Source organism: Natator depressus, chromosome 27, assembly GCF_965152275.1.
Source record: "Natator depressus isolate rNatDep1 chromosome 27, rNatDep2.hap1, whole genome shotgun sequence".
Lineage (NCBI taxonomy): Eukaryota > Metazoa > Chordata > Testudines > Cheloniidae > Natator > Natator depressus.
In genome coordinates this window covers 13,788,187-13,847,799 of record NC_134260.1, presented here as the reverse complement: position 1 = coordinate 13,847,799, position 59,613 = coordinate 13,788,187, and the positions used below count along the sequence as shown (strand labels likewise).

At 38.5% G+C, this 59,613-nt stretch overlaps 3 protein-coding genes across 5 annotated transcripts; all 3 read left to right on the top strand.

Annotated features, from left to right (window-relative positions):
* Nucleotides 1–1,822: 1,822 nt before the first annotated feature.
* LOC141978363 (keratin, type I cytoskeletal 10-like) lies at nucleotides 1,823–13,357 on the top strand. Its single transcript, XM_074940397.1, is given in 7 exon segments — nucleotides 1,823–1,857; nucleotides 6,775–7,144; nucleotides 7,845–7,927; nucleotides 8,514–8,670; nucleotides 11,884–12,045; nucleotides 12,149–12,274; nucleotides 13,136–13,357. Coding segments are annotated over 7 exon segments (1,155 nt in total).
* Nucleotides 13,358–27,456: 14,099 nt separating this feature from the next.
* On the top strand, nucleotides 27,457–33,324 carry LOC141978475 (keratin, type I cytoskeletal 27-like). The gene is made up of 9 exons (XM_074940615.1): nucleotides 27,457–27,981; nucleotides 28,510–28,592; nucleotides 29,037–29,193; nucleotides 29,425–29,586; nucleotides 29,684–29,809; nucleotides 31,065–31,282; nucleotides 32,526–32,578; nucleotides 32,664–32,706; nucleotides 33,201–33,324. The coding sequence occupies exons 1-9, from the start codon at nucleotides 27,457–27,459 to the stop codon at nucleotides 33,322–33,324; spliced, it is 1,491 nt and encodes a 496-aa protein (XP_074796716.1).
* A 3,338-nt stretch (nucleotides 33,325–36,662) lies between these two features.
* Nucleotides 36,663–54,379, top strand: KRT222 (keratin 222). 3 transcript variants are annotated; one of them, XM_074940620.1, is made up of 6 exons: nucleotides 36,663–36,922; nucleotides 42,581–42,709; nucleotides 43,952–44,172; nucleotides 45,627–45,703; nucleotides 46,526–46,634; nucleotides 53,685–54,379. In XM_074940620.1, the coding sequence occupies exons 1-6, from the start codon at nucleotides 36,770–36,772 to the stop codon at nucleotides 53,896–53,898; spliced, it is 903 nt and encodes a 300-aa protein (XP_074796721.1). In that variant the 5' UTR covers nucleotides 36,663–36,769; the 3' UTR covers nucleotides 53,899–54,379. The 3 variants fall into 3 exon arrangements, with proteins under 3 accessions (XP_074796721.1, XP_074796722.1, XP_074796723.1); XM_074940621.1 differs by having other exon boundaries at nucleotides 36,663–36,865; nucleotides 53,685–54,378; XM_074940622.1 differs by lacking the exon at nucleotides 36,663–36,922 and adding an exon at nucleotides 40,911–41,046 and having other exon boundaries at nucleotides 53,685–54,378.
* Nucleotides 54,380–59,613: the final 5,234 nt, after the last annotated feature.

Genomic DNA, 59,613 nt, shown 5'->3' with positions numbered 1-59,613 from the left:
GAATATATCCCCTGCAGGAACTATGGGGAAGATGATGTAAGATTGGGGTATCCCCATCAGGGGAGTTCGGACCAGATGTCATTCCTTTTGCACCTTAGGAATGGCACAAAAGAGATGGAGTGGGACTTACCATTTCCACGTTGCTGAGTCACTAGGAAAAAGACTCTCAGACATGTCACAGGGGATGATAATTTGTAATTGGTTAACCATTGTTCTAGGATCATTTAAAAGACAGATTTGACTAACAGCATCACAACTTACCCTTGTGAACCTTTATTAGTCAAGCATGGTGAAGAACTAGCCAAACCTTCATTGGCTGGAGAAGAGCAAAATCACAGAAGTATTCACTCCTTAACAGGGTAAGAATAGTTGATGTGAATGACTAATCATTTAACAAAGCTTGTTTTTATGGCCCAAAAACCTGTTTTGTGTTTCAAGGTTTAGGAATGAGTATGTGTTGCAACATATAGAAAATGATTTCAACAAAACAGGAGATTTAGCAAGTCAGTAGCTTTTGAATGGGGTAACTGGTTAAAATAACTTCACATTTTATTGCAAAGATCATTAGCAAATGCACAGTAAATGTAAAGTTCTGTACAAATTTATTTTTTATTTAGCTAGGGCCAGACACAGTTGAGATGAATTTCTTTTTAATGATTTTTCAAATAAAAAAAATGAAGCCCAGGGGACAGACATCAGGACCTAAAAAAAATGAGGTTAATTCACTTTTACCCTTATGTGAACCTAGAAATTGCAATACCAAAATAGACCAATGGTCTACCTAGTCCGGTATCCTTTTCTGCTATGGCATATGCTCCCAAGAAAGATGTAAGCCCTCTCCCTCTTCTCCGCCCCCACTTCAACAACATTGCAGGATATTTTCTTTAAGACCACAACATAGGATCATATGATGCTCTGAAGAAAAGAATAGCCATTAAAATTTTTATCTTAATCTAGTGTAAGTGCAGATGCTATATGTCTTATTTGTTTTTAATTTTACTAAGCTATTAAATCTTATGGCTGTGATATATATATATACTTCTTTAAAGTAGTACTTCCTTTTACCCATTTAAGCTAAATCCTACTCACCTTCCTTATGTAAGCAAGCAATCTAACAAATTCCTAGTCAGTTCTAGTTAATAATCTGGGAGTTCATAAACAACTTTACAGCCAAGTTATTGGAACTACTCATGTTCCAATATTGGAACTACTCATGTTTAAAGTTAAGCATGTGCTTATGTGCTTTGCTGAAATGTGGTCTCTAACAAAAGTAGCAGAAAAAGTTGAACTATGTGGAGAGACATTATTTAAAGTAAAATATTACCAATAACAGAAAACAGGACACAAAGCAGTTGTGGTTCAGTAATGTTCTTTTTCCATAAATGGCCTCTTTTCATGTTTTTATTCATGTGAAAGTGGCCTCTAAGAGGTTATAAAAATATATAGCGTCAGGATGAGTGTGTTATTGTCCAACTAATGTCACAACTAGGGCTTTATTAATATATTTCTACTGCAAAGGTCACAGTGCAGCAGAAGAAGCAGACTCCACAGAAATGAAGGTTACTTACTTGTAAACTGAGTTCTTCGAGGTGGCTCTGCATATATAAACTTATGGGTATTGTGCCACCTACTGATGCCTAACAGCCAAACCTTCTCCAAGCAGTTTGTCAGAGCACTCATTTACCCCTTCCTCCCTCTCTGCCCAGTGTCTCAGAACATTCTGAGGGCAAGGCTGTATAAGGGGCACAGAGTCCTCCACCATCTCAGTTCCTTCCACCACCAACCCACAGACACAGAATAAAAGGACTCTGAGAAAGAGGGGATGGCGGGTGCTATATTGAAGAATTCCGGTTACAAGTAAGTAACCTTCATTTCTTCTTTGAGTTGCTTTGCATATTCCCACTTACGGATTGTTTGATAAGCAGTGCTGAAAATAACTTGGAGGAAACTGAACAGAACAGAGACTGAAGCACCACTGTACCAAATCTAACATCACCCCTTAAAGCCAAATAGAAAGCATAATGTGATAGTAAATGTGTATACAGAATTGCAGATAGCAGTCCTGCAAATTTCAGGGGCTTGCTTAAGACAAGCAAAAGACATTGCCCCAACTCTAGTGCAATGAGACTGTACCCTCGCAAGTGTTGGGATGGTGCCGAATTGGTGTGGCCATACTGAATGAATGGTGAGAACATGGCTTGACGTGACTGAACTGCGAAAGAGGATTCTGGGAGCAGAATCCTTCTCTTAGCATCAGGCAGATGGCAGAGGTGAAATTGACTGGCTCCATTCTGTGTGTATGATCAATACTGATCTTTGGATCAGCAAATATGTCCACTTGAAAGCAAACAACATATGCAGAACATCCTGAATGGAGCATGGGCTGACCGGGGCATCTCAACCCTGCTGAAGGACATCACACAGGGGGCTGAAGTGAATGATTGAAAAGGGAGTGAATGTGGGATAATGTTCAGTTGGCACCACTCTGCAGTCTCCTCCTAAAGTATTAATTAGGAAATTTTTAATTAGTAAAAATTAGTAGCCACACGCCCACTGGGCATGCTTTTAGGACATGTGACTCCTCTGAGGAAAAAGAGTATAAAAATCAAGCAAATTAAGTTACGGTTGGGGGAATTCCTTAATTGTCGCTTCACGGCGCGCTAGACAGAGTAGCCAAAACTCTGCTCTGTGGGCTCGAGTAGGACTGTGACCAGAGGGGTTTCCAGGCAGCCAAAGCCTTGCCTTGAGGGAATCTGAGACAGACCAGAGGGCTGAGGAGACCAGACCTGGAGAGAAGTCGTTGTCCATAGAATTAACTACCTTCTCCGTTTGCCAAGCAGGAACTGTGTGAGGCTAGCACAGGGCCTGTTTGTGTATGTTTGTGAAAGAGAGGCTCACTAAGAGGAATGTATAGCTCTGTCAAGGTTCCTTCCCCACTCTGAACTCTAGGGTACAGATGTGGGGACCTGCATGAAAACCTCCTAAGCTTACTTTTACCAGCTTAGGTTAAAACTTCCCCAAGGTAAAAATTATTTTACCCTTTGCCCTTTGATTTCCACTGCCACCACCAAACTTTATCTGGGTTCCTGAAAAAATGGAGTTTGGACACGTCTTTCCCCCCAAAATCCTCCCACCCCTTGCACCCCACTTCCTGGGGAAGGTTTGGTAAAAATCCTCACCAATTTGCATAGGTGACCACAGACACAAACCCTTGGATCTTAGAACAATGAAAAAGCATTCAGTTTCCTTACAAGAAGACTTTTAATAGAAGTAAAAAAAAGAATCACCTCTGTAAAATCAGGATGGTGAATACCTTACAGGGTAATTAGATTCAAAACATAGAGAATCCCTCTAGGCAAAACCTTAAGTTACAAAAAAGACACACAGACAGGAATATTCATTCTATTCAGCACAGCTATTTTCTCAGCCATTTCAAGAAATCATAATCTAACACATACCTAGCTAGATTACTTACTAAGTTCTAAGACTCCATTCCTGTTCTGTCTCCGGCAAAAACATCACACAGACAGACCCAGACCCTTTGTTTTTCTCCCTCCTCCCAGCTTTTGAAAGTATCTTGTCTCCTCATTGGTCATTTTGGTCAGGTGCCAGCGAGGTTACCTTTAGCTTCTTAACCCTTTACAGGTGAGAGGATTTTTCCTCTGGCCAGGAGGGATTTTAAAGGGGTTTACCCTTCAAGCTCTTACTGTATAGTTCTTTAATGTCTAACACAGGAGTTATGTGCTTAATGTAACCCTTTACCACTTGTGTAATTCCTTCTTGAATAAACTGCAGTGTATGCAAGCTAATTACTGTGGACCTTTTTCACTGGTATGACAGTAATCTGCTCCGCTGGGAGCCATTCAAGATCCATTCAGGGGTAGCAGCCCCTGGTACCAACAACAGGTACAGGAACTCTTGATGAAACATGTGTTATAATAATATCGTCTTTATGTCTCTGTAAAGTTTGTAGTAAACTACCTACTGGGAACATTTGAATGGTTAATTGCCATATGCTAATCAATGCAACTAACTGCCTGTGTATACATAGGAAATAGGAATTGACTTCAAAGCAACAATATACATTATCTAGTCTTCATCAAGGAATGCTTGCTGTGACAAGAGGTTTATCAGCCGCGCTTCAACTATAAAAGAACTTTGGGACCTGATCCTGTTCATCTCAAATCGCTTGAACTTTGTCAGGGGAAGTTTAAGTCACAAGACTGAGGCCTCCAGCTCGATTCTGTATTACTCTGCTGTTTCTCATGGAAGAATTTAAACAAACGCTGCACATGGACTGCCTACTGGACTATAACCTATGGAACTGATTCTGGACAAACTTTTTACAAATTAGCAGCTCACCATCTCTGCTATGAAACTGACCTAAGAACTTTATCCATATATGAATGTGTAATGATCTTTAACCACAGTACTCTCTTTTCTTTTTTAATAAATCTTAGATTAGTTCATAAGAATTGGCTATAGGCGTGCATTTGGGTAAAATCTGAAATATTCATTGACCTGGTGGGTAATGTGTCCAATCTCTTGGTGGAACTTTATATATGGATAAGATCTGAAATAATCATCACCATATTTGACTGGGCTGTCTGGGTGGGAGACCACAGGTGGACTGCTTTAGGGGAGCTGTATTTTAGCTTCTTGATAACCAGTAAGGTATTGCAGAAGCTGTTTTGTTGCTGGCTTGATTAACCTAATTATTAGATGGGTTTCAGAGTAACAGCCGTGTTAGTCTGTATTCGCAAAAAGAAAAGGAGGACTTGTGGCACCTTAGAGGTACTAACCAATTTATTTGAGCATAAGCTTTCGTGAGCTACAGCATCCAATGAAGTGAGCTGTAGCTCACGAAAGCTTATGCTCAAATAAATTGGTTAGTCTCTAAGGTGCCACAAGTCCTCCTTTTCTTTTTGCTAATTATTAGAATAAACCATCAGTTTGGAGGATCGTCTCGCCCATTCTTTGCAGTTTGCCCTGATTGAGCAATCTCAGTGAGGCCCCTCCAGCGACCAGGGTCACGATACTAAACAATTAACAGAACACTAAGAACAGAGGAAAAATACCCAGGTCCAAATGGACCAGAGCAGTTCCCTTCCATCTTTGGCATGCAATTGGAAGGAACTGAGGTGGTGGAGGGCTCTGCACCCCTTTATATAGCCTTACACTCAGAACGTTCAGAGATGCTGAGCGGAGGGGCAGAAGAGGACGCATAAGCACTCTAACAGACACTGGCTGGAAAAGGTTCTGCTCTTAAGGACCACTAGGTGGCACAATACCCATAAGTGGGAATATGCAGAGCCACTCGAAAAAGAACCACTATTTCCTCCCCACACCTCCACATTTTGCAGGTGAGCAGGATGGGGCAGGGACTAGACAGAGCCTTGGCTCCGACCCTCTGCGTGATGTGCCAGATTATATATGCTGAGCCAGGCATAAACCCAGTATAGTATATTACCTACCCACTGCAGTGAAGAGACCAGAAAGCTCTGAGTCAAAACTGGCTTGCCAGGCTGCTTCTGGGGAAACACAACTACATGCATCCCCTTGCTCAGGGAAAATTGTAAAGTGACAATTTAGCCCATAGTTATTCAGCACTATCCTGATTGAAGAAACAAAATAAGATGAAATCAACCCAGAAGTATTTGCACAGCCTTCAGGCAAAAGGAACTTCAAAAATTGCAAACACATGTAACTCATTACAGAGAGTGTGAAGTTGTACTCTATATGATTTTATAAAAATACGCTAATGAGTGTGAATATAATGTAACTGGAATATGCTTCATGCAAAAGGTCTCTTGTAAAGTATCATTACAAAGCTTATAATCTACTGAGTGTGGTCATCCTATTTGTATAAATGTATCACTCTTATATCTGAAACTAGAAATATGAAATATAACTCTGAGGTCCTATTGTAGTTATGCAAAGTGTGGGCCATTAAGGGTGGTTTGGAATCTTAATGGCTCCCATTACCAAGGACAATTATCTGTATATGACTCTGTTTTCCTTGTAAGTCTTCCTGTATACCTGTGGGTTTGCAAGTGGGTAATGAAGTCTTACAGTGACATGTGATCATGTCACCTGAACTGGAATTCATCTTTAACATGGTATTTTCCACTGAGAAGAATGGGTGGGATCCCAGAGGGACAAAGGATTCCTGCTTTATACAAAAGATATATAAGTGGGTGGAGCAGAACAAAGGGGGTGGCAATCATGAGGAATCCCCTAGCTACCACCTGAGCTGGAACAAGGGCTGTACCAGGGGAAAGGACTGTGCCCAGACTAGGAAGGAGTCCAGTCTGTGAAAGAAACTTATTGAAACATCTCTGAGGGTGAGATTTTATCTGTATTCAGTTTTATTACTGTACTAGACTTAGACTTGCATGTTTTATTTTATTTTACTTGGTAATTCACTTTGTTCTGTCTGTTACTACTTGGAACCATTTAAATCCTACTTTCTGAATTTAATAAAATCACTTTTTACTTGGGGGGGGGAACAGCTGTGCATATCTCTCTATCAGTGTTATAGAGGGCGAACAATTTATGAGTTTACCGGTAAAACGGATTTATTTGGGGTTTGGACCCCAATGGGAGTTGGGTATCTGAGTGTTAAAGACAGGAACTCTTCTTAAGTTACTTTCAGTTAAGTCTGCAGCTTTGGGGCACCTGGTTCAGACCCTGGGTCTGTGCTGGAGCAGACTGGCAAGTCTGGCTCAGCAAGACAGGATGCTGGAGTGGCGGTGCATCTATAAAAATACCTAGTGGTGGAGCGTGTTGCTTGGGTGGAGGTTCTGGAGTGGGAAAGTATGGGTCTGGGGGAGGCTGGGGTGCTGGTTCTGGATGGTGTGGCATTGGAAGTGGAGCAGGTGGGTCTTTTTATAACTTCGGTTATGGTGCTGTTGGTGCTACAGGCGGAGATGGTGGACTTCTCTCAGGTAGCGAAAAGGAAACCTTGCAGAACCTTAATGACCGTTTGGCCTCCTACCTGGGCAAAGTAAATGCTCTGGAAGAGGCAAATACAGAGCTTGAACACAAAATCAAGGACTGGTAAGAGAAATTTGGACCACATACTGATGGAAGACCTCACAACTACAGTAAATACTGTGCTATTATTGAAAACCTTGTAAATCAGGTAAGAAGTTATATTTTTAAACAATTTGTTATTGGGATTAAATAATGTATTTAGTTATTGTCTTATTCTGAAAAGTAAATTGTTAACTATGTCTCTGGCTAATATTAATGTCAAATATCAAGCCTACATTATAAATAAGTTGACAATTTCATTTGCAGCAGGATTGGGCTCCAGGGACCTGAATGTACTCAACAGGTTCATAATGAAGATCAAGTTTAAGAAAATCAGCGGAAGTTCACTGACATAACCCAGGAGATATTCACAAATCTCCAAAAGTAGAGAGCTATAAAGACTGCCAGAATTAAAGGAAACTACAAGAAAGAGATCATTGTGTCAAACATTGTCCTAATGTGGCTTTATTTTAGAGGGGGTATGAAGTTGATGCACACCTGGTGTTAGGTTAACTATTGGAAAGGGATATGGAAAAAGAAAAATGATAATAAGCATGAATGGAGTAACAAAAAGGAGAATGTGGACAAATGATCAAATATTTCTAAAATATTGAACTAACCAAGATAAGCAAATATTTTATCATTTTAGTTATTCATGTAAGTATCAGATATTGGTTTTTTAACTACTTAAATTTTTTCTCCATTGACTTTGATTAAGTTCATCCAATCCATGAGACACAAGTAAACCTGTCAAACTTACAAGAGTCCAAGAAATAACTTATTTTTCAGTACCTCCTGCTGTTTTTTAGATCATTGCTGCAACTGTTGACAATGCCAGGATCATTCTGCAAATTGACAACGCCAGGCTGGCTGCTGCTGACTTCAGACCGAAGTAAGTTGAATTAATTATATTAGACATGTATTGCCAAAATCATGCAAAAGTTAATACTATTAGACCACTGTACTAGAATCTTTCAATATTCTCTCTTTTGCATTATGTTCCAAGCATAATTCTTAAATCTTTTTACAGATTCCAGCACTGATTAACATCTCTGTAAAAAATTCATATTGTGAAAATATTTTACAATTACCCTTTGTGTAATACAATGTATAACTCAGATTTTAGCACACATTTGGTGGTTTATAAAAATAATAGAATTGTAGAGGGATTTAGATTGTAAAACTAATGTCCAATGGCCATCAACCCAATCTTTCAGTCAATGGAAATTTTGATTGCATGCATTTTCCAGAACTTACAAATTAGCAAAAGAGATGAAAACAAATAATTTTTACTCAAATGATCTAAATTGATTTCTAGATTTAAGGGTCAGATTCTGCCAACCTTATTCACACTGAGAAGTACCTTATTCAGTGAGTACGCCCACTGATTTAAATGTACTGTTTGTGGAATAAGATACCATGCAGCAATGGCTATGGTATTACAATTTGACCCTACTTCTTTTAACAATTTTTTTTAGATATGAGAATGAGATATACCTCCACCAAAGTGTTGAAGCTGACATCAATCGTCTACGTAAAGTCCTGGATGAAATAACTCTTGCCAAGAGTGACCTGGAGATGCAGACTGAAAACCTGAATGAAGAGCAGGCTTACCTCAAGAAGAACCATGAGGAGGTAAGGTAGGATCTATAACTAGCTTCCTGAAGTCAAGGGACCAAATTTCTCAGTTATTATAAACGGGTGTAGCTCCACTGAAGTCAATGAAGGTACGCTGATTTAAGCAGCTGAGAATCAGGCCCAAGATGTTTGTTTATTAATAATTCATTGCATACTATCTTTGTAAATTATTGTTTTGAAGGATTAGATAATATTTTTATTCTTTGGGGGTATACATTATAAAAGAGACTGCTTTTCAGAAAAATTTAAGGACAAAATAAATTGTAAATTTTGATAATTTGATATTGAGCAAGATTCTCACTCACTCTGCACACCATGCAGAGGAGAAAGATTGTGTCTGGTGCCCCCCTGCTCTTCTGTGCAGTGTATCAATATTGCAGGTAGCAGTGCTGAAAAGAGCAGTCTCTGCAGTGTCACTACTCCCCATTTCAAGCACATGGCTAGTGGGAAGTCGGCTGGCAAGAGTCGGGAGTGGAGAGAGATTTGGCTCCACACTCAGCACAGCTGAGCCTGCATGGAGGAGGAAGTAATCTGCACCAGGTAGGGGGCTGGCACAGATTACTTCCCCACAGAATAAGCAGGGAACCAGGAACCTTACTGAGTCTCTGGTGCCACAATATGGTCCCTGGTCTTCTCATGGTGCAGTACAACAACAACACTGATCCTCATTCATGACTTCTGGCAAAGACACAATCTAGCCAATTATTTAGTGAGTTATAGCATTTATACTAGTCAGACATTTGTTAGAATTCATAATTGGCAATAAGGGAGGGATTTGTTGCAATTTTGCAAAGATTTACATTTGAAAGAAAAGGATTCATTTTCATATATCTTTACAAATCAAGAGGATTGCCTTATGATTTCTTTAGGTAAAAGAACATGAAATAAAGTTGTACTTTTTTGCCCCTCTATGGATGTACAGAGCAATACACTTGATAAATAAAGAGATGTGGAAGCAAATTCCTTCACATATTAATTCATGTGGCAAAATTTTAATGACACTCAATCTTAGTTTTAAACTATTTTAAATTTTAATACTATATGATTTAGAGAATTCTTGGCCAAAACAGAGTGCTCACATACATTTAATGGCTCTGATTCATCTTTCCAAACAGATTTATTAATTAAACTAAATATTGAAAACAAAATTCTGAGTTTACATCCTGAGACTTTGGGGAAAAAATTCCTCGTCTGTATTATAATTAACTCAGTACTTTAAAACAAAATTTAAAAGCATAATACTGGATTTTTAAATTTAAGTGCTTAATCTTTTAAATCTGGATGTTAATCATAAATTGGCAGGTATTTTTATAAAGGGCTATGCAGCTAGTCTTTTTAAAATGGTTTTTACACTTTGTTATTACTTACTGTCAGATGGAATACTTTGTTAGTAGGCAAATCTTATCCCCATGTACTTGAAACAAGTATACATGTGTAACCCTTCTGCCAGGCCGAGTTGATAGCAGCAAGGGCCAGGTTCAGTACACAGGGGTTCCCTCTCATCAAAGCAAATGCAAAACTGGCTCGAGCCCCCACCCAGTGACCTGGGAAAATCTTACACACACCCCTGGGTGCCTCAAAGAGGCAATACTTCCCCTCTCGCAAGCACAGAGTCTCGGTGTAACAGAGAATCTTTAATAACATGAGGTAAACGACATCAGCATTAAATTGGGAAAACACCACAACTAGGGTTCATCAACCAAACCATGAGCAAAGACCCATCCCAGCAAATTGGGCCATGTCCTTTCCCTCGGGTTCTTGAGTCCCACAACCCAAACGTCTCTTGAGTCCAGCAATCCAGAAATCACCCAAAGTCCAACAACCCAAAAGTCCAGCCCCCGAGTTCATCTGCAGAGTGTTTTTTGTATGTGTGTGTGTGTGTGCGCGCACGCACTTCACTCCGAGCCGCTCCGCTCCACCAACCGTCCCACGAACTGCTCCGCTCCGCGTCCCACAAGCAGCTCCCGCCATCCCATGAACTGCTCCATCAGCCGGTCCACGAACTGCTCTGCTCCGCTCCAGATCTTCAGGCTCCCCACTACTTGACACAGTGCTCAGTGATTTTAGCTCTTTAGTGATTTCAGCTTGTAGTAGTGGGAGCCTCAGTGCTGGTGCACCATAAGGTCAAAGTGAATTCAGCTCAGCACCTGTAGCTAGACTCCTAATAGACCCAAAATTAGCTCTGATGTTCCACAGTGGAGAGAGACAGAGGTGCAATTGATGTTTCAGGCCCTCACAAAGGGGCCCACACCACCAGGTACTAATACCTGTCTCCAGCCTCTCTCAATTCACAGAGTTTTGGAACCCATGTCCCTTGCCTAGCGAATGCTACTTAGTTGATGGCGAGTCCCTCCATCAAAACAAAAGGCCAAGTACAGTTCCACTGTCCTTGATTCCCATAATCAGGGTAATAACAATTTATTCTTCCTGCCCCAATAACAGAGACACTGGGGATCCCACAGCAGCCAAAGTGACCATTTGGGCAGCTATGGCCTCATTCTAGACGGGGTGGGTGTGCCTATGCAAATGAGATCAGCCCCTGAAGTTCTTTTCCAAAACTTGCCACACCTCACCACCAGATGTCAGGGTGGAGTTCATCCTGACTCTGCTTACACATGGCATAAAAAGCAATAGAACTAGGCAGACCACGAACAAGCCACTTAGGGTATGTCTACACTCATTTGTAACTCCAGGTTAGGAATTGTTGAACCCTGGGTCCCAACGTGGTGCTCAAGCGCCTACACTGTATTATACAGGGCCAAGTCCAACCATCCACATCTCAGACTTCCTACTGCCCTCTCAAAATGTGGCCATGCTAGCTCTTTGTTTATGGTGCAAGCATGGGAAAACTGTCATGTCCACCAAACTTGACTGTTCAAAGGACAAAGCAAGTCGGCTCATGGGATTGTGGAATACTTTTGCTTGACTCCCAGAAGTCTAGTGGGGCTGCATCTACACTACAAAGCAATAGGGCTTGAACCTAAGTCCCAGACTGATTCAGGCTCAGACCCTCCACATCTGTGGGGTCCTCGGACCCTGGGTTAGCATGATTTGTAGGGAAGTGAGATTCAGTTTGAGCCTGAATTTGAACCCTGGGCTTACACTGCAGCATAGACATTTCCTTAAGGTTCTCTGAACACTGAGCATGAAGGCTAGAGAACTTAGTTCCTTGCAGGATCAAGCCACAAGTCTTCTTTTCTCTTCATTTAGGAAATGAAAAGTTTGCAAAGCACAATCTCTGGTGATGCTAATGTAGAAATTAATGCTACTCCAGGAATTGGTGTCACTACTCTTCTGAATAAAATGAGAGCAGAGTATGAGGCCCTCACTGAGCAAAATCGGAAAGACGCTGAAGCCTGGTTCAGTGAAAAGGTAACTAAATGCTAACAAGTGTTCTGAAAGCAGACTCAATTCCATGAAACTTGGACATTTTGCTTCACTAAATAACGTTTTTTTTGTTATTGCAATACCTCAGAGTAAAGAATTCAATGTACAGATCAACTTTAGTGCTGAGGAGACCAGTACCAACAAAAGGCAGATTACTGAACTGAAATGCACTCTTCAAGCCTTGGAGATAGAGCTGAAATCCCAACTTGTTCTGGTATGAGAATAGATACCTCTTAAATTAATTTCTAAAGATCTAAGGTCAAATTTTTAATGGGACTTTGGCTCCTAAGTGCCTACATTGCTTTTGAAGATGGGGCTTAAGTTCCTAAATCTTATATGCGTTTTTGAAATCTGCACCCCTAAAATAGCATTTGGGTGAAATCCTGCCCTCATAGAAGTGAATGGGAGCTTTGCCATTGGCTTTGATGAAGTCAGGGTGTCGCACTTTACATGCAAGATATATATGATACATTATAAATTTCTCCTTTTACTTTGTCTTTCAAACAACTTCTGCACTAAAGCATAAAAAAAAAGAAACATGGGGTAGCATTGCAAAAGAACTGCAGTGCTTCAAAATAAAATGGAATGATATACATGCACATTGACACAAACTGACACAATAAGGGTCTACTAACAAAGGAAACAAATATTCTATAGCAATCAAAGGGATAAAATCATGTTCTGTTAATGGTCATGTAGTTTGTTATACTAAAAATGAAAGCGGCTTTCTTCACCTTTTGGCTCCATTTTTCTGTAATGCTATTAGAAGCACAAATAGTATATCAACAAAGAAAACTAATATGTGACCATTTTAAAGAGTTAAAATTGTACATTACTAATTGTTGAGTGGTTTGTTATACTAAATAATAAAACCTGCTTTCTTTATCTTTATATTCCATGTTATTAAACCAAAGATCTAAGGTAAAATGTTAATGGGACTTTGGCTCCTAAGTGCCTACATTGCTTTTGAAGATGGGGCTTAGGCTCCTAAATTTCATGTGCTCATATCTCATTGTTATTAAGGTTTTTCTTCCACCCCCTCATATTAGTATTGTGCATTCTTATTCTATGTCAGAAACAATCTCTTGAAGCCACCTTGACAGAGACAGAAGGTCGTTATTGTGCACAACTTTCAGAAATACAAGTGGTGATTAGCAGCATGGAGACACAAGTGCAACAGATAAGGGATGATATGGAATGCCAGAATTCAGAGTATGAATTACTCCTGGACATCAAGATTCATCTGGAAAATGAGACTGAGGTTTACCACCGCCTGCTAGATGGAGAGGGAAGTTAAGAAAAGGGAAGAGTACTGAAGAAAACAAAGTATTTACAGCTGAACAAATAACTGATTTTTTAGGAAAGTGAAAATTTTTTTTACATCTTTTGGGGTCGACTAGAAAGGGAATTTTTTCAGTTTTCCTTGCCAAAACGAAAACAAAAAAAATTCTGTTTCAGATCAAACAAAATGTTTTATTCGACCCAGAACAAAAATTGGGGGGGGGAGTGTTTCATTTTGGTTTTAGGTGCTTTTAACCTCTTTTTGGTTTTGTTTTTTAAATATATCTAGCTACGTTTCTAAGCAAAACACCAAAATGCATCAACTTTTGAAATTTTTTTTTGTCCAAAACGATTCAGCGAATTCGACTCAATTTCACAAATAGTTTCGGTCAAGCCAGAAACAGCAGTTTCAGCAAGTAAACTATGTGTCATAAAAATTTCACCCAGCTCTGGATGTATTATCCACTCTCTAGTCTAGGTTCTACATGTATCACTGTACTCTGACCACTGCCACTTCACGTTAGTGCGGTTTAGCGGGATCTAGTTTGATATTGCATTAAAATTACTAAGAAAAAAATCTTATGTTAAACATTTATGTTTTCTACAACCCTTTAAAATATTGATAGACTCACAAAATTCTGATTCCCTTTTGAAATCTCTCTGTATTCCTTGAAATTTTAATATTACTATATGGTAAATATCTCCCTCCTTTGTGTAAAAGAGTCACCATTTCTTCATTCAAATCCATTCTTAAAACAAACCTTTTTCCACAAAACCTTTCATTGAAACTGGTCATCAGTACTACTCTGATATCAGACTTTCATATAATCTGATATACAATGTGTCTGAAATGGATTGTTTCGTTTGAAATGCATGCTCCTTGGGCAGGGACTGCAGATGAAATTGTCACTCATACTCCAGCCTCTTTAAATGAGATAAAAGGGCAGGACCAGTGTAAAGGGACTCTACAAGCCTCAGTTCCAGCTGGTAGAAAATTCCCCCAGTGTTGGAACTGTGAAAGACAGCCCTAAAGTTGTTGTCCAGGGATTCTCTTGCAAGCACAGGAATATGGGCATGCCAGGGAGGGGGATGGAGGCAGGAACAGCATGTAAAGCCCAAGGCTGGAACATGCAACAATGTGGAGATTCCAGGTGGCACTGCAGCCCATAGGGCTCTGGTCGCAGAGCCTAGTCCAGCTCAGGACTAGGAGGATATGAAGGTTGCTTAAAGTGATGTTTCCGAAACAGTGGACCCCAACCCACCAGTGGGTTGCCAGAAGGTTCTCCATGGGTCGCAGGCCTCGTGCAGAGGGGTTGGAGAATAAACCTGCCATTCACTCACCCTGCAGCGATAGCTCCTGTCCCGCAGGGCCGGGCTTCCCACTCCAGGCATTCCAATCTAAGGGGTGGTTGCGCCACCCAGGTTTGGCCTGGCTACCCCTCCATCATGACGGAGGGGTGGCTGAGCCAAACCTGATGGGGCTGTGACACCATGCACCAGGATGGACTGCCTAGAGCGGGGAGGCAGGCCCAATCCTGTGGGACAGGACCTACTGCTGCAGAGTGAACACAGCACAGTCTTGTTCTCCAACCCCATTTTCTTGGGGTCTCCCCTCCACACCAGGCCAGGATTAGGGCTGCAGTGCCAGGGCAGAGGGTACTGCTGTGGGTGATCAGTTCCCCCTCAGTGGGACGAGAAGAGGGGGATGCTGGCCTATGATTTTGCCTCCCCACCCTCCACCCCACGAATTTGGTCCCTGGCTAGGGCACAAAAGTAAAGACAAAATGCAGTTGGTGGGTTTCCTTAGTAAAAAGTTTGGGAACCCCTGGTTTAAAGCCACCTTAATCCCTCATCTCCCTGTGCTGCAAGTTCTGCGCTGCAAATTTTAGAGGCGAAGCACAAAATCTCATTCTCTACTTTTGTTCCACACCGCATATAATGAGAGAGCTGAAAATATAGTTAAATAATAATTAAAATAAAATATTACTTATTACAGTGATTCCGGATATGGAGGTCCTGGATTTAGAAGTTCTATATCTGGGGATTCAGGATCTAGAAATCTAGGATCTGGCACAGGTTTGGAATTGAGAGGTACAGGATCTGCTACAGTTTCAGAATCTACCGGTTCTGGCTCTGGTGCAGAGTTGGGATCTAGACGTTCTGGATCTGCAAGCTCTGATTCTAAGTCAGGCGATATCAGCAAAGGAAATCAGTTTCTGTGTTTGTTTTCCTATGATTTTTGTTATTAGGCTGTAGAGATCTTGGCAATTCAGGTGTAGAAGAAGAATGTTGGGGTTTTTGGCTATTATTTATGAGTAAAAAATATGCTCTCAGTATGTGTTAGTTGTTTGTTATTAATCTAATTGACTTTCTTTAAATATAATGGAGTATTTTAGTCAAGTTCTTATCCCAAAATGGTAATGAGGAATTTCATCCTCCATCTGAGTTAAGAAAGAAATGAAGAAGTCCTTGTAGTATCTTAGATTAATTTACGCCACTGTCTGCCTACAATCAATGTTTGATTGATGTACTATAGTATCTCTGAAACATATCCTTTGCAAAAAAAATGACAGTGAATTGAGCATTACTTTTTATCTTATATTTAAGTTTTGACATTCACATTTTCTATTTCATGTTTAGAACTTACAAAAATCAGAGTGATTAAAACAATCATTGAAGAGTTAGATCAGCATGGTAGAATCACATCATCTAATGTCCAGTCAGTTGAAGAGAAGCCAATAAGATAAACAACATCAAGATATGGTCCTTTTACAGATACTAATACAAAGTGACCAGAATGAATGCAAATGAGTAAATGCATCATCCCGAGTGGCTATGGAAATATTTTCTTTCCTTAAAAAGGGAGAGTCTAGTGAAAGGTCTCTGCTTTTTCTTTTCACTTTAATCAGAAGTGTTCTATTATGCAAAACAAAACAAAAAAATATATCTATGTTCTGGTGTATGTCAATAAACTTTCTTAATTTTGCTAATTATATACATTGCCCCGATTATTTTTAAGTGAATTAAGTACTGTCTGATTCTAGTGTTGGGCAAAGCTCAAACAATTTGGTAACTGGGTTTGATTAACAATGTAACCCTCCTGTCTATGTCAAGGGCAGAATTTATACCCACATAGTTAAGTTTAATGCACTGGAATTATGGAAGACGAAATGCTGCTAATTTATCTTCTGCTGCTATTATTTCAGTGACACTATCTGGAGGCCTAACTTCTAACACTTTTGCTATTTTTATTAAAAGAGGAACTGTATAGTATGCAGCCCCAACCTGTGGGCTGCACCCAGAAATATGTTCGACCACAAACCCCATAAGGGATAGTGTGGGTGCTGACATTTCTATACCAGGTGCAAGTAACAGGAATCCTGCTGTGACTGTACTCATGCACTGGTTATAATAGCACATTTCAATTTGCAATGACTTACTCTTTTTAAAAAGAGGACACTTGATCATCCGTTCCATATTACTTTTTGAGAATTTCTCCCAAACTGAACTTCCACTGTGATCTTAAGTTTCATTTTCATAATCAACATACAATTTCAGCTGGGAAAATGTTTATTGTGCTTGTGGTAGAAAAAATGAAAAACTGCACCAGGTATTGTAAATCTCTTTGAAAAACTGTTAAATAGACAAAAGTTGTGGTATTTGTTTTATGCACCAATTTTTTCTTACAATGCTAGTAATCCTTCCTGAGACAAGTTCAAAGTCAGGAAGCAGCCCCTTACACAAAATCACTATATACATATTTTATTAATTATTATTATTATTAAATGCATTGATAGCTGCAACACAAAATAAACTAGATGATTTATTGCAACAACCAGTGAAATCCTCTTTTACAATCAATATTTGCTAAAGAATTCCAGTGAGCTCAGATTATAAAATGAATTTACCAGGCAATATCTCAGCCTCTTATAAATCCCAAATTAGAAAGAACTTTTTGCTTTAGTGAATTCCATTCCGCGCCCCCCCCCCCATGCCAGGACTTTCACTGGCAGGCTTCTGTGGAGCAAATGCACAGCTCAGGTTTTAGTACCAAATTTGTTTAAAAATAACTTAAGAAGAAATCTGTGCATTGGCTAAATTATGTCTTTGAGTCAAACAATGACAACGGATCTGATGTTCCTTTCTTTGCTAAAAATAAAAAATGCAAAACTAATAATCCAGGTAGCAGTGCTGTTCAGATATGTCATTCTAAGTTTTGTTCTGTTTCCTGTTGAAATTATGAGGTGTGAAAGATGAAGAGAATGTGGCAGAGCTAAAGTTAAAAGGGGAAAAAGATTGCTCATCAAAATAAAAGATTAAAAGAATAGTGAAATAAGTTTTTCTCTACTCTACCTACTGCCATAACAATCCTTGGCATAACAAATATCTTAAGAACATATTTCTATGAAAGTGTACTTAATAAAGTTAGCAAAAACATTAGAAAAAAATTGCCCAATTGTAGATAATAGACATTAACTTGTCAAACTACATTTTGCTACGAGGAGACAAAATTCAGGAATGAAAACCTCTGTTAATTACACATATACAGGCTAAAAATCTGCCTGGCTGATACACCGTCTGATATACTGGGGCAGGTCCCACTTCTGTTTTAATGCCATATCTGTCTCTATTCTCATGCCTTTCTTCAATCAGTCGAGTGGTAGTGGTGGACCTCTTAGAACATCTAGTGGCCTAGACTTTAGTGGTGGTTCCAGCTTTGGAAGGAGTTGTGCCTCAAACTGCCGCTACCCATGCTACCACAGCAATATTGCTATTTATACCCATGCTAGGTCAAAGCGATCTACTGCGAGTAAGCATACATGAGCAGGGAAATCACACCCCAGCTCATAGTGTAGACCCAGGCTCAGAGAACGTGTCAATGGGATTACTCATGTAAGTAAGCAGGTACTTAAATACCTCACTGAATCATGGCCTAGATCAAATGATCCAAAGACAGTCTCACTTTGTGGATACAGTCGGGGCTGTGTTAAACTTATTCCAGGTGGTGATCATTTTTTCATATCTTATAGTGTTACCTCACTGTGTTATTAAAGTCCTCCTGGTTTCGTCTTCTCCAGAAACTAAAAAGTTTTCAAAGGGTTACTAGTGGTGATATCAATGTTGAAATGGATGCAGCTCCAAGAGTTTATCTGACTAAATGACATGACAGCACGGTATGAAGCCCTTGCACAAAAGAATCACAGAGAGACAGAAGAACAGTTCAACTCTCAGGTAAAAATGGCATTATTTGGAAGGTATAGCAAGTATATGAAACACTGATTTTATTTCATTAACTAACATTTTATTTTTATTTGATTGTGGTATTACAGTATGGAGCCCTGCAACAAGTGATTTCTGCCAATGTTGATCAACAAAGCTCAAGAAAGAGTGAAATAACAAGACTAAGAGGCACTCTTGATGCACTGGAATTAGAGCTCTAGTCCCAACTTGCCAAGGTATGTAATAGTTGTCACACCAGTTTTCATAATTCAAAATACAATACACCTTTGCTTCATGTATAATTATTCTGATAGGGATTTATATTCCATCGTGAAAATATGTTCCCTTGTGACTTTTTGAAGAAAAGCCAACTAAATAAACAGCATCAAGATTGCACAGGTGATCCTTTTACAGGTGTCAAAACCAAGAGTCAAGAAAGGAGGAAATCTCCCGAACAGGTGCAGCATCCTGAGTGGTCTGAGGAAATAATTTCTATTTTTAAAATCAGAATTACACCAAGAGTTTCTCATTTTTCTACTTAATTGGAAAATATTCTTTAATGGAAACTAAAAAGTATATTCTGATATTCTAATTTCATTTGCTAGTCTATTTCAATAAACTTTTTTACTATTACAAGTTATATATTTGGTCACAACTATAGTTACATTAAACTGTGAAACTCTGTACCTCACTTGTTAATACCAGCAGAGAGAGAAACTCAAAATATTTAGAATTTAGTCTCAGTTCTGATAAGCATATAGATTACGAATGTTTATCCACATTTTATGAGGCCACTTCTAGAATGACATCCCTCTATCCTGTTCACCACACATAAACACAACAACAGCAGCTTGCAGCAGCATCCAATGCTAGAATTAACTCCATCAACTCCACTACCCTTCACCATCACCTTCGATTATCTTCAAGGGTACAGACCCAAATCCCACCTTGACCTTCTTCAGACAGGAATTCTTCAAGAGGGAAATTTAATCTGAATAGCACCTCTTAATAATGGAGGCCACCACTCATGGTCTTCCTCTTCCACTCCCATCATCTCTTTTTCATATGAGAGAAACCTGAGGCCATAATCTCTTCCCACTCTTACCAGTATCTCCCTTTTGATGGGGAAAATGTAGCCACTTTTCATCCCCTTTCCCCCAAATGTACATGCATTTAGGTGTAAATATTACCCAATATAAAGGAATAAGAAATACCATATACACACACAAAAGCAGAATTATGGTTGCTGTAAAAATCAAAACACAGTAACTTAGAGTTTAGTTTATTTGCTGTTGTTCCATTGAATAATTTTTGCAGTGTATCTACATTTACATTTTTTCCTAAACTGGATACTATCATCAAAACCGTCACTATGACATCAGAAGAAATATTAGTATAAACTTGTATAGTATAGTATGGAGCAGCTACAACACCACCAGCCACACTCAGTCAGTTACCATACTCTTAGAAAGCAGCAACAAAAGGCACCAGTGACGACCATTTGACCAGAGCAGCTAGCAACTAACATGCCACTATTTTTAGCCCATATAGTGCAAAACAATTTACTCAAAATATCCAGAGTACAAAACTAAGTAAAAGGCAACGTTGGTAATGTAATGTAAGTATTCAAAGTTACTAGCATTCAAAAAGATATAAAAACCAGCAAAGATATAAATGTTTACACTTACCTTTTGCTGTCAGAAATTTCTATGTCTTGCCAGGAAGATGTTCTCTACATAGGAATGGCAAAAAGAAACAAAAAAGAAAGTTAAGGCTAACTAAATAAAAAAATAAATAAAATACACTACCTGCACACTTTTTGCAGTACATAAGGTTCGCCTCTTAAATTAGATGTTTCCCTTCACACTACAAAACGATTGCTGCACATAAACCATGATGTCCAAAAACACCCTCCTCGCTTCCTAGAAGAGCCAACAACTCACAGATTACTTTGACTATGCAGCTAAAAACATCAAAGAAGACTGCTGCTCCAAGAAGCTACCCTTGGGCACTGAAGAAGATGGCAAACCAATCAAGGTATATAGAAATATTTTCCAAAGCCAAGGTCTGTAAGGGTGAAAGACAACTACAACCTGGTTGCACTTCCAATGGGGAGCTCTTTAGCTAACCATGGTCAGAAAAGAATTGGGATGCAATATTTTGATTGATCTGAAAGATGCTCCAGCCTATCCTGTGCTGAGGACCTACGAATCAAGAGTAGGAATCCAGTTAAACGATATCTTTAGAGAAAGAAACACTTTGTGTAGTTGTGACATCTTTTTCATTAGCCAATGCCTGTTTTAGGAAGTAATTGTCATAGCAGGATTTCAACAATTTTTGCCATTTCACTACAAGATTGTGCACTACATTATCATTTACTTCAGAGCACTGCCCCACCCACAGATCAAGGAGGGAAAGGGGATGAGAGAGGGTGTAAATTACTTTTCATGAAGCAGCTTACTCCCTGCTGTGCACCTAGCCAGCTACTCTGGCTGAAGGTGGGAGGGACCAGAGCAAAGGCTCCTCCCACATTCCATCCTTCTTTGTCCCTTCCCCACACATTTCCCCAAACTAGGGAGTATGGGGCCACTAACCCCTGTTATCTTCACCACAGCCAACATCATAATCAAAGCGGGGCCACAGAAGGGAATAAATATGGGCCTTACTCCCGCTTACTTCCTTGTGTGGCCAAGTAAGGGTTGTGACATTTAAGCCATTAGAGACCAGATAACTCTTTCTTTAGCCTATCTGCCACCAAGAGACTAAGCCCTGCCACTTCCAAGTTCACTTAGTAAAAACTGAGTTCCACTCTTCGCTATTCACAATACAACAATCAAGTGTCCCTTTTCCTGCACACCTGCCCATCTAAAGATAAGAATGGGCCTTTCTGATCCCATTAATCTGAAGTGTCATCAATGTTCTTTGATGACACTGTTGTAAAGAAATACTGCTAGTGCGGTAGTTTAACACACAGTAAGACACAGCTATCTGAGTAATTCATTATTCAAATACTTGAGACCAAAGTGTTAGTCTACATTATCTTCAGTCACTTGAAACTAGGAGTTATCATTTCATCATCTGTTATGATATGGCTATCAGATTATCATATGTTCAACATATTCATAAATGATCTGGAAAAGGGAGTAAACAGTGAGATGGCAACATTTTCAGACAATACAAAATTACTCAAAATAATTAAATCCAAAGCAGATTGCGATAAATTACAAAAGCGATCTCACAAAACTGGGTGACTGGGCAACACAATGGCCCCCGATGAAATCCAGTGTTGATAAGTGTAAAATAATGCATATTGGAGAACATAATCCCAACTATACATATAAAATGATGGGGTGTAAAGTACCTGTTACCACTCAAGAAAAAGATCTTGGAGTCATCGTGGATAATTCTGTGAAAACATCCTCTCAACGTGCAGCAACAGTTAAAAAAGCATTAGGAAAGGGAAAGATAATATGACAGAAAATAATGTAATGTCAGTATAAAAATCTATGCTACGCCCATACCTTGAACACTGCTTGTAGTTCTGATCACCCCATCTCAAAAAAGATGCATTAGAATTAGAAAAAGTACAGAGAAGGGCAACAAAAATGATTAGGGGTATGGAATAACTTCTATATGAGGAGAAGTTAGAAGACTGGGACTGTTCAGCTCAGAAAAGAGACGACTAAGGGGGGATATGACAGAGGTCTATAAAGTCATGAATGGTGTGGAAAAGGTTCTCATAACAAGAACAAGAGGTCACCCAATGAAATTAATAGGCAGAAGGTTTAGAACAAACAAAAGGAAGTACTTCTTTCACAGAATGCACAATCAACCTATGGAACTAGTTGTCAGGGGATGTTGTGAAGGCCTAAATTATAACTGGGTTCAAAAAAGTATTAGATAAATTTGTGGAAGATAGGTCCATCAATGGTCTAGGATGGTCTAGGATGCAACCCCATGCTCTAGGGTTCCATATACCTCCGACTGCCAGAAGCTGGGACTGGACATCTTTCCCCTCCCACTGTACAGAAAGCTGGAAAGTGTTTTGGTTCTTTTAGCATTAGAGTAAAATCTTTCTCTAATGTATATCATTTACTGGTATTGCTCCAAAGGTCAGGTGTGAATTGACAAAGCTATTTTTGTTTAAAGCTCAATACAAAAGTGACAAAAGGTTATACAGTATTTTGTTCAGTTTAAATAGACTAATTTTATATTTTAATTATTTTTTCTAAGTATCTAAAAACAATAAAATATAAGTTTAAAAAAATAAGTATACATGTTCATTTGAAAAAGACCATTAACACAAGAGAAAGTGGTGAAAAGCATCTCCCCAGTTGAGAGAATGGCAGACAAAGCATTATCTTTTCACCTTCTTGTCATGATCTATTAAACATAACACTGCTCAACACAAAGTCACCTACATGTTACACACAAATACTCTGAACTTCAGTCAACTGCACAATGACCCTGGGATCCAAAGAAAGGATTTGCACAGGCATCTAAGAGTGAGCTATACTAGTAGCCTCATTACCTCAACCAATTAAAATAAATGACATGCAAAAGGAACCTCCATTTATTAAACGACAGAACATTTAAACAACCATGTAAATTATCCACTCCCTCAGTTATTACAAAGATCATCCTCAAATCAACTCAGTGTACCTAGCATTCACTGGATTTTAAGCTAAAAGGTTGGTACAAAATCCAAAATAATTCATGCATACATACTGCATGTTGGCCCAATTCAGCAAAGCAATTAACCACATGCTTCAATTTAAGCATGTAAATCCATCCCTGTTCAGCCAGGAACTTAAGCACAGTCTTAACTGTTAGCAGATTCAAGAATGTGCTCAAGTGCTTCAGAGGACAAGGATGGACTTACTCATGTTTTAAAGGTAAGTGCCTGAGTAACTGATTTCTGAATTGGGGCGAATTCTGCAGAGGAGATTACTTTAATTGACTCTACATTTTTATCTACTGAGCAGTCCTGATAAAATTCCCAGCTCCAAATCTCTCTGTAGTAGGAAAAGGGCCTGAAACATAAGCCCTTGTATCAGAGGCCTGAGCTAAAGGAGTGGTCAAAACTTTGCTGATATAAAGCAAAGTTAAGTTGTAAGCAAGAAGCAGGCCCTGCTCACAGAATCTGCCAAGAACAGGGCTGGTATTGCAGAAACACACTTTCCTAAGCAGTGATAGGCACAAGAATATATACACAAACACATTCCAGAAAGGTGGTATCAGAACACCTCGATACCAACTGTGACAAAGTTCCTGCGCTACCTTGTTGGGTCTTGCGCTTATTGGCGGATTTGCTCGCCTTGGAGCTTCACGGCAGCCCTCAGATTGGCCGTTTTTCTGAATTCACAGTCCAGGTCGACTCCTCCTGTGTCTGACCAGGAGTTGGGAGGATTTGGAAGGAACCCGGGCCCGCCCTCTACTCCGGGTTCCAGCCCAGGGCCCTGTGGAATGCAGCTGTCTAGAGTGCCTCCTGGAACAGCTGTGCGACAGCTACAACTCCCTGGGCTACTTCCCCATGGCCTCCTCCCAACACCTTCTTTATCCTCACCACAGGACCTTCCTCCTGGTGTCTGATAATGCTTGTACACCTCAGTCCTCCAACAGTCCGCGTTCTCACTCTCAGCTCCTCGTGCCTCTTGCTCCCAGCTCCTCACACACACACACCACAAACTGAAGTGAGCTCCTTTTTAAAACCCAGTTGCCCTGATTAGCCTGCCTTAATTGATTCTAGCAGCTTCTTGATTGGCTGCAGGTATTCTAATCAGCCTGACTTAATTGTCTCCAGAAGCTTCCTGATTGTTCTGGAACCTTCCCTGTTACCTTACCCAGGGAAAAGGGACCTACTTAGCCTGGGGCTAATATATCTGCCTTCTATTACTCTCCTATAGCAATCTGGCCCGACCCTGTCACACAACACTTTCCCCAAAAGATAACAGGAACACGCTGATCCATTTTAAAAATAAGGTCAGGATGACAGCATGATGGACAGAGATGTTTTAATCAAACCAACAGGTACGAGGTAATGGGTTGTGGTTAGCTACGTCAGAGGGGGCAGTAACTCACATCAGAGTGTGGCACCTAACTATATCAGAGAGGTAATACATAACTTGTTTGTACTGGGGTATAAAGATGTATCTCAGAGGGAATGTCTTTGTCTGGCCTTGTGGGGAGCGGAAAGTCCCGCCATTCACCGATCTGGTCCTTTGTAACAGGCATACATGTGTTAGTGGTCCTGTAGAGTCTGCAGGATACTAGGACCGTGCCTCATTGACAATAAACCTGGCCAGGTGCCTCACTAAAAACTGAGTCGGTGGATTTATTGGGCAGTTTAATTGAGGTCTGTTATCTCCTCTATCTACGCAGAGCTGGGACATATGCAGCCAATATCTGACCACACTCTCCACCTCTCCTAAGAAAAAATTAAGCATCGGGAATTCCAGGATATGCTTACATTTTATTCATTTAAATTTTAAGAGGTCAAATTTAATAATAATGGATTAATATTTTAATGTGTTCAAATATCATGCAATACACAAACTGCTTCTGCAGGAAGGCACTCTAAAATAAAATTATAGATGATAATAATGGTGATGATTTTATTAGTAAAGGCAAATTTGAAGAACCTATGTAAGGCCCTTAGTCGGCCCCCAAATTTACTGAAAGTCTTGAAGTAGCTCATACTTAGAAATATTAAGAAGATCCCACCTGAACAACAGTTAAGAAGGAAAACCGCATGCAAATCAAACAAACATTGGGACTAATGGCACTTTTATTTATTATTAGGGCTGTCGATTAATTGCAGTTAACTCAAAAAAATTAATCGCGATTACTCGCAGTTTTAATCACACTGTTAAACAACAGAATACCAATTGAAATTTATTAAATATTTTGGATGTTTTTCTACATTTTCATATATATTGTATTCTGTGTTGTAATTGAAATCAAAATGTATATTATTCTTGATTACAAATATTTGCATTGTAAAAGATAAACAAAAGAAATAGTATTTTTCAATTCACCTCATACAAGTACTGTAGTGCAATCTCTGTGTGGTGAACGTGCAATTTACAAATGTAGATTTATTGTTTTTGGTTACAAAACTGCACTCAAAAACAAAACAGTGTAAAACTTCAGAGCCTACAAGTCCACCCAGTCCTACTTCTTGTTCAGCCAATAGCTAAGACAAACAAGTTTGTTTACATTTTCAGGAGACAATGCTGCCCTCTTCTTATTTACAATGTTACCAGAAAGTGAGAACAGGCATTTGCATGGCACTTTTGTAGCCGGCATTGCAAGGTATTTCCGGGACAGATATGCTAAAAATTCGTATGCCCCTACATGCTTTGGCCACCATTCCAGAGGACATACATCCATGCTGATTATGCTCGTTAAAAAAATAATGCGTTAATTAAGTTTGTGACTGAACTCATTAGGGGGAATTGTATATCCCCTGGTCTGTTTTACCCGCATTCTGCCATATATTTCATATTATAGCAGTCTCGGATGATGACCCAGCATGTGTTGTTCGTTTTAAGAACACTTTCACTGCAGATTTGAGAAAACGCAAAGAAGTTATCAATGTGAGATTTTGAAATATAGCTACAGCATTCGACCCAAGGTTTAAGAATCTGAAGTGCCTTCCAAAATCTGAGAAGGATGAGGTGTGGATGTGGAGCATGCTTTCAAAAGTCTTAAAAGACCAACACTCCGTTGAGGAAACTACAGAACCTAAACCACCAAAAAAGAAAATCAACCTTCTGCTGGTGGCACCTGACTCAGAAAATGAAAATGAACATGCATCAGTCCGCACTGCTCTGGATTGTTATCAAGCAGAACCTGTCATCAGCATGGACGCATGTCCTCTGGAATGGTGCTTGAAGCATCAAGGGACATATGAATCTTTAGCGCTTCTGGCACGTAAATACTTGTGATGCCAGCTACAACAGTGCCATGAGAATACCTGTTCTCATTTTCAGGTGACACTGTAAACAAGAAGCAGGCAGCATTATCTCCTGCAAATGTAACCAACCGTGTTTGTCTGAGCGATTGACTGAACAAGAAGTAGGACTGAGTGGACTTCAGGCTCTAAAGCTTTACACTGTTTTATTTTTTAATGCAGTTATTTTTTGTACATAATTCTACATTAGTAAGTTCAACTTTCATGATAAAGAGATTGCACTACAGTACTTGTATTAGGTGAACTGAAAAATACTATTTCTTTTGTTTTTTTACAGTGCAAGTACTTGTAATCAAAAATAAATATGAAGTGAGCACTGTACACTTTGTATTGTGTGTTGTAATTGAAATCAATATATTTGAAAATGTAGAAAACATCCAAAAATATTTAAATAAATGGTATTCTGTTATTAATAGTGCAATTAATCGTGATTAATTTTTGTAATCGCTTGACAGCCCTATTAATTTATCAAAGAGAGAAATGATAAGTTTGGTGGTAAGAATGATAAAAATATATCACTTGAAATTTTGCTCTATCTTCTTGGGGAATTATGAGAGTTATGCCTGAGGTCTGGAAGAAGCAAAGGAATTACTCATCTATGATTAAAATGTAATAATGATTCTTTCGCTTTGTTCCACCCTTCTCTATTCCTGATATAACAAACATCTTCAGGGCACTAACCTCTTTACATGAACGGTCACCATTGATTTAAATGCTAATGAGGAGAAATCATCCAATCATGGCTAACACTATGCTGAGTTGGCAAAAAAAATATTTTGCCATAGGTAGGAGGAATCCAGAAAGAAACACCCTAATAATTCTGTATAAAAAGGTAAAGGAACTGCCTAGCCAAGACATTCTCTCACTCTACTTTGATGCCTTTGTTACACTTTAACAACTCAGACCACCACTAAAAAACTATGTCTCTTTGTATTGCTAGTGGATCCAGCCAGGTTTCCTCATTTGGTGGAGGTGGTGGATCAGTCAGAGTCTCCAGCATAGGGAGAAGCTTTGGTAGTGGGAGTGTATGTGGTTTGGCTGGGGGATCCGGTGTTGGATTAGGGAGTGGATTAGGAAGGGGAGCAGGTGGTGGCTTTGGTGGAGGCTATAGTGGTGGGTTTGGTAGTGTATCAGTTGGAGGAGGCTACGGAAATGCCTACCGCAGTAGCTCATTTCGAGGCTTGGGTAGTGGCTATAGTGGAGGCTTTAGTGGGGCCTTTGGTGGAGCTGATGGCAGCCTTCTGTCTGGTGGCGAAAAGGAAACCATGCAGAACCTTAATGACCGCCTAGCTAACTACCTGGATATGGTGCGTGCTCTGGAGGAGGCAAATGCTGATCTTGAACATAAAATCCGGCTGTGGTATGAGAAACATGATCCTGCTGCTGCTGGGTTACGCTGTGATTACAGCAAATATTACCAGATAATTGAAGATCTTAAGAATCAGGTAATAAATAATTTTTCAGCACTTTACAATGGTATGCACCTTGTAACCATATCTTGTGTTAAACTATAACTCACAAGTAGTGCATGAGTTATTACCAAATGAGAAATTCTGCTCAGCTTAGTTTCAGACATTTATCATTTTCTGTTGACATTAAGAATACTTAAAGCAATAGACTTTAAGATGTAATATTTCTACCAACTGATTTTTCACACACATTCTTGTTAATTTAATATGACTATAAAAGTATCTATTTTATTATTAAGAATGTTTAGTTTTTTTACTGTTTATGCATGAAAATTAATTTGTTAACGTGGAAAGGAAATACTTAATTTTAAAAAAAGGGAAAGAAATCATATCTCCCACTATGTTTAAACTGCATATAAACAAATTATTTTTTAAATCTGCATTTTTCATGTTAGCCTCTAAATTTGCCCAAAATTAAATGCCTCAAAATTAAATGCAAAGAATATTTTCATAGTAGTCATATAAATATTGCCTCTTTCCTTATCTATCTTTCTATTTATCCAGATCATCTCTGCAACTATTGACAATGCCAAGATAGTCTTGCAGATTGACAATGCCAAGCTTGCTGCTGATGACTTCAGACTTAAGTGAGTTCAGTGAAAACCAGTTAGTAATGATGGGGTAGTAACAACTTGGGCCACCTCATGCCATTTGTTTTTAAGCAGAACTCACCATTGTTTGCTGCTTACAAACTGATCATCTCATATGGTCCTTAGACACTTTTCTCTACACTTTTTAGTATTAAAAGAAATCTGAAGTATTATTCCAAAAATGATAATAATATTAAAATCAATTTTATAACTATTATATGCAATAGAGCTATATTTTTAATTTTAAAAAAACTATTAAAACTTTTGCCAAATCATAAAAACCAGAATATAAAATAAACAGATAATAAAAATGCATTATTCTCACATCTTCTCTAATGAAATTCTGCTTTATTAATATCAAATATTTTTCTTGCAAGGAAAAATAGATTTTTTTTCTTTCTGATCTGATTATATTCTCAAAATTCTCCTAACACTTTAAAGGTATGAAAATGAGCTTTTCCTTTACCAAAGTATTGAAGCTGACATTAATAGTCTGCGTAGAGTCCTAGATGACCTGACTGTGACAAGATCCAACCTGGAAGCACAGCTTGAAAGCCTGACTGAGGAGCTAGTGTATCTTAAGAAGAACCATGAGGAAGTAAGATCTTTGCCTTCCTTTTGCAAATATAGGTCCCAGTCCAACTCCCACTGAAGTCAATGAGAGTCTTTCCATTTAAAAGTGGTTTAAAAGTGAAATGGTTTATGGTCAATTTACTATTTCAAAACATTCAGATTTTGACACTTACTGATTTCAGTTATTTAATTTTTCCCTGCTTCTGCAGTTGCAATATATTTAAAATTAAAATCTCCTTGTCTTTCATTTAACCAGGAAATGAAAAGCTTCCAGCGTGGCTCTACAGGTGAAGTGAATGTAGAAATTAATGCTGCTCCAGGAGTTGATCTAACAAAGATTCTGAATGACATGAGAGCGCAGTATGAATGCCTTGCTGAGCAAAATCGTAGGGAGGCCGAAGAACAATTTAATAAAATGGTAACAATATGATTGATACGTTTTCTGAAAGCATATTCAAATCCAAAGATTTGTTTCATCACACCGTATTCATTATATTGTATTATGACTTTTCCAGAGTCAACAGCTGCAGCAACAAATCTATGATGATGCTGGTGCAGCAGACTCAGCCAGGCATGAAATAACTGAGATCAAACATACTCTCCAAACCCTGGACATTGAGCTACAAGCCCTTCTGGCCAAGGTTTGTAACAGCTGCCACTTAAGGTAACTTTTATAATTCAAAATTCTTATTAAAAACATTTACAGTGTGCATAATAGCTTTATCCACTACTTTGGCATTATGTAAGGGCATATTTGCATTTAATATATAATTGTTTCTAATATAGACACGTGTTTTGATAGCTCACCTATATTTATTCTAAGCACAGAGAAACAACTGTAATTCTAAACTAAATACTAAAGTCTATAGAGAAGGAAGAGTGGTGAGTTTGACTAGTTAGAAAGAATAATCAAAATAAACAGATTTGTTTTAAACAGTCTCAAAAACACTTTATAAAGTTTTGTAATAGACATGGCCTCAAAAGAGGCATTACAGGTCAATATTCCACCTTCATTACACACATGCAAGTTTATCCACTTTCAATGGAACTTTTTTTTTGGCAAGAATCCAGTACGGAATATGGTCCACCACCTTTTAAGTAAGTGTAAAATGACTGAATATGTGTATAGGGAATGCTGAATATTGAATAATCCCTTGGTGGCCTAATCAGTATTTTAATATTTACATATGATAAACCATTAATGTAAATAAAAAACAACAGGATATTAAATTTAATGCCATCCAGCTTTTTGGCATAAAGTTGTTTTATCATGTTCTCTCAGTGACTATATTTTTCATTCATTCTGATCTGTGAAAAGACAACTTCAAAAGGCTCTTATGGATTTCTTCAGAAGAGCAGTCAATAGCCAAACTACTTATCTTCAACATCTCGACAATAAGAACAAATCTGAATTTCTTTCAAACACCTGTATAGCAGATAATCATGCACCAAACAGATTAAATTCTTATATTCCCACTTTGACCTTTCACTTATTTTCATAAACTTAACATACAAGTAAAATTGTTTTACATGCATATCCAATTAATTTAATACATTTTACTTTGCATTGTTTGAGAAAAGTGTTACAGAAGAAGCAGTGTATAAAGCAATAAAACATTATAAAACTAGTAATATAATACTAGAAAACTACAGTGAGAAAGAGAGAAAAGAAAGGAAAAACTATTCCAGAGAAATAATTTTCATCACAAAAACTAATGGTATTGAAAACTGATAGAGAAAAAAATGTAATTTTATTTCTAATTAAGTGTTATGATTAGGGAAATATTTTTTCTACTTCTCTGGTATAAATTATTTTCACTGTTAAAGAAAATTTTCCTTGTGTGTAATCAAGCATTTCAGCTTCATCAGTAACATGCCATTGTTATGCGCTGATAGAAATGCTCCCTTGAAGGCACCTTGGCGGAAACTGAAGGAAACTACAGGACGCAGCTTTCACAAATTCAGCTTCAGATTAGCAATCTGGAGGAACAATTAAAGCAGATCAGATATGAAATGGAGTGCCAGAATGCAGAATATGAACAGCTCCTGGGCATCAAGACACATCTAGAGATGGAGATTGAGACCTATAGGCGACTGCTAGATGGAGAAGGAGGGTAAGCAAACAGCCTGAAGAAAAAACTATTTCAGTTAGATGAATTTATTTTGAAAAACAGAACTCTAGAAATAAGAAATAAACATCAATATATCTTATTCCATGTTCCATGCATATAGGGATAAATCCTGTAAGGTGCAGATCATTCCAGTTAAATGCTTAACTACATTAAATTCTACTGACTTCAGTGGAAGCTGAGGGCCTTCATAACCTTGCATGAGTGCTGAACACCTTGCAGGATTGAGCCCACATTTCAAATATGATCCATAGAAAGCATCCTCTTTTTCAAGAGGAGGATTTTTTCTTCTCTATCACACTATAAATCTGATCCTGCAAGGTGATGAGTCAGGGTGCTCTTAAATCCACTGACTTCAATGTGATTTGAAGTCATTGACAGGTTTCAGAGTAGCAGCCGTGTGAGTCTGTATTCACAAAAAGAAAAGGAGTACTAGTGGCATCTTAGAGACTAACCAATTTATTTGAGCATCCAATGAAGTGAGCTGTAGCTCACGAAAGCTTATGCTCAAATAAATTGGTTAGTCTCTAAGGTGCCACTAGTACTCCTTTTCTTGAAGTCATTGAGAGATTAAAAGTTTGGGACTCTGTATGTATTTTGTCTATAGAATATTTACTAAGAAGGATATTTCTTAGTAGCACATTTCATTAAATGTTCTTCAGAAATAAAAATATTTGTAAGGCTCTGTTGTGGGATCGAAGGACCTAATTCAACACACTTTGAAATCAGTCAGAGCCTTGCAATGCCCACTGAAATAGACCTAAGTGAACTGAAAACAAATTGCTGTATCAGTTCTCTGTTCTGTCTCAGCATCTGCAAATATTATAGAACTGTACATTATGTGCAGCTGCAAATACCTGAAAATGACTCCAGTAAATAGAATATCCACCACAGAAAATTTTCATTTTATCAATCAAGATAAAAGAGCAGTTTGATCTTACATCCATATTTGATAAACTATTTTATTTAATCTTTATCCTGTGAAGCATTTTGGTGAAATCAATTATTCACCTTTTTGTTTGGCAACAAAAAAATGCAATCAGATATATATGATACATAGCAGTTCCAATCACTTACAAAACTGATTGCCTGCCATGCTGTTTCTAGAAAGATAGCAATAAACTTGCTTTTAAAACCAGTATTCTCATCAACTCTCAAAATAATTATATTTTCTTAGAATTCCAAAAGTACTGTAAGATAACTAATGACTATTAATTATTTTTAACAGCAGCTTTAGATCTGGAGGTTATGAATATCAAGAATCAAGAGTTCAAATCAAAGGTAATTAAAATAAGTTACTGTTTTTATTTTCAAGTGTGTCTTTGAACTACAAGGATGTAGGAGTGCACTTTTTAAAATCAAACAGCATTACCTCTGCCAGAAAAGAACTCTTCAGATCTTGGTAACTTATATTTGTATAAGTAATTACTTACTGAAGACCTGATCCAATCCCCATTGAAAGTTTCCCATTGTCCTCACTGGGCACTGAATCAGGACCCAGTTCTTTAAAGTGCTGAGTGCTTCCTGAGAAGTACTAGGAACCTTCAACTCCCCTTGAGGTTATCAGGAGACAAGTAACAACCCAGAGGATTGAGCCTGAAATGGTGAAATAAAATTAGTAATTCGTTATAAAGAAAAAAAGCCTCAAAGATTTTAATGTACACCACTATCTGTCAAAGGTAAGATTTCAACCTCTTTTTCATGTTTGAAGGTAACTTTCTGCTGCACTATGTATTTCAGCAAAGTGACAAATAAAGGTCCTATATATATACACATATATATTTATAATTTTTCCCATGAAAGTTTACACTGTCATAAGGCATACTGTCCTATGTTTATTTAACTGGACCACAACTTTTTATGTTATTTGAGTCTTTATTTTAATATCTTGAATGGATAATACTATTAATATTTTATTTTTAGAACCATCTAAAACTAGAGTGGTTAAGACAATTGTTGAAGAGCTGGTGGATGGCAAAATAGTCTCATCAAAAGTCCAGTCAGTTGAAGAAAGGCCAGCTAAATAAGCAACATGAAAATGGAACAGAGGATCCTCCTATATGTGCCTACAGACAGAACCAAAAACAAGGAAGTGTTCTGGACAAATGTAGAATTTTAAGTGGCTTAAGAGTTCCCCATCTTAAAAATAAGGGTTCTAGTATCTGCTTTCTCTTCTCACTTCACTGAGATGTAGTCTTTTATGGGTGCTAAAAAGAACATTCTATTTACTGCTGTTTTTCAATAAATTTTTTAACTGTTGCAAGTAATTTTTGCATTAGCCCTGATTATTTTTAACTTTGAAAATCCTCCCTTGTTCAACACAGAAGACTTCCTAAATAAACTGTGGTTTTTCAGCCCTATGATTTATATGTGATTACAAAAGCTGTTAGCAATTAATTACTAATTATTATTACATAGAATATAACACAGACATTCATATAGGTAGACTGAATCATGACTTTTTACAATGAGAAACAATACCAGGGTAAAACTTTCAGAGCCTAGAAACATTTCTTTAAATTGATAGCAGTTATGCACATGGGTGCTTTTGAAAATTCCATTAAGTACCTATCTGCATCTTTAGGCACCTAGATACCTTTAAAAATCTGGCCCTGAGAAGTGCCAGATTTCAATAAGACTTAGGATCCTAAATGCCTTTTGAAAATAGGACTTAGTCGCCTAAGTCACTTTTGAAAATTTTTCCTTTAATCTCACAATCTATACTTAGGGTCATCAGCCTGTAATCACCAGGATCTCCTTTGGAGCCATTTTAAAATATTAGCAATATGAACTACCTTCCAGTCATCTGATATAGAGACAGATTTCAGTAATAGGTTACATACTACAGTGAGTAGTTCTGCAATTTCATATTTGAGTTCCTTCAGAACTTTTGAGTAAATATCATTTGGTCCTAGTGACTTATTACTGTTTAATTTATCAATTCATTGTAAAACTTCAATTTGGGACAATACTTCAGATTTGTTTCAGAGTAACAGCCGTGTTAGTCTGTATTTGCAAAAAGAAAAGGAGTACTTGTGGCACCTTAGAGACTAACCAATTTATTTGAGCATAAGCTTTCGTGAGCTACAGCTCACTTCATCGGATGCATACTGTGGAAAATACAGAAGATGTTCTTAGACATACAAACCATGAAAAAATGGGTGTTTACCACCACAAAAGGTTTTCTCTCCCCCCACCCCACTCTCCTGCTGGTAGTAGTTTATCTAAAATGATCACTCTCCTTACAATGTGTATGATAATCAAGTTGGGCCATTTCCAGCACAAATCCAGGTTTTCTCCCCACCCCCCCACAAACCCACTCTCCTGTTGGTAATAGCTTATCTAAAGTGATCACCCTCCTTACAATATGTATGATAATCAAGGTGGGCCATTTCCAGCACAAATCCAGGGTTTAACAAGAACGTCTGAGGAATGGGGGGGGGGGGGTGTAGGTAGGAAAAAAATCAAAAAGGATAGCTCTGATGTGGCTATCGCCCCCACATCCTCTGTAGTGAAGATTAATGCAAAGAATTAATTTAGCTTCTCTGCAATGGCGTTGTCTTCCCTGAGTGCTCCTTTAATACTTTTGTTGTTTGATGGCCCCACTGCCCACTTGGCAGGCTTCCTGCTTCCGATTTACCTTTTTTTTTTTAATTGCTGCTACTTTTCCCATCTTTATCAAGTTACTTATCAAATTATTTCTTGGGCTGCCTTATTATACTTTTACAATTTATTTGCCAGAGTTTGTGCTCCTTCCTATTTTACTCACTAGAATTTAACTTCCAAATTTTAAAGGATGCCTTTTTGCCTCTAATAGCCTGTTATTCTGCTATTTAGCCATGGTGGCATTCTTTTGGTTCTCCTACTGTCTTTATTTGATTTGGGGTATACATTTAGTCTGAGCCTCTATTATGGTGTTTTCTTGACCGTAATAAAAAATAAGATACAGTTTTGCTAACAGTAGATAAAACTCGCATAGAATTATGACTTCTAAATACAGATTTAGATTTTGATAGCAACATTCTTTGGACTAAATTACACTTCAATGTTTCTAAAAGTTCTTTTTTTCACAAGTAGAGTTCAGCAAGTTATATATCAATGTTATCTAGTTAAGCAGAAATAACTAGATAAATGAAGATGTATAGTATTAGTTCTATCTAAATATTCACACCAAAAATTAACTGGAAAATGATCAAATATATATTATCAACAAAAGCATATGTTAGCTGTCCTAACTGTACTACTGTACACTGTAAACCTATCTAGGTCTTTTAAATTTCTAACATAACAACAGTCATATTGGGTCAGACCAATGGTTCATCCACCCCAGTATCCTGTCTTCAGATAGTGGGTGATGCCAGATGTTTCCAAGGAAATGAACAGTACAGGGCAATTATCAAGTGATTCTTCCCATTGTCTAGTCCCAGCATCTGCCAGTTTGAGGCTCAGTGACTTCTCTATTCACTTTCTACACACCAATCATGATTTTATAGATCTCTGTAATATCCTCCCTTAGTTGTCTCTTTTCCTGACTGAACAGTCCCAGTCTTTTTAATCTCTCCTCATATGGAGGCTGTTCCATACCTCTACACATTTTTGTGGTCCTTCTCTGTACCTTTTACATTTCTAATATATCTTTTGTAAGATGGGGCGAACAGAACTGCATGGTGTGGGTGTACCATAACAGCATTCTGATATTTACTATCTTATTATCTATCCCTTTTCTAACGGTACTTAACATTCTGTTAGCTTTTTTGACTGCCGCTGCACATTGAGTGGATGGTTTCAGATAACTATCCACAATGACTCCAAGATCTCTCTCTCGAGTAGTAACAGCTAACTTAGGCCGCATAATTTTGTATGTCTCCTTGGGATTCTGTTTTCCAATGTGCACTACTTTGCATCTGTCAGTATTGAATTTCATCTTCCATTTAGTTGCCCAGTCACCCAGTACAACACTAGACTTTCTGACTGTTGTTAATGCTGGCTTACTTCCCTCCTTTGCATTCCAGTACAGCCAACCAAATTATGATTGCCACATGCAAGAGTGTACTGCCAGGAAAGTGTACTGTGCCCCCTCTCTGGTCTTTCAAATTCACACTGGACAACTATAATTTTGCCCTTATTATCAATATATCTTTCAGACTCTAGTTTCTTGGGTAAGTGTCTGGATTTACAATGTAATAAACACATGAAGACACTACTTTTGTTCATTTCATCACATTATCTGGGTCTTACCTTTTTAATCACTGCAGAATTGAGAGGTATTTGTATTTTTAAACATGATCTTCAAAACCGATTAAAAGCAGAGGATTTTTCAATGCTCCTACAAAAAAGAGCTCTGCATCTTTAAAATTCTGCTGTATTTTCTCTCCCTCTCTCTGCTTTCACTGCAGGCAGTGTAGGCTCTGCAGCAGCTGGCTCATCCTATCAATAAGGTTCCCGTTAGTCAAGGTGGAGGATGGGAGCAGAATGGAACTGTCCCAGCTCCTCAATGAGATCAGGGCAAACTATGAAATGCTCATCACCAGAAATCAGATAGAGACCGTCCTCTCAACAAGAACCCAGGTAAAGAGAATAAGGAGACAATCTATGTCTACCAAATTCAGCCTCAACCTCTTTGAGGTACAGTATTTCCTTTTCAATGCAGCATATTACTTGATTTAGAATTTACTGCAGTATGACTAGACCTAGAAGCTAAGAAAATATGTTATGCTTAGGTTATGAAACTCACTCGAAAGGAATGCTCTGTAATGAATCTGGATGTTTGTCTGTACATACAAGACAGTTATATTGTTGTGACTAAAAAAACATGATGACATATACAATAACATGGTACCCTCTAGCCTCAGTTAGAATTATCCCTCAGGAGGAAAACATCCTGAATATCATGTAGAGATGACGTAAAGAAGCCATTTATAAAGAGGATTTACAATTTTGAGCACATGTGTTATGGAAAACTTTACCTTCTCGGGACAGATTTTCTATTGTTTTCATAAAACTATGCCATATTTGTCTGCAATGTTTATATTACTTGTTCTCTGTGTCATATTTTTAAAGGTATAAATACCCTATTATAAATTCACAGACAACACATCTCTTGAGAACAACGTTACAATAATGTGACAAATCTGACTACAACCATCAAATGCCAAAAATTCCACACTGAAATTTGGGTCTTATATCACCCTTTTGTATTTTAATATTGCAAAGTATCAGGGAGTAGCCGTGTTAGTCTGTATCCACAAAAACAACAAGGAGTCTGGTGACACCTTAAAGACTAACAGATTTATTTGGGCATAAGCTTTTGTGGGTAAAACACCAGTTCTTCAGACGCATGGAGTGAAAATTACAGATGCAGGCATTATATAATGACACATGAAGGGAAAGGGGTTACCTCATAAGTGGAGAACCAGTGTTGACAGGGCCAATTCGATCAGGGTGGATGTAGTCCACTCCCAATAATAGATGAGGAGGTGTCAATTCCAGGAGAGGCAAAGCTGCTTTTGTAATGAGCCAGCCACTCCCAGTCCCTATTCAAGCCCAAATTAATGGTGTTAAATTTGCAAATGAATTTTAGTTCTGCTGTTTCTCTTTGAAGTCTGTTTCTGAAGTTTTTTTGTTCAAGTATAGCTACTTTTAAATCTGTTATAGAATGTCCAGGAAGACTGAAGTGTTCTCCTACTGGCTTTTGTATGTTACCATTCCTGATGTCTGATTTGTGTCCATTTATTCTTTTACGTAGGGACTGTCCGGTTTGGCCAATGTACATGGCAGAGGGGCATTGCTGGCATATGATGGAACAGACTTCAAAGAGAAACAGCAGAACTAAAATTTATTATATAATGCCTGCATCTGTAATTTTCACTCCATGCATCTGAAGAAGTGGTGTTTTACCCACGAAAGCTTATGCCCAAATAAATCTGTTAGTCTTTAAGGTGCCACCAGACTGCTTGTTGTTTTTGTGGATACAGACTAACACGGCTACCCCCTGATACTTGACACTATGCAAGGCACTAAATTTAGCTGTATGGAGTGGAAATCCATCAACCTCAACAAAAATCTCGCACAGATACAGACAGACATCATCTTCCTCTCCAAGTGCAAACAGATGGACATCATACCAAATGGACTGAAGGTAGAAAATCTATTGCAATCGACATACTACACTGACTATGGTGAGAGACTGTGCCACACACTCTCAAAGAAACTGAGGAACCACCTGATCAGCATCCTGTACAGCAGACAGGAGAAGATCAAGAATGAGCTCTCAAAACTGGAGACTCTCATACAAAACCAACCTTCCACACAAACTTCCACGTGGCTGGACTTTACAAAAAAGAGACAAGCCATTTACAACACACACTTCACTTCTCTACAGACGTAAAAGGACAGTAAACTATCTAAACTCCTACATGCCACAGGGGGCTACAACAGTGGTACCCTCAACTCACCTAACAATATTGTTAATCTATCCAACCACACACTTAGCCCAGCGGAAGAGTCTGTCCTATCTCGGGGACTCTCTTTCTGCCCCACTACCCCCATGAACATGATACAGTTCTGTCGTGATCTGGAAGCCTACTTTCGTCGTCTTCGACTCAAGGAATATTTTCAACACGCCACAGAACAGTGCACTGACCCACAGGAACCCTCCTACCAACACTACAAAAAGAAGAATTCTGTGTGCACTCCTCCTGACGGTTGAAATGACAGACTGGACTTCTACAGAGAGTGCTTCCGCAGACATGCACAGGTTGAAATTGTGAACAAACAGCATCACTTGTCCCATAACCTCAGCCATACAGAACGCAACGCCATCCACAGCCTCAGAAACAACTCTGACATTATGATCAAAGGGGCTGACAAAGGAGGTGCTGTAGTCATAATGAACAGGTGGGATTATGAACAGGAGGCTGCCAGGCAACTCTCCAACACCACATTCTACAGGCCACTATCCTCTGATCCCACTGAGGAGTACGAAAAGAAACTACACTATCTGCTCAAGAAACTCCCTGCTACAGCATAGGAACAAATCTACACAGTCACACCCCCAGAGCCCCGACCAGGGGTATTCTATCTGCTACCCAAGATCCATAAACCTGGAAACCCTGGACGCCCCATCATCTCAGGCATCAGCAATCTTACAGGATTATCTGGCTATTTGGACTCTCTCCTCAGACCCTACGCTACCAGCACTCCTAGCTATCTTTCAGACACCACCGATTTACTGAGGAAACTACAATGCATTGGTAGATCTTCCTGAAAATGCTATCCTGGCCACCATGGATGTAGAAGCTCTTTACACCAATATTCCACATGAGGAAGGACTACAAGCTGTCAAGAACAGTATCCCTGATGAGGCCACGGCACACCTGGTGGCTGAGCTTTGTGACTTTGTCCTCACCCACAACCATTTCAGATTTGGGGATGACTTATACCTTCAAGTCAGTTGCACTGCTATGGGTACCCACATGGCCCCACAGTATGCCAACATTTTTATGGCTGACGTAGAACAATGCTTCCTCAGCTGTCGTCCCCTAGCTCCCCTCCTCTACTTGCGCTACACTGATGACATCTTCATCATATGGACCCACAGGAAGGAGGCCCTTGAAGAATTCCACCTGGATTTCAACAATTTACACTCCACCCCAGCATCAACCTCAGCCTGGACTAGTACACACAAGAGATCCACTTCGTGACACTACAGTGCAAATAAGTGATGGTCACATAAACACCACCCTATACCGGAAACCTACTGACAGATATACTTACCTACATGCCTCCAGCTTCCATCCAGGACACATCACACAATCCATTGTCTACAGCCAAGCCCTAAGATACAACCGCATTTGTTCCAACCCCTCAGACAGAGACAAACACCTACAAGATCTTTATCAAGCATTCTTAAAACTACAATACCCACCTGGGGAAGTAAGGAAACAGATTGACAGAGCAAGACAGGTACCCAGAAATCACCTACTACAGGACAGGCCCAACAAGGAAAATAACAGAACACCACCGGCCGTCACGTATAGCCCCCAGTTAAAACCTCTGCAGCACATTATCAATGATCTACAACCTATCCTGGAAAATGATCCGTCACTCTCACAGACCTTGGCAGGCCAGTCCTCGCTTACAGACAGCCCCCCAACCTGAAGCAAATACTCACCAGCAACTATACACCACACCACAGAAACACTAACCCAGGAACCAATCCCTGTAGCAAACCTCATTGCCTACTCTGTCCCCATATCTACTCTAGTGACACCATCAGAGGACCCAACCACATCAGCCATACCATCAGAGGCTCATTCACTTGCATGTCTACTAATGTTATATATGTCATCACGTGCCAGCAATGCCCCTCTGCCATGTACATCGGCCGAACCGAACAATCCCTATGTAAAAGAATAAATGGACACAAATCGGACATCAGGAATGGTAACATACAAAAGCCAGTAGGAGAACACTTCAGTCTTCCTGGACATTCTATAACAGATTTAAAAGTAGCTATACTTGAACAAAAAAACTTCAGAAACAGACTTCAAAGAGAAATAGCAGAACTAAAATTCATTTGCAAATTTAACACTATTAATTTGGGCTTGAATAGGGACTGGGAGTGGCTGGCTCATTACAAAAGCAGCTTTGCCTCTCCTGGAATTGACACCTCCTCATCTATTATTGGGAGTGGACTACATCCACCCTGATCGAATTGGCCCTGTCAACACTGGTTCTCCACTTGTGAGGTAACTCCCTTCCCTTCATGTGTCATTATATAATGCCTGCATCTGTAATTTTCACTCCATGCGTCTGAAGAACTGGTGTTTTACCCACAAAAGCTTATGCCCAAATAAATCTGTTAGTCTTTAAATTGGCACCAGATTCCTTTAATATTGCAGAAATTCTGAATACTGAGAGATTTACTCATCATAGGCCAGATTCCCCAATACACTCTGACTGCTTTGCGCCACTCTGAAGACGCAAAGCAGCCATAAACACAGTTTAACTGTTTTATTAAGCCAACTTTACATTTTCTTTGCACCAGGGCAGCGCAAAGCAGCCAAAGCGTACTGAGAAATCTGGCCTCACATGTGTTGCAGTACTGAGACACAAAACGGCAGGTAGAGAACAGAGTTCAGCGTGAAGTGTGAATTACATGGCTTTTCTTATCATAATGGTGGATTGATAACATTAAAAACACATTAACATTTTAAAGACAAAATATTAGTTCTTCTTTTACTCTCCTGCCAAGACCCGAATTCAAGAATTTTTCCCTCAGTAACAGCTGATGTCATAACAAGAACCTATGGTAAAGTAGGAAAGTGCGCAAAGGAAAATGTTCTGCTTCAGGTGCTTGTGATGTCACCAGTGCTTGCAGGCAAAACAAAGAAATGTGAAAGGAACCCTAAGTATCATTATCATAATAAACGCTACGTAAGTACTGAGCATCATTCCTGCTAGAAACTGACCTGATATGACCATTTTAAAGTCATGTAATATACCCCATAACCACAGCTACTGTCAAGCTGCTTCACAATCTAATTTATGTAACATATCTAATAGTGGAATAAGATCTGAAATAAGCATTGCCAACTTCACTGACTTCAGTGAAGCTAGGCCTATTTAATACAGGGCTGGATTTGGTCATAATATAGTTGGTAAGCCAATACTGGATCAGCATTACAACGAAGAGTGTTATAAAGTGCAGGGGAAGAGTGTTCTAAACATCTGGTTTAGGTTCTCTAATAGGTTAGCCTGACCATCCCTATCCTATACTTTTCTGCACCTAAGATAATACAAGTCTCAAAATTATTAATAAAATATTTCAATGAGTTCTTCATTCTTTCTCTACTATATGATTGTTCAATCCATGCCAATGTATCTGGCCCCGATATTGTTAATCAACTGAGATTTTGTACAGAATATGTCCAAGTTGTGTCTGTTTCTGTGAGTATTTATGTTAAGATAGCAGAGACAAAAGTAACCTGTCTTCTTAAGCCTCTTTCGTAGAGGTGCAACAGTTACTAAAGATGCAGCAAAGTATTTCCCTTGCAATACAAGAGGTTCCTCAGAGTTTACAATATTCTGATAATGACAGTTTAGCTTTTCATTACAACCTTGAACAAATATATTCAGTTGCCACACAAAAAAATTAACCTAAAAAACCTGTTTTAAGAGAAGTAGATAAGATTTTTTTTCAAAAATACATTTATTTTATGTTCATTCTTTTAAAATATTTTTTATTTGTAATACTGTTATCTTGTTTATCATTTTCTGCAGCTAGAAGAAGCTACAAGTGAAAGAATGGACAAAGATGAAGAAGCTTTAAAGGCAGCCAGAGCAGAGCTCAGTGAAGCCAGGCGACAGTGGCATCGTATGCAAATTGAAATTGAATCTCTCCAGGCTGTGGTAAGCATGGTCAAAAATTGATATTATCAACTTCCTGAAAAAAATAACCCATTTCTTCTTCTGACATGCAGTATTCCATAGTTCAATATGCACATCAATAACATCCAACAGATGATGGAAACACAGCAAGAACAGAAATGCATAGTGGCTTTGCCTGGGGCCTTTATCTCTTTCTCTTGGTCATTAATTGCCAGAAACTCCCCCAGTCAGTTATCAATGCTTAAGAATATGACATCTTTTGATTCAGAATCTATAATTTTGCATATACTGCTATTATGTTTACTTTTTTACTCCTGACAATCAATACCCACGGATTTCAAGAATTCTTCCACAATATCCCCATATCAATTTCCTAATAAATATCCTGCCTGACTGATCTATTCAAATCATGTTTATTTTAATTCTTTGGAATTATGGCTCTGAGTCAACAAAACAATTAATAATATACTTTAAGTTAAGAATGTACTTAAATGTTTTGCTGAATCACAGCTTAAGTCTATAATAGTGTTGAAAACAATTCTGTCCATCTATCCAACTGCTTTGACTGACTACAGTAGGGAACTTTAGAAAACAATCCTTCTCCCACTGCTATCACCAGTTCATCTGCTCTGGTGGGAGATCTAGTGTAGATTAGTTTCTGGCAACTTCCAGTGTCACACCAAAAGAGACTTGTGTACACCAGCATTTCCAGTGGTGTAGATAAAGTGGTGGTAGCACTGATGGGAATTTTTCTTAAAATTCACTAGTGATGACAAAGCCTAGGAATTACACTGTTTGTAACACGATTTCAGGGAGATCCACTACTGACAACAGATGTCAGATATTTGTCAATTTCCCTATTGCAGACAGGGGTTGTAACTTGATGACGATGACTTTGCAACACTGTGAATACCTGTGACTATTAGAAAACACATCATTCTGGACAGCCGGGTGAAATTACTCATCAAAACTGATTGATTTCATCATATAGTAGAAGGCTACAATTTTTGTGTGTGAGCTTCTAATTGAGTTTATATGTTTACAGATCTTACTGGAAAATTAGATGCAAAAAGCCACCAGTTTAAGTTTCTTATCAAAGGTGTTATAAAAGCTGGATTATTATTACAGTTCCTAAAGATTATTTAGCAAATAAATTGAAAAATAAATTTTAAAATATGTTGTCTGAATTGTTAGTAAACACTATGTGGAACTGAACTTTTAGAACTACTTTTTGGACCTTTAATTTATTTATTTATTTGCCAGGAAAGAGGATTGGAAAGTTGTCTGCATGCCACTGAGCAGCAGTACCAGATGCAACTGCAGAATTTAAAAGCTGAGATTGAAGGTTTAGAGAAGGAGCTACAGCATGTGAGGAGAGGTATTGAGGAACAGCTTCAGGAGCATGAAATACTACTGAACACTAAGATGAGGCTGGAGCAGGAGATAGCAACGTATCGCAGTTTGCTGGAGAAAGAGGAAAACAGGTATTTTACAGAATGGAGAAAGTGTATTTGCTTTTATATTATTTTTCAGAACTTCTGTTTGCAGTACTTTTCAGAGTTGCAATCACATGAACTCCGCCATCAAATATAGTAGCAAATCCTTCATGAAAGGAATTTTCATTTTGACGTGTGCAAGTTCTATTCAGGCATATTTAAAATCTAAAATTAATATGTTAAATGATTGCATGAACAACTTTCATGCCATTAAAATATCTTAACTTACAAGGTCTGCAGTGCTTATTTTTTCTGATTTTCCATGGTTTTCTTTAGAAAAATTATCGGTTTTGTTTTTTTAAAGTAAAGTTTATTATTTAACCAATATTTAAAAGCAGTTTGGCCCCCACAGTAGGAAATATTTAGGACTCACCAACCCTCATTGAAAAGAAAAAAGCATAGTACTGGATGTGTGTGCCCAGCTGTATTATCAGATGTTTGCTTCAGTACAGTTTTAATCTAATTATACATAGTGGACCTGATTCAACAGTGTTACACCATTTTGATTTCAATTGAGTTACACCAGCATCAAACTGGAGTAAAATATATTGATCAAAACCTGTAAAAACAAAATGCTGCTGTAATAATTCAACACAGATTTAGCTTTAATGTTTTAAAGAAAGAGAGAAAACTTAAATAATTATCATTCCAAAGCTACTAGTTTAAACAGTTCTTCATTTTCCCACATACACTGTACTGCTCATACATTAGCATTGTCATCTTTAAGCCTTCCCATGCTTTGAATATGTGAATTCCCTGAAGATAAATTAAATAAATTTCATCTGGAAAATCTCAGGTATAGTGCAAATCAGAGGCAGGATTTGGGTTTGGCACATCTGAGTATCTGTTAACATAAATGATGTTAAATACTGAAATACTGGTAGTGTTCCCATGTTAAAGAATAAGGGTCCCATTCTCCCTTAAATAGGGATAACCTCCATAGGCGACATGAAACTCCACTATTTTTGCAAGTAAAAGTGTTTCTTAGGAATACTTTTGGGTGGGCGGGAATTTTGCCTTCTCTGCCCCTCCTCTGCCCCATGCAGAAGAAGCTAGAGGGTTTCACTCCAAGAACCTCACAGGCAAAAACGTTTGCACATTAGAGCCCCAAGTGAGGGAACTTATTTTCAATATATTGCTATTGTATAACTATGTAAAAATATACATAGCTCATTATGAATAAATAAAAAAAATATTAAGAAAAGGTCTTTCTCGCATACTTCAAAATTACTAAAAACCTTTCAGGAAAGAATGATGGAATACAAATACAAATTTTCAACATTCTTTAGTCCTACAATCAAAATAAAATGTGACTACAATAAATCTATATACAAATCTCATTGTCATTATTTCTACATATTTTCCCCTCAATTGCTCACCATTCAAGTTTTGGATTAAAACAGCAACATTATTACATTTTTGTAATATTTTCATTTTTTCAGGTTTCATTGTTCTACACCTGATAGAAAAGATGACAGAAAACCTACCACCAGCAAGACAGCTTTTATCCCACCTTCAAGTGAGTTTTTTAAGACAAGGGAACATTCCTAAAATAAAACCACAATAGTTTTTCAGTTCTTAATGTTCCCCAGATGAATTTCCTAAACAGGAGCGACAAAAAGGTACTAGTGTTGTGATGGAACACATGCTTTCTTCCCACAGATAAACCCAAAGGAGAGTAAAACTTGTACCCCAAACTCAAGGAGTAAAAACTTTACTGAATTAAAGTATATTGATGAATGCTGTGCATCAGATATCTTACAGTAAATTATTGAAAAACATAGCTGATTCTGTATTTGATTAATGCATAGCTAGGAAAGAACTATTTCTGATTTCTCTTATCTCAGATCTATTGTCACATATTCCAGTCTACAGTATCTTTAAAAAATAATTAAATGCCTAATTTAGTCACAGATAATGCCAAAATAAACAATTTAGAGCTAAATTCTTCTCAGGCCAGAATGGAGAAGATGGCCAAAGACACGGCCTGGTGTATCATCCTCCACTGGAATTTGTTTGCCAGGGCTGAATTCAGGTGGGTGAGTTAGGAGGGCATACAGAGAAACACAGATTTTCTTCTGAAAGGGGGTAGTGTGCGCCCAAAGCTAGCACATACTGCTGACCACAACATATAGATAGCTCAGTTACCAGATACGCCCCCAAGTGACAGACTACAGTCCCTTAAGGAGATGGTACACAAGCTGGCATACTAGCCAGGATTACCTCCTACTAGTCTCTTGAACATTATAAAGAGATCTTTTCCTGATGATTGTACAAGGAGTGAAGGCTCCTGAAGAGGGCTCAGAAGAAATATCTGGTATATTTGCATTTTCCTTTACAGCTGGTGCCGTAAAGAAGCATGAAGATGAAAAGGTGGAAAAATTGACAAAGCAAGCAATCTTAAATGGAAGCGTTGTGAAGGAAAGTGCTGAAGCTCATGGCACTATACAGTAAGACAAACATAAATTTAGCAAAATAATAATTATATATATATATGTGTTCTATATATGTAAATGTAAACCTCTCTGGGCTGCACTCTGTATCCCTGGTAGCATCCTTCTTGTACACCATTTCCAGTTAGCAAGGAGGCAACTATAAGATCAGTGTGGACAACACCTCCATCAATAAGTGGTGCTGTATCATTATTTTAGTGCTAAGGTGTTGCCATGTTTTGATAGTATGCTCTCGGATCAGAACAAGAGACGAGAAAGGAGAGGAGAAGTTTTTAGTTCTGCCTGTGTGTACTGGAGTTGTTGCCTGCAGTGTCCCAATAAATCCTTTGATTTCTGTAAGCAAGTATTACAACTGGTGGCAGTAGCTTCAAGATGGCAAAAGCACTTTGGCCCGAGAATAAATGTATTGGTCATGCAGGTGAGACTGGAATCTGTGAGTACTTAACAGACTTTGAGCTATTGCTCTCTGTAAATGAATGGACTGATGAGAAAGCAGTACAGTACTTCGCTGTGTTTTTGGATGGTGATGCCAAAGCCTTTTGCTAGCACCTTCCTAGTGCAAATCATGGATCTTACAAAAAGTTACACAAACATTTATACACTGCTGGGGGGTGGAGGGGAGGGGATCTTTTGAAATACTGGAAGGAATGACAAGCCAGGAGGTGTCAGGAAGGTGGAACTCCTGCATAGTTATTTGTGGGCATTGAAGAGATTGTTCAATAGGGCTTTCCCTACACCACCCTGTCCAGAACATGACTTGAGTGAAGCAGAATGTGCTGCGCAAAATCTGGAACAGGCAATGCAGAGAGGGGCCTATGCCCAGTGGCAAGCCATGAGAGAATCCTGTGTGAAAAGACAGTTTATAAACAGTTTAATAGGGGAACTTCATAAACTGCTGGGGAAGGAAGATAACATACTAGATAACGCTATGGGCCAGATTATATACAGAGTTACAAATGTGGAAGCAGAAATTGGGTTTCCTTAAAGTATCAGCTGTTAATGCCCAGACTCATGGTGACTCCTTTATGCCAGATGCAGCACTTCACGAAATAATTGCTAGTGAGGTGGCTAAAATGCTGGAGGAGGCATGGGTGCAAGCTATTCTCAGGTGTCTCATGGGTTACTTGAGACAGACCGTTTCCTGACATTTGCAGGCAAAGTGGATGAAAAGGCTACTGGAGTCAGAATTGCCCGAGCACAGGAACCCACACCGGAGAAGCTAAAAGTTGTTGAGGCAGTAGGGTCACCCTCAGCAACTATCAGCATGGGCCATTTGAAGAGCCGGCCAGATACCTGTTACTATGTGTCTAGAGACATCAACAGCTGGAAAACCACAATGCTGTTGGACTTATGACCTGAATTATGTCTGATATATGGAGAACACGCAGTGCTGAAAGGAATAAAAAAGTTTATGCAGGAGGTAAACTGACAAGTATTGATCATCAACCACTGCACATAATGGGAGACATCCAGCTCCTACTGAACTCAGGGTTTTTGCACATTAAATGGGCTTTTGTTGAGGTGACCAATATTTCTAGTGCTGTAGTATTGGGAGTGGATTTCATCCAAAAGCACCACAAGAACCCTTAGGGTGTTAATAAAACAAATTTGCCCCCATATAATATTCAGATACCTCCGTTGGATGTGGGTAGGAGGAAGTGTGGATCCTGAGGGAAAACTCTTGGGGCCTTAGAGGTGACTCTACCATGACTACAGAGGGTGACAGAGATGAATTGCTTCCTGTGGTGGTTCAGAATAAAGTTGTGGTGAAGCCAGGTCATCATTCAATAATACCTTTAAGAATAAAGGACTGTTGCAGTGAACCTGTAGGAGTGTTGGAAGTTACAAACATCCATTTAGAATTGCAGTTTGGCAGAAATGTGTTTCAAGCTGGATCAAATGAGGACTGGCAAGCTAGTGAAAAATCAGACCACGGGGACAGTGTCCAATGTAGCTAGTGTCTCAAAGCCTCTCACAGAGGTCAAGAGCTGTGGAGCAATCCAGTCAGTAGTACAGCCAGAGGCTGACTTGACAGAAGCACCTGTAGAAGGCAATAAAAGGAAACAATCCGAACTGTTCTTACAATATGCTAGCATGTTCTCCAAGAATACTGAAGAGCTTGAGAGATATGATTTGGTGCAACATCGAACTGTGCTTAAACCAGAGAGCATTCCCGTGATGCAGCCTCCACATCAGATCCCCCTGACATATCAGGTAACAGTGAAAGCTAAACCACTTGTGGGAGGATGCCCTGACTGAGCAATCTACATCACCTTGGGCAACCACAATTGTAATTGTGGAAAAGCCCAACAGAGACTTGAAGATATGAGTGCTGGAGACTGGACTAGATGGTCCCTTCCAGTCCTATGATTCTATGATATGCATTGACTACAGGAGATTTAATTCAAAAACAATTCAAGATAGCTACCCACATAGCAGACTCCTAGATAGTATGTCAGGAGCAAAATATTTTAGTAGTTTTGATTGGGTATTCGGATACCATCAGATTAAAGTGGCACCTAAAGATCAAGAAAAAACTGCCTTTGTGAAACCTCATGGATTATTTCAATTCTTTTCAGACTCATGAATGCATCAGGGATATTTCCAGAGAATAGTAAATGATTTAACCCAAGTTTTGAGAATTGAAGACATCCTCATGTACACAGATGACTTCATTTGTTTCCACAAAACATGGGAGGAATATCTGGTAAAAGTGGAAAGGATTCTAAAGCTTTTTAAACAGTCATGGTTTAAACATGTAGGAAACAAAAGTCAGTTTGTGAGGAGTCGCATCAGGACATACAGTCAGCAAGAAGGGTTGAAACCCCAACCCCAGAAACTGACCATTATAAAGGATGTGAAGGTTCTTACAAACCCGAAGAAGGTAAAGTAGACTGTAGACCTTTCCAGATTCTATAGGAGATTTGTACTAAATTTCACAACGTGAATACCAGATAACTAAGAATGACTTTCTCTGGACAGAGGGACACCAAAAAGCATTTGAGTCACTGAAGGAAGGATTTCTCAGCCATGTTGTACTTAAATTCCCAGACCCATCCTGTCCATTCATGGTAACCTATAAGGGCTCAAAGGTTTCACTTGAACAAATTGATATTCACTTGCTGGAGGATTCTCTGCTCCTTGAAGTCTTTAAACCATGATTTGAGGACTTCAATAGCTCAGACATAGGTGAGGTTTTTCGCAGGAGTGGGTGGGTGAGATTCTGTGGCCTGCATTGTGCAGGAGGTCAGACTAGATGATCATAATGGTCCCTTCTGACCTTAGTATCTATGAATCTATAAGCACTTGAACAAACTGATAAGCTTGGTAGTCACAGATCGGTAGCTTTTGGCTACAGAACTGAAGTGTTTGGCTATTTGTGAAAACTCTCCAGGCTTATTGTCCATATTTATTAGTTATGGAATTCACAGTGTACACATATAATGCCCTGCAATGGTTCCTTATGAAGCATAACCCAGAAGGAAAACCTGTGGAGACAGATTCACTAACTGTCCAAATATATATTCACCATAAATCTGGAAAGCAAAATATGGTTGAGGATACTCTCTGCCAGGTGAGGGCAGTAAAAATAGACTCACACTGGTCCTGTGAGGACATCCAGTAAGAACAGACTAAGGAGACTGAGTTAATTTTGGTGCATTAACAGATTAAATGAAGGATATGTAGATGGAGGAAGGTTCAATTCAAGAACAATTACCCGTTTATCCAGCTACTGACTTGCTGGTGAAGGAGCATAACACAATTGTCTTGCCAGCAAGCTTACAGACAACAACAGTATTGCAGTGTCTTTATGATAATGAAGCTGCAGGACACCAGTGGTATGAATAGACAATGAGCCAGGTACAGAACAGATTTTTTTTTTTGGCTGGGCATGGCTGCTGATGTTAAGGTACTTTTCCTGTCTCACCCATCAAGAAAGGAAAGTGCCAGCAACGAGAGGCAGAAGTCCTTTATGGGAAATGCCTCAATCTGTTGAGCCCTGCGAGTGCATACAGATTGACTTAAAAGGCCCACTACAGAAACACCAGCTGGAAATCAATATTTGTTGATAGCGTATGACACCTTCTCAAAGTATGTGGTAGAACAACTACTGAAGGCTAAAAGGAGTGAGAGAGTTATGGATGCATTGATAAAACATGTAGTTGCATCTGTAATGATCAGGGGAAAGAATCTGAATCATGGTTATTACACGAGGTTTGCCGACAACTCCAGGTAAACAAGGTGAGGACCAGTGTTGTCCACCTTCTGAGTAATGAGAGAGTGGAAAGAGTAAACCAGACCATTGGTTCCATGCATAGAGTTTTAGTGAAGACCAACAAGACTGGGACACAAAGACATCTTTTGTCATCTCTGCATATAACACCAGCCAGCATGCAACTGTCCTTCACTCTCCCTATGAAATTATTTTTCAACTCTGCAAATTCATGCTTCCCTGTGGATGTTCAGGCAGCAGGAACCAGCAAGGCCCCCTGAACCTCCACTGGTGGGTGACATGGCCAAGTCTTATATCTGACCTGAGGACAGCATTCCAGAAGGTGGAGGAAAGATGAGCTGGAAGCAAACATGCCAGGAAATAGGAGAATTATGTGCCCATCCAGGAAGGAGAGAAGGCATGGCTGCACAACTGGAAAAAGCAGCCTGGAAAAAATTCCAAATTTATACCTTTTAGGAGGGAACTTTACACAATAATTAAGAAAATAAATGACTTATTCTTGCTGTTACAAAAAGCAAGAGCTCACCCCTTCGTAGCGCCTCGAGAACTGATGCACAGATGAATTGAAAGAAAGGGGAGACAAACACTTAGGATATTCAATAATCATCCCAAAGGGATACAGAAGAGGATTTGGAAGAATCCAAGCAGGTTCCTATAGCTATGGAAGGCAAGTCATGGAGGAGGAATTGTCAGGGTGTCTTCAGAACCTCAAGATACTGTAGTCTTCAACAGGCATTGTCCACAACAGATAAGCCTAACATGAAGGACATGGACCCTGCACTCACTCTCCTTACAATGTGTATGATAAACACCCATTTTTTCATGGTCTGTGCGTATATAAATCTCCTCACTGTATTTTCCACTTTATGTATCCGATGAAGTGAGCTGTAGCTCACAAAAGCTTATGCTCAAATAAATTGGTTAGTCTCTAAGGTGCCACAAGTACTCCTTTTCTTCCTGCACTCACTGATAATCTAGATCCAACTACGAATGAAGACTTGAGAGAACAGACCAACACGGAAATCTGTGTGGATGGCAAACTACCTGGATTCCTAGGAGTTACTATAATCAAACTTTTGTTACTGTTTTTAAATTATTTAACCAGCAGGGGGAAAGTAGTAATTATCAGTGTAGACAGCACTTCCACCAATAAGTGATGCTGTATCTTTCTCTTAATACTAAATTGTCTTGTTTTGATATTGGATTTGAGCAGGGAGGGGTATGTACCAAGTTTTTACCCTGCCTTTGCGTGCTGGAATTGTTACTTGCAGCATCCCAATAAATGCTTTGATTTCTATAAGCAACTATTACACTACACAGAGTAGCAATAGCTACTCTTCAAGCTATACTGCGTTGCACAATTTTTTATTATCTAAGTTTTGTGATTGTATTTGTTTTTATGAGACACTATATATTATAATAAACATACTAATTCTAGTATCTGATTCCCTTCCAATAATGTGTCAGTTAGTAACCTTAATGATAAAAAAAAGAAGGTAAACAATGCAATACTTTACTAAATGCTGCAGAGTGCTAAATAATTATTACTTAAATCAACAACATTGCTGTCTACCTTCTGCTTGCATGAGGCTAAAAATTGTGATTTTTAAGGGTTTCCATGTACTTCCACAGTGTGGAATCCAAATAGATTATTTTCAGAATCGTACCCTTTGGGTGAAATCCTGGTGCCCCTGAAATCAATGACAAAAATCCCATTTATATCAGTGGGGCCCAGATTTCACTCTTTATGTGTTATCAGTTGAGGAATACTTACATAAATCTGCAATAGAGTATTTAAAGGTTATATAAAAACATACCATCTTCAAGAGACTTTCTACATTTTTAGTATGAAACAGAATAGAATAAAATTATATTTTACCTAGCCAATCTTAAAAGCATTTTAAGACCTAAGAACTGTGAACTATACTATCTTACTAAAAAAAAAACCAGGTATTTTACTAGCCTTGTACCATTATTTTTTCAGATTCTATTCTTGTGTTTTTCATATTGGCCCCTTTCCTACTTTCATTATGAACTACAGATACATGATAAATTTGCCAGGTTTCCTTGTTGTTAATTAAAGCAATTATTAAATATTATTTACCTTAACTTGCTTTACTAATAGAGGACAGCATCGTTGTTGTTGTTTTTGTACCTTCTTTTTTTCATTAATATTTAATGAAAACTGGGCCAACTGTGTCACTAATATTTAAGTGCAATTACTCATTGAAATCGTTAGGGCCTGATCCTGAAACTCTTATTTATGTAAGTAATCCTCACTCTTGCCAACAGTCTGATAGACTTAAATGGGACTACTTGCTTAAGTAAAGTTTACTCATGTGAATGAAGGCTCTAGAATCAGGCTCTTAGCTACTATGTACTTAATTCTATCTTTGCACTAAAAGTAAGCAACAGTTCTGAAGTCTGCATCTGGATTTCTAACCCTCCTTATTTTGAATGCATTCAGATCCAGGGACTTGGTTCTGCCCATTACAGATATAGAGGTAACTGCAAAACTCAGATCTGGGATTGGATTTCAAATAACCTTCCCACTAAAACCTGGGGGTGTTTAGACTCATGGCTTTTGATCCATTTCTATTTTTCTACAATAAGTAGATATATAATGAGGCTAACCCTTTAGTCTGTATTTCTTGAGAATGTAGCTATGAAAAAAGAACTCTGAAATCTTTGCATTTCCTAAAATTATCTCCATATCCCATTACGGAATTTTTCATCACATTTTAAAAGCATACTTTGAAGACATGTAATACTGTGCCTTCAGGATCACATTTACATTTCATTTATTGTTTCAGGACAGAAAAAGTGGATGAAGTTATTAAAGAATGGGAAGGATCTTTCTTTAAGGACAATCCTCATTTAAGAAAAAAATCTGTTTCTTTGCGCTTTGATCTCCACCTAGCAGCAACAGATGATGGATGTTTACAGACTAAACAGAATAACCTACCTGACATTGAAGTCAGGCTGGTAATGCGGAGGTCTTGCAGTATTCCATCTATCAAACCTTAACCTGCAGCAAACTAACTCATGGGTCATTTATGATGGGCTTTGGAAATAAATAACATTAAGACAGATGTAGATGGACCACATGGCTTCCCCTCATCTTGTCACAACTATGAAATGTTTCTAAGTATATGCTTTAATAAATATACGAATAATGTGAGATTGTCTTAAATGAAAGAGAGCTGGGTATAGGTGTTATATTTTAAGAAACCTAACTCCTATTAGTTTTTTACCCTTTGTTCATTAATTTTCTCATTTGTTTTTTCCAAAATCTTGCTTTGCTTTGTTGAATTTTGTCAAATATTGAAGAATTGAACTATACCTTTATACCTTTACGTTACTTTTGTAACAAAGAATCTGTTTTCTCTTTTCAGTTAATGAAAACTGAACATTTTATTTTCTTATTCTTCAATATAACAGTCATCATGTATCCTTGTATCACTAAAAACACAAAAGTATCATACTGGATGGTATACATCTAAAACCATTTTTTTTAACTGACAAAAGGTAAATGTATAAAAACTCTTAAAGTATGTAAACTATTACAAATAATTACAAATAAATTTTCCTTGAAAAGGAAATGGCTAATTTTTTTTAATTTGAGAAAGTAACCCATCTAAAATAGTGTTTTCTCCAGTGCATCCATGCACATATTCCTTAAAACCGGTTTTACAAGGAAATAATATTGAGAGATATCATGCCATTGATTTTTAAGGAGAATTCTCCATTAAAATCAATTCAGGGTTTTACTTTAAAACTGAAGGTATGATATAGGCCATTGAGCTTACTACATCTATAGGTTTCCCTCTCTGAGTTCTAGTGAAATATGAAGGGTGAAATCCAGACTGCTCTGTAGTCAATAGGAGATTTGCAACTGACTTCACTGGGGCCAGGATTTCACCTGATGTGAAATACAAAATACTAGACCTAGTCCCACAAGCACTCCATGCATGACATTTTATGACTTCAATGGAAGTTCCACACATAGAAGTCTTGTAGGATCAGCTCCATTGTGTTACTAGAAAGACAAGGTAAGGAACCTGTTTCTATGCTTATTTCATTTAAATTAATATGATTAAAAGCAGATTTTTTTTCTGCATAGTAAACTTTCAAAGCTGCATTAAGTCAATGTTTAGTTGTAAGTTTTTGAAAGAACAGACATAATGTTTTGTTCCGAGTTACGAACATCCCCCATTCCTGAGGTGTTCGTAACTCTGAGGTTCTCCTGTATTGGCATTATATAAATATAAAATGAAAAATCCTAGAACTGCTTCTCCCTCCTGATTAATATATCTGTATTATCATCTGAGCAATAAGTAAAATAGCTCCTTGAAGCTGTTAAAAATTTAGCCATCCCACAATTTTGAAAATAGTTATTTCCATACATTTCCAGTTGTTACAGTAAGTGTTTAAAGTAATTTGTATAAAATCTTCTTTAAAAAGTAATTTATGCTATTGTTTTACAGTATATGGCACATCATTATTATGCCTGGGCTTATTTACTGTATATTTAATTAAATTAACCAAATAAGGACTACAAATTTAAATAAAAAATTTTACTATATCTTTTATGGTATCTTCCACTGCTAATTCAAAGCAGTGTGGGCCAACCTCAGCTACATTAGATAGCTTTCTTTCCACAGGAAAATAGAAATACAAACTTATACAAACATATTCTTACTATACTGTGAAACTAGGTTTAAACAACATATATGTTTAGGTAAGAATAACAGTTTACTTATGAAGAATATCTAAGGTATTGACCTTCCAAACTTTAATTGAAGTTCATGGGAGCTGCAAGCATTCAGTATCTCTGTTTTCTGCTGTTTCCCATTAGCATGTCAACATTTTATTCAGGTGTCAGCAATTGCCCTATTACCTGTGGCATGCAAAACAGATACTGACACTCCAAATTTCATCCAGTATTTAGTTAACTGCTTCTAAATTGTATTAATGTAAAAACAATGCATTTATACTGTAGGCCATTGTTCTATATCTACTGTACTAAGCCAACTAATTAACATTAACCTTGACAGTCAAATATTGATCTGGTGTTGTTAATACTTGAGACTTGGCATCCTGAATGTAACAGCCTGTTCTAGTAATTCCACTATGCAGTTTTTTTTGTGTTTATAATATATATCTTTTACAATACTTGAATTTAAACTAAACTGCTTTAAGGCACTTTGAACAGGGATATGAATTTACCAAAGTAAATGATACCACTGCAATAAAGAATAATTAAATTGAACCTGAAACTGCATATTATGTAATTTTGACATGCACTTACATTTAAAAGGTGAGGGGGGGTGAGGAAGGGGAGGGGTATACACAGTATATATACACACATATACAGATAGATAGATAGATAGATAGATAGATAGATAGATATATTTTAGATTTAGGTAACTTTATATATATCAATATATCAATATATATTATTAATCAATCAATATATATATCAATCAATATATATATCAATATATATATAAAGTTACCTAAATCTAAAATGAATGCAGTGGACTACAGGTGCTGTAGCATTACAACCCATGCTTACTTTAGAACTTCTCTACAAATATTATAATCCAGGTTTCCTATGGATCTTCTCATATCACATGGGGGGGGGGGGTATGTTGCCTGGTATATCATCATTTATTTATTATTGACTATTACTATTTGGGTATGCCAGTGACCCTGACCAGGACTGGCACCCCACTGTGCCAAGCACTGTACAAATATAGAATAGAAAACAGACCCTACACCAAAGAGTTTACAATCTAAAAGACAACACAGACAAACAGAATAGACAAACAGCAAGTAAGTAATTATCAGAAGTCTAGGCTGACATATATGACAGTAAATGTATTTAGGCACATGGATACTCACAGGAAAAGTTCGCACAGGAACATAGGAATTGCCATACCAGATAAGACCAATCATCCAGGATCTTGTATCTGACAATGGTCTGTACCAGATGCATCATAGGAAGGTGCTACAATCCCTGCAATGGGCAACTATGGAATAACCTTGCCCATAAGAAAATTTAATTTTAACCATCCATCATTGGGCATATGCCATGAAACATGATATTCTCTGTATTTTTTATCCTATCTAATGCAACTATGACTGTTCTCACTACCCTTATAAACTGCATGCATTGTACTGCTGAACACGTCTGGCCTAATAAGCTTACATAAAAATGTGTAGATTATCTAAAAAGAAAAAAAAATGAATATAGGGTCTATAATGGTAGTCAGCAACCTATTTAATCACAAGCACAGATCCTTAACTCCCAAATAGAATCCTAGTTACTTCAAACGAGACCCCATATTGTACACCCTTTCCAGAATTGGGACTGTGGGCCTTACAGTGCAGTCAAACCACCCATTCAGACTCAGACAAAAATTTCATTGAAGTCAGTAAAAAGAAAAGGAGTACTCGTGGCACCTTAGAGACTAACAAATTTATTTGAGCATAAGCTTTCGTGAGCTACAGCTCACTTCATCTGATGCATTCTGTAGCTCACGAAAGCTTATGCTCAAATAAATTTGTTAGTCTCTAAGGTGCCACAAGTACTCCTTTTCTTTTTGAGAATACAGACTAACACGGCTGCTACTCTGAAACCTGTCATTGAAGTCAGTGGGAGTTTTACCAGATTAAGGATTGAAGGTTCAGACCAAAATGTTTAATCAAGGTTATGTTGTATTTCCACTTAAGTATCAAAGTGCTTAAGCAGTCAGTGGATAAAAGTACTACTGTTTCACTACTGAAAACATGGGTACAAATCTTGATTTTTTAAATTGACGTATCTGAGGAGAGACAAGGTGGGTGAGGTAATGTCTTTTATTGGATCAACTTCTGTTGGTGAGAGAGAAAACGCTACACAGTCTCTCACTAACAGAAGTTGGTACAATAAAAGACATTACCTCATGCACATTGTCTCTCTAGTATCCTGGGACCACATGGCTACAACAACACTGCATACAAATCTGAAGAGGAGCAGTTATAATTCATTACAGTGAGCAGAAGTATTTAGTAAGACAGTTATAAATTGCTTCCAGAAAGTCACATCACTATACATATACTATAACATGTATTACAAAACTGAGGATAAAGGAGTTCCCTTTGAGGGCTAATCCTACTGTACTGTCTCAAAACCACACCAACTGGAAGGGTTACTTTGAAAAGTTCTAATAATTTGCATGGAACCACAGAAGATATAGATGGAAAAGATCTGTTACACCAAATCCACCACGCTGCAAGTGGATACAATCCTCTTAACAAGCAAAATACCAGACATTAAACTGAATTTGCGGTAGTGTGGACTCAATTTTACGGTATTGGCCTCTGGGAGCTATCCCAGAGTGCTCCATTGTGACCGCTCTGGACAGCACTTTCAACTCAGATGCACTAGCCAGGTACACCGGAAAAGCACCGGGAACTTTTGAATTTCATTTCCTGTTTGGCCAGTGTGGCGAGGTCATCAGCAGAGGTGACCATGCAGTCCCAGAATTGCAAAAGACCTCCAGCATGGACCAAACGGGAGGTACTGGATCCGATCGCTGTATGGGGAGATGAATCCGTGCTATCAGAACTCCGTTCCAAAAGCCGAAATGCCAAAATATTTGAAAAAATCTCCAAGGGCATGAAGGACAGAGGCTATAACAGGGACCCGCAGCAGTGCCATGTGAAACTTAAGGAGCTCAGGCAAGCCTACCAAAAATCCAAAGAGGCAAACGGACACTCTGGGTCAGACCCCCAGACATGCCACTTCTATGATGAGCTGCATGCAATTCTAGGTTGTGCCCCTACCACTACCCCACCCCTGTACGTGGACTCCTGCAAGGGGGGAGTCTCATGCAACAGGGATGAGAATTTGGGGGATGAGGAAGATGACGAGGAGGATGAAACCGTTCTCCCCGACAGCCAGGAACTGTTTAACACCCTGGAGCCAATACCCGCCCAACCCGGGCTCCCGGACCTTGAAGGCAGAGAAGGCACCTCTGGTGAGTGTACCTTTGTAAATATAATACATGGTTTAAAAGCAAGCATGTTTAATGATTAATTTGCCCTGAAGACTTGGGATGCATTCACGGCCAGTACAGCTACTGGAAAAGTCTGTTAACGTGTCCGGGGATGGAGCGGAAATCCTCCAGGGACATCTCAATGAAGCTCTCCTGGAGGTACTCCCAAAGCCTTTGCAAAAGGTTTCTGGGGAGGGCAGCCTTATTTCGTCCTCCATGGTAGGACACTTTACCACGCCAGGCCAGTAGCACATAGTCTGGAATCATTGCATGACAAAGCATGGCAGCGTATGGTCCCGGTGTTTGCTGGCATTCAAGCAACATCCATTCTTTATCTCTCTGTGTTATCCTCAGGAAAGTGATATAATTCATGGTCACCTGGTTAAAATAGGGGAATTTTATTAAGGGGACATTCAGAGGTGGCCGTTCCTGCTGGGCTGTTTGCCTGTGGCTGAAAAGAAATCATCCCTGCTGTTAGCCACGCGGTGGGGGGAGGGGTGAAGTGATCATCCCAGAGAATTGGGGGGGGACCTTGTACCGAAAGTACATGTGCTATGTAATGTTAACAGCTTGGTTCACCATGAAAGAGTCTACCCATTGTTCTCTAAAATGTGTCTTTTTAAATACTACTCTCCCTTTTTTCCTCCCGCAGCTGCAAATGTTTCAACGCTCCCCCTATCATCTCCATCCCAGAGGC

What these genes read in the sequence shown, in the direction of transcription:
- KRT222 (XM_074940620.1), top strand. Translation starts at nt 36,770, where the DNA reads ATGGAACTGTCCCAGCTCCTCAATGAGATCAGGGCAAACTATGAAATG. An exon ending in AGCTTTTATCCCACCTTCAA is followed by an intron (nt 45,704 to 46,525) that starts GTGAGTTTTTTA and finishes TTTCCTTTACAG; the next exon opens with CTGGTGCCGTAAAGAAGCAT. An exon ending in GAAGCTCATGGCACTATACA is followed by an intron (nt 46,635 to 53,684) that starts GTAAGACAAACA and finishes TTATTGTTTCAG; the next exon opens with GACAGAAAAAGTGGATGAAG.
- LOC141978475 (XM_074940615.1), top strand. Translation starts at nt 27,457, where the DNA reads ATGTCTCTTTGTATTGCTAGTGGATCCAGCCAGGTTTCCTCATTTGGT. An exon ending in GCTGATGACTTCAGACTTAA is followed by an intron (nt 28,593 to 29,036) that starts GTGAGTTCAGTG and finishes AACACTTTAAAG; the next exon opens with GTATGAAAATGAGCTTTTCC. An exon ending in AAGAACAATTTAATAAAATG is followed by an intron (nt 29,587 to 29,683) that starts GTAACAATATGA and finishes TGACTTTTCCAG; the next exon opens with AGTCAACAGCTGCAGCAACA.